Source organism: Pollicipes pollicipes, unplaced genomic scaffold (assembly GCF_011947565.3).
Source record: "Pollicipes pollicipes isolate AB1234 unplaced genomic scaffold, Ppol_2.1 Scaffold_7231;HRSCAF=8579_pilon_pilon_pilon, whole genome shotgun sequence".
Taxonomy (NCBI): Eukaryota; Metazoa; Arthropoda; class Thecostraca; order Pollicipedomorpha; family Pollicipedidae; genus Pollicipes; species Pollicipes pollicipes.
The window spans coordinates 40,817,168-40,888,471 of NW_023597034.1; the positions used below are offsets into that span (position 1 = coordinate 40,817,168).

General features: G+C 51.1%; 3 protein-coding genes across 3 annotated transcripts; 2 read left to right on the forward strand and 1 right to left on the reverse strand.

Annotated features, from left to right (window-relative positions):
- Positions 1-10,049: 10,049 nt before the first annotated feature.
- Positions 10,050-18,904, forward strand: LOC119110120 (suppressor of fused homolog). Its single transcript, XM_037233859.1, has 9 exons — positions 10,050-10,189; positions 10,788-10,880; positions 11,516-11,694; positions 12,351-12,579; positions 13,418-13,550; positions 13,587-13,705; positions 14,073-14,219; positions 14,452-14,659; positions 18,833-18,904. The coding sequence occupies exons 1-9, from the start codon at positions 10,083-10,085 to the stop codon at positions 18,902-18,904; spliced, it is 1,287 nt and encodes a 428-aa protein (XP_037089754.1). The 5' UTR covers positions 10,050-10,082.
- Positions 18,905-33,506: 14,602 nt separating this feature from the next.
- On the reverse strand, positions 33,507-45,147 carry LOC119110121 (degenerin mec-4-like). The gene is made up of 3 exons (XM_037233860.1): positions 45,083-45,147; positions 42,683-42,897; positions 33,507-34,750 (listed from the first exon to the last, which is right to left on the reverse strand). Exons 1-3 carry the CDS (start codon positions 45,145-45,147, stop codon positions 33,507-33,509), a joined length of 1,524 nt encoding a protein of 507 aa, XP_037089755.1.
- An 8,817-nt stretch (positions 45,148-53,964) lies between these two features.
- On the forward strand, positions 53,965-55,173 carry LOC119110122 (MFS-type transporter SLC18B1-like). The gene is made up of 2 exons (XM_037233861.1): positions 53,965-54,271; positions 54,365-55,173. Exons 1-2 carry the CDS (start codon positions 53,965-53,967, stop codon positions 55,171-55,173), a joined length of 1,116 nt encoding a protein of 371 aa, XP_037089756.1.
- The last annotated feature ends 16,131 nt before the right edge of the window (positions 55,174-71,304 follow it).

Consider the following 71,304-nt stretch of genomic DNA (forward strand, 5'->3'; position numbering starts at 1 on the left):
GTGCTCGGGTAGTATCTGCTGCGCATCGGCGCTCGAGTAGTGTCTGCCAGGCATCTGACGACATAAACCACTTTGCTCTGGTGGCGCCCGTGCTCCGCTCGTGGGTGGTCACTCAGAAGGACATGGGTCGAGCGTCGCCTCCCGCCGGACGGGTGCATCCGCCCTCATGCCGTCACTCGCTGGTGAACTGCGCTGGCTGATTTTCCGGATGCATGGCTTTGCCCGGCGGGATATACCCCAGTTAGGTCATCTCACACGCAGCAAGGTCTACCGACAAAGCTGACCCTGCGGTGGGCACGCTGGGTCAGCTTGTCTGGTCTTATGGTCATGCAAGATCCGTCTAGCCAAGCGGCTCCTTTTGCTGCGATGAAGCAGGGCCGCTTGCTGCGGACCTCTGAGCGTGGCGCCTGTGTCCTGCGGCGGAGGACTGGGCGTCGCCGGAATAGCGGCGGCCGGGGGCGCCTGCAGCGCGTGAATGCCTCCTGGCACGGTCAGAGACCGCCACCAGCCGGCGACCACAAAGCCGGCGGAAGACCCTGCGGGAGCCAGGCCTCTCCGGCGGCGGAAGTGACGCACACGCGGCGACGGGGGCGCGGTGGGAGTGGTGCCCGCGTGGAGGCGAGGAGGGTGCCGGTTGTGTAGCGGTTAACGCGCCTGCGTTAACCGCTGCGCGTCTGGGTTGCATCGTCGACATGTATTCAAATGTACGTCAGTGCGTGTCATAAATACGATAACGAGTGGGACGCGTGCCCCGAGAGGTTATTACATGCGTACGCACTGGCCCAGACGTGCTACGACACCTGCTGGGCGGGAAGAAAGGCTACCAGGGTGGAGGAAACGCACAGCCCGTGGGCAGCTGGCTGTGATGACGCGCAAGCAGACGAGAGCGTGCGGTCATAGATGCGTGGGGACCAGGGCGAGGCGGCAAGCAGGGCATCGTAGTCCTTCTGTGTAAAGGGAGCTTTTCCTTCAAAATCAACTTCAAACACGAATTTGATCGTCATTTACCCTGAGTCATCCGCTGCTACGTCCCCGGATGCGGACCGCGACAGTTCCGAACGCTGTGCTCGTCGCGCTTGCACGTAACTCCACACCGTCGGACTGGTGGCTAAATGCAGAGCTACTACTGCTGCTCCCCGAGGCCCCATTCGATTCCGTCGCGTTATTTGAGTGCACGATAAAGGCTTGGCGTGGATGATTGCCACCCGCCGTAGGCCCATAAAGTTTTGTTTTTGTGAGCGGTGTATGAAATTGGTGTTCCCAGATTGCAAAGCCCAATCGGTCAAGAAGCATTGTAGTGTCATCACATCAACAGCCTTTCATCTGTTAACGCTTCGGTAAGCATGCCGTGATGCAGTAACTGGTATCTGTGCGCTAAAACCACATCGTGTGCGTAATCTTGTTCTCCACCATAACTGTACGTGGAGCTCTGTGTGCCTGACCTTGCCCCCCCCCCCCCCCACCCCCCAGCCCCACATGGTCACAGCTTTGTCCTCACATGGCTGCTTGCTCGCGAAGATGTTTTCGGTGATGTTCTACTCACAGCCCTTCCCTCCTGGTGGTCCAGTCACGGCCCTACCTTCCGCGGTGGTCCAGTCACGGCGCTGCCCTCCTCGGTGATACAGTCACGGCGCTGCCCTCCTCGGTGATCCAGTCACGGCCCTGCCCTCCTCGGTGATCCAGTCACGGCACTGCCTTCCTCGGTGGTCCAGTCACTGCACTGTCCTCCCCGGTGGTCCAGTCACGGCCCTGCCCTCCCCGGTGGTCCAGTCACGACACTGCCCTCCTCGGTGATCCAGTCACGGCACTACCCTCCTCGGTGGTCCAGTCACGGCCCTGCCCTCCTCGGTGATCCAGTCACGGCTCTGCCCTCCTCAGTGGTCCAGTCACGGCACTGCCATCCTCGGTGGTCCAGTCACGGCCCTGCCCTCCTCGGTGATCCAGTCACGGCTCTGCCCTTCTCGGTGATCCAGTCACGGCCCTGCCCTCCCCGGTGGTCCAGTCACGACACTGCCCTCCTCGGTGATCCAGTCACGGCACTACCCTCCTCGATGATCCAGTCACGGCACTGCCCTCCTCGGTGATCCAGTCACGGCCCTGTCCTCCGCGATGGTCCAGTTACGTCCCTGTCCTCCCCTGAGGCCCTCGCGACCTCATTCTCTCACTGCTGTTGCGTGCACTCGTCAAAAATTGGTTCGGCCTGACCGTCTGCGCGGAACGTGGCCAGCTCGCTCACTCTGTTGTGCCCAGGGGAGGAGTGTGGGGCTGCCGACGCAAGGAGCTCCGCTAGAATCTAAACATTATGCTAAACAAAAAGACTGAGTGAGCTTTGCGTCACCGATTCCTTGTAGTCATGAGCAGGTTATACGGTCAGGAATTTTTGAATGATATTTTTACACGATCAAGGGCTGCTGGCAGGATGCGTCTGTGTCCAAAAATAGATCTGCATTGTGCAAAAACGAGCGCGTGGTGAGCGCAAAAATGTCTCAAAATCCCCGTAGGCTTAACGTGGGTGACACAAATTTTACGACTTCCGACCGACAGGCCGACGCGCATGTACTCCTGGAGCCATGTCTTGATACAAAGGGTCGCAACGACACGACAGTTGTTTAGCTGGACAGACAACCGTATTGGCCGTCGAATGGTGGTGAGTATATGGTACCACGCCGCACGTGGCACGTGCACGTGTGTTGTAAATATGAAATTAACCTTTTTTGGCGGGTTTTTAGTTTTAGGTCACATCTCAGCACCCAATGCGAGTACAGGCATGCATTTTGTGTCCTAACATTCACAGTTGCTGCAGTCACAATTTCAGTGCGCGCTCCGAGTTTGTCCAATGCCAGACACGCTGCGAATCGCAAGACAAGTTGCAAGCGGCATGGCTTTGAAAGTCGGCGCCGAATACAAGGCTCTAACGTCACAATAGCGTTTTTGTCAATTCACTCTGTCTCCCTGGCACCCTGCCGTTAAGCGCATTCTGCAACATCCCGCTCGCAAATGAGCCCAGGGTAATGGATTGCATGACGGCTGTTGTACGCCGCGATGGAACCGTGCTGCCCCGGCTCCCGGTAGCGTAACACGTGACGCACTCATGACATGCGGCCGCGTTTAACTGCTTCCCCGATCATGCCATCTCGCGCCAATATCTCCGTAACGGTGGTGCGGAGCTACGTGGGAGTGGCACGCAAAGATGCGTCATGCGCGACGGTACGATCGCGCGTATCACGAACACGCGCTCATAGATGGATTTTGCTCTCCAACAGTTTACACGTTTTGTGCCAGATCTCGGCACCCAGGACACGGACACACCCGGGAGTGGCACGCTTTGATAATGAGTGAAACGGGCAAGGTGATAATGACTGGTTATACGTGTCGCGTGTCATGGCGACCACGTGTTGATCTAAAGACTTCGCTAATTTCGACGAGTTTACATGTTTTTGCGACATTTCGGCACCCAGGGCTCGAAGCGACCCGAGGGAAGCACGCTTCGATAGAGCATCAAATGTAAGAATGTGCCCTGCCAAAACGGTACCGTCCCACGTATCACCTGTCACGCGCACACGTGCTGGCATGATGGATGTTTACGATTACGCCATTTTCACGGTTCGCACCACATCTGGGGACAGGGGTACGGGGGGACTCGTGAGTTTCAAGGGTCAATAATGAGTGGAACAGGCCATTGGGTGTCACTAAGCTTGCCGTCACACGGGCCATGTGTCATGGTGCACATATGCTGAAATAATGATTCTGCAAATTTTGACGGGTTTGAACATTTTTGCGATATTTCGGCACCCAGGGCACAAAACCACTTAACAGTGGTATGCCTCGATAAGCGATCAGACGGGCAGTCAAAATGGCATAAGATGTGTTGTCGTACGTGTCACGTTCCGCGTGCACACTGGCTGCAAAGATGCACTTCGCTGGTTTCGTTGGTTTTTACGTTTTATGCCATATCTCGGCACCCGTGCACGAAGCCACACGGAACTGGCATTACCGCGATAGGGAATTAAACGGCCAGTCGTGCGCTACCGCGTGTGCGTACGCATGGTTAACGTGCCACACCCACACACTCAAGACGGACTGAATTTCGTACGTTTTGACAAGTTTAAAAGTGTTGTGCCATATCTCAGCGCGAAGGGCACGGAGCCATCGGGGAGTGGTGTGCCTTGATAGGGAATTGGGCAGACAATCCCGTGACATGAATTGTCATGTCTCATGAGCAAACATTTTTGCGATATTTCGGCACTTCGTCACGCGTGCATAAGCGAACAAAATGAAATTTGTTGGCTGAAAATGGAAATTGAAATTCTCGACTGTTATTCATATTTTGCGCAAGATCTCGGCACCTAGAGCAGCTAGTAGCGTGAACCCAACCTCAAAAGATGAATAAATTACTGGTGTTTTCAACTCAGCGCAGCAAAGCAAGCGTGGAAACGCTTGTCGCTCTTGACAAGTTAAAGGTTTCCTTCCAGGCCAGGGGCCCCTTCGTTGCTTCCAGGGTAACTGTGTTTTGGTTATCAAAACCCTAATAGGCTGCAGGTATTTTTATTAGGAGGGGTGGGGGGGGGGGGGGCAAGGTGCAGTTGGCATTGCCAGGGAAAAACTAACTTAACCCATCATCAAAGCTTCACACGTTTAGCAACTTCGTATTCTTCAGTCGAACGATTTTCTTGCGTTTGGTTTTCAACGCAGATAACAGAAAAATTTGCGTGGGAAACGCGTAGAAAAGGAGAACCACACCGAGTCACGTGCCGCCGCTAACCTTGCAGCGATTAACTAGTCTTTAAGATCAGCATTGGAATAATACACGACACAGATCCTCACAGCTCATTACCTGTGCTGGCACCTTCAAGAATTGTGAAGGTGGCCCAAATGCCACGAACAAGAATCTTTTGTAAAAGTTGTCCAAAAGCAGCACGCAACACCTGTCAACATGAGAATATGTCAACAGAAGATTTAATAGCGGTTCCATGTATGCGCATTGCTAGCATCTCATTTCTGCGTGGATAAACGCCGATGCTGCCTAAAAGTAGGAGAGCCCAAAAGTGTGCTGATTTGCTAAGGCTTCCCAGGCCTTGATTCTTCTTGCATCCTGAAGTTCTTCAATTGCAAATTAGCTTTAAATACGTCTGAGATTTGTGAAACGTCTATAAATACAAATTGTAGTCTGGTTTCCGGCCTTTTCACTTTTAGGATGATCATGGCCACACGCGCTATATGGCCGCTTGAAATTTGATGTTAGACGAGATGACTGCGCATTGTAGCAATTTGTTTTAACTTCTCAATTTCGCAATGTATTCGAAAATGCCTTCTTAGTTACACCTATGACTTTGCTTTCGCTAACGGATACCGCTCCGTACGGTCGTGGATGTAACCACGCCTTTGAGACTGGGGGAGGAGGGGGGGGGGGGATAGTCAGGATTGGGTGGGAGTTTGGGAGTTCGAGGGTTTGGGGATAATATATCAACAACCAAGAGTTTGGGGACAAATTGACCCGAAAATGGCATTTCCCAAAGGAAAACGTGGAAGCGTGCATTCTGCGGGGGAAAATTGGGAGAGGGAAATCCAATTTTGTGACAGTTAAGGAATCTGTCTCCTCAGCCCCAATCCAACCACCTCTTCCAGTAATTACACCCGTACTTGTGGTGTCGAGCACCTATACCTCTATCCCCATCTCTATATACCTATCTAACTCTAGTACCTTCTCCCATACAGCCAGGATGGCATCCATCAGCTCGCCCCGACTGGGAAACTTCTGGCGGCGACATCGTTCCACTTCCTCTGACAACGCATTCCCCAAGTTCTAGTCCAGAGGACTTGGTAGGTCAGGGGAGTCTGTTGGCCACTTGCCCTTTTTGATGAGGTTGTGGCGTCCAGTAAGGAACTCTTAAAGAACCTGCCTAATGTGGAAGCGGGCGCCATCCTACCGGAAGAAGAAGCCGGAAGAGGGGAGCTACAAGCACGCCGGCAGCAGCTTCACTTCCAGGAGCTGATGTGTGTAGTCGAGTAGAATTGCACGGTTTTTGTCCAAAAAAGAAAGTATTTGTTCCAAAAGTCACGGGTGCTAAGCACAGCTTTCATTTATTGCGGAGCTGACACGCACATAACAGGCTGATGTCATGGATTTTTCGTTAAAACACTGGAAAAAGGAGTGGAATGTCCAGTTTGGTAGCATTGCATGATTCAACGTATACCAAGCTGTGAATTCGTGCAAGTAGTATGTACTATACATATTGCAGGTTGCTGCATTATGAAATAATACTTTTACGGTGCCAAACAAAAGACAGATGCAAAAGATGAAAATCCGTGATTCTGACAAACGTTAAAGATGTGGTGTACTGCCGGAAACTCAGCGCTGTAAATGTTGGTCATACCCTAAGTGAATATATTTTTGAACTAGGCAAAGGCTTGGTTGAACGAAAACACGCGTAAAAGCAGAGAAACAAACTCAGATTAGAGGCCAGTTATGCTGTGGGCTCACAGAAGCGACGCTTTATGACTTATGAATGAACTCACGATTCATATTATGCACGTCCATGCTTCAGCAACACGGGAACCTCACAATTCAAAATGTGTGCGGGAAAGGTTTTAGGCTGCAGGTCCGAGAAGATGGCAGCACTCCGGAGCGACGCGGGAGATGGCTTTGTACGTATATGGAATCCTGCAGGTTTCATGCAAGAACAATGTATACCGTAGGAATCATGATCATGATGTCATGCGCGCAATGATTATATCTGTGTCCTAATCTTGATGAGTTGGCAATTTCGAGCTGCATACCACAACATTTTGGCGACCTCAACGACTGGCGTCCTGTTCTCTCTGAGGGAAGGCCAGGGAGAGGGCGGGAGGCGACGAGGCCCCTGCGCCACGGCGCCCTGCTCTGCCGGCGACGCGGTGGATTGGGGCCGTCCGGGTCTACCGCTGGTCCCAGCGGGCCTACCGGCTGGCCCTAGCGGCAGGTGACGCGGCTGCGGGGGACTCGGCGCGGGGAAGGATTAGATACGTGAAACACGGTGAGCTGGATGTAAGAGAACGGCTCGTTTGTAAAACCGCGTGCGAGTTGTTATATCATTGGTGCGGGCGATCGTATTCTCCTGCGACTTAGATACTTTGCATCGCCTATTCATTGCCGCTGTAATGCAATACGGTGATACGTTGGCGCTTTCTGCCGCTGTTATAGATGTGTTCTTACTCTAATAAATAAAGATTCGTGTCGGGGATCGTATAACATAAATTTTTGATATAATCTATTTCGTTTTGGGCATTTTTCTTCATTTATTTCGCTACGCACGCCGAGTGGCTGGCCGGTCGCCGGGTCCGGGCGGCTGACCGCTTGTAGCCTTGTGGGTAGGAGTAGTCACGGCTCACGTGACCGACAAGTTGCCTCGCAGGGGACCGTGTAGTGAGGCCTTACGGGTAAAAGTGGTCACGGCTCACGAGACAGACGGGTCGCGTCGCAAGGGACCCTGTCTTGTAACCTTGCAGGTATGGGTGGTCAAGGGTCACAGGATTGACAGGCCTCCTCGCAAGGGACCTGCCTTGGAGTCTAGCGGGTAGAAGTGGCCACGGGTCACGTGACCAACAGGTCTCCTTGCAGGGGCCCTGTCCTGTAGCCTTGTGGGTGGGAGTGGTCGCGGGCACGTGACCGACGGATCACCTCGCGGGGGAGGGACCCTGTCTTCGGCATCTCTCGACGGGGACCTGGCCATACACGTATGTGAGCCCAGTGCTATCGGGCGCTGTCCTGTAACCCTTAACAAGGGCCGCCAATCAAGGGCGCAGTCAGAGCCTTGGGGATGGGTGAGGCATAGTGTTGACAAAGGACCTCTGATGATGAAAGTTCAACTCCACCAAAACAAATCTCCGTATATGATCTGCTTGATTTCGAGAAGGCACGATTCTTTTCCTTTCCTTGCTTTTATGAATGATGCTTCAATGAGCTATAAGAAGCGGACGTTAAATGAATGCATTGAATAAACCTTCGTCGCCATTCACTTTGCAATCAGTTGGTGACCTCTTTCTAGAACAGAAGAACTCAGAGGCTTTGCCAGGCTGGATTTTTTCTGCTCTTTCTTAACCAACAGAACTCAGAGGCTTTGCCAATTTTTTGTTCTAAGCTCTGTAGAGGTATTGAGGAACCCATGAACGTGGATTTTAGAAAGGAATAAGGCGATTTTAGAAAGGAATATTTGCATCATTGTGGGTAATCCAAGTGCTGCAATTATAAGATAAAGTCCAGATTCCAGTTAAGCGTTCAATTTCCGTCCTTCAAACCCACCTTTAAAAGTCATCCTAGAATTCGTAGCACTATAGACTTAGCACTGCATCGGATTTCGGCGAACAGGTTTTTCCTTGAAAACTCAGTCAACTTTCATGACATATTTCAATTTTGACCATGGTTCGGAGGAGCACGACAAGGCAATTAGTTTGCTTCATCCAAGCGTCTTTGTAAATCTCTCTCTCTCTCTCTCTCTCTCTCTCCTCTCTCTCTCTCCTCTCTCTCTCTCTCTTCCTCTCTCTCTCTCTCATCTTCTCTCTCTCTCTCTCTCTCTCTCTCTCTCTCCCTGAAAACGCGGCAAATTGCAACTTCAAGGGTACATTTCTGATGCAAATTGCTGCACGTGTGTGTGTGTTATATCCCAGACACGACACAACAACCGATGTGAAGGAAGCGTAAATTAACAATGACGTCATCAACAGCTGGGGTGAGTCGGCGCGCCAGGCACATGAAGATGCGGCGCATTCATTGTTAGCATTTATTTACATCTAGGAACCGGACGGTGTGTGGGGGATGGGAAGGTCTCTGGTGTGTTCGGGAATATGCAAAAGCATAAGATGTTATTGGCATGCTTGTGGAAAGTAGTATATAACTGAAATGTGCTCCAGTCTAAAAGAGAGTCTGAGGGTAGGACCCATTTATTGAAGCCTCCAGAGCGGGTGACATGTGCTAGGGAGGTACCAGAGCTGGATGGATGATGGTGTGGTGGAATGTAATTTACTGTCATCTTATGCATGCAACCCATTGAAGTTTCTTGAGGTATTGAATAACTTTTTTTGTATCCAATGGTGCCATTATTGTATGGCTTACAAACTAAATCTAGTTATGCAGAATTTTCATATGCATGAGGCCTAAGTGCACCATACCAGGCATAACATCAAAATTTGGCACGATCTGCGATCAGGCCAGATGATGTCTTTCTATTAAGCTGTTTTGATTTGATGAAGTCAGTTGCTACTTTTCTGTTCACCAGTTTTGATTTCTATGAACACATTAGCCGCAGAGATGGGCTGCAGCCTGTTGTCACCTATGTGTACATGACACTGCACACACAGGGACTGGTGCCTGCTGTTATAGATTGCCGTCCTGCCCAAATCATGTGTGATCATTGTGTGTGTGTGTATTGTTTAGTGGTTGTGGATACACTTGTAAATATATGTTTTAAAAGAGAAAAAACTTGATTCTGAATGTATGCCAGCTTTTTGACACTAAAGTGTGTCACCTTGTTTTGTGTCTGAAACCTATTGGCATCAATTGTAGGTGGTGGTGGTTAAAATGGCAAGCATTGGAAGAGTCAAAGTATATTTGACTACACAGACATCCTTGCCCAGAAAAAAAGTTCTGTGGCAAAAGGTTAATTGTGAGCACCTTTATTGGGATAGGTAATTTCCAGCATTAGTGATATGTCATGGGTGAGACCTGACTATTCAACTTAATCTGCACACAAGGAATATCATTGTTGCTGTCATATCTGTAATAGTGAACAATTTGAGAGGCTCTGGATCATGTGATACTACATACATAGAAGAGATGCAATAGCAATGCACATATAACCTTGTCACTTTCAGTGGGTTCTGGTAAGGCCAGTCATTATGTTGCTTTTCAGTGCATGCTAAGGTACTCTGAAATTTATTGAAATGTGTTTGCAGGTGAGAGGCAACATGTGACATGCATGTATGACAAGTATGCTGACATTGTTCTGCCATACTGTAAGTCTGGAATGCTGCAAAGTTATTGTCAGTTGACATTTTGGCATTCCTTTGTTAGGTGACAGTGCAGGGTGAGGAGCAGCTGAGGCAGCAGGATGGATGCCTGTATACCCCCTGGCCTGTGTGCCCTCTACAAAGCATGCAGCAGGCTGTATGCTGACCAGCTCAATCCTCTGCAAGTCACAGCTGTGGTCAAGTACTGGTGAGTTCAGGCTGCAGATCAGGCTCAGTTTCAAGTAGGGATGTGCTGAGTCAAGCTGTAGAAAGCGCATGTGGTGTAGATCTACTAGTAAAGAAAGGTCATCTTCCTAGAAAGGAGCCTGGAATGGGACTTTGCATCAAATGATTCCATGAGAGAACAGGGCACTTTGACAGTCTTCCAGTCAAAATCATTAGAGTGAAAGTTAGCTGTTGAGTTGGAGCTGTGATACCAAGGCCCTAAAGCCCAAAACATTTATGCATGTTGTTTAAGTGAAAAGATGCTTTTTTCCTTGTAAGCATGTTATGGGTTAGCTTTGTAAAAATTATTTTGGCATGTTTTGTCCTTTGTGGGTCTTATCGACTTGTGATTTCATTTGTTTTGCAGTGGTTGGGGAAACTGCAAGTGACCATGACATGCTATTTTAGAAGTGTTGATGGTTTTGAAATGTTATACCTTTCTTCCCAACTTGTGCAAGTCTGACGTATTGATGTTTGACTACTGTGAGTCTAAAAGTTCCCTCTGTGACCGTGACATAATGACGCCCTGACCGTGTCCGGACCTGATCAGGTCCGCTGACCTGGCTGTGACGCGCTGGCAGGCTGGGCGGACCTGACCCACTGGACTACATCAGCATGTACCGCAGCGACGGCGGTCCGGACGACAACGTGCCGCCCCACTGGCACTACGTCAGGTGAGCCGACCGCGCCGTCGGTGACGCCACTCCAGTGCGCTGCGGGCGCTCGCGTCACGTCCTCTCAGGACGACGGGCGCGCTTGGGCGTCGCGCCGGTGTCAGGACCGGTTGATAAGGCAGTGTTTGTCACGCTGGTGCACTCGTCAGCTTCTGCTTCGTGCGTAATTCTTGACCGACGTCTGCTGCTGGTCTAACGTCGGTGACTTTCCTGTAGCCGAAGTTTTCCCCTGAGATGTTCCGCGCGTCGCATGCCTTCTGTACTACCCGTTCCACCTGCTCTCGTACAACCCCTGTTTCGTGTCTTCAGTACCACGCGTCCTCCCACGTGCTGTCCGTGGCAGGTACTCCCGTGCCACCCGTCACCATAGTCAGCCATACCACAGTCATTTCATTGTCTCCATTGACACTCCCTCACGTGTCCCATGCGCCAAGTGTGTCACCTATGTCCTGTGTAGCTTATCGCATACGTCCCATATCACATTACCGCCACATGTCCGCCGCGCCCCACCCCTTCCTTTGGTCGCACACTCCCGTGTGCCGCCCCATACGTGCGCTCCTTCGCTTGTTTACACCGAACCGCCGCCGTGCCGCGCCGGCCGCCGCGCCCGTGTCACGTGCCGTTGGCGCCGCCAGCTTCGGCCTGTCGGACCTGCACGGCGACGGCCGCGTGCACGAGCTGAGCGGGCCGGACACGCCCAGCGGCCTGGGGCTGGAGCTGACGTTCCGCCTGCGCCGCGAGCCTGGCGACCAGACGCCGCCCACCTGGCCCGCCGCCATGATGCAGGCGCTCGCCAAATACGTCCTGCAGTCAGGTAAAGCGCCGCGCATGCGCGCTCCCCAGGCGGTTAATGTGGGGTCAGTATCTAGTCCTGGGTCAGAGACGTCTTCCCCTCGGCTAGCCCCAGGGGCAGATGCGTCCCCCGGCAGGTGACCGGCGGGTTAGATACGCGTTCCTGTCGTGTAGCCAGTGGGTAAGACGCACTTTCAGGTCGGGTGACCTATCGGTCAGAGACGACCTGTCAATAACCCCGAGGTCAGATGCGTCATCCAGTCTAAATAACTAGCGGGTAAGATGTGTCCTTCAGGTTGGTCTTGTGGGAGTGATGCCAAACACATCCTCTTGAAAAGCGTCTGAACCTGGAGTTGCGTGGATGGAGAGTGTAAATAGCCTGATGTTCTGCAAGGTTTCTTAGCCGTGTAATCTGGAACCCAGTACAATGTGGTAGGTGGTAATGGTTTTCAGTTGGGAAACCTGAAGGGTTCTCCAATTGGGCAATCTGAAGATGAAACGCACCAGGGCGGGGGAGGTGGTCACGAACGCGCCCCAATGGAGCAGCCCGTCGGCCAGATTCCTCCTCCAGACCCGGCCGGGCTTGTCACGCCCTGCCATGGTCTCCAGTGGGCGGCAGGACCCTGCAGCTGGGCGGCCCGGGCGCGCTGCAGCTGACCCGAGCCCGCTGCGCCGCAGGCAACCTGCTGGTGAGCGGCGACCACGTGTCGTACCACGTGGCGCTGGACGGCGGGGAGTCGCGGCTGCAGCACATCTTGCTGGCGGCCGACCCCGAGCTGGGCCAGGTCGACACGCCGTTCGGGCCCGTCTCGTTCGTGCAGATCGTTGGCATCACGACCGAAGAGTTGGAGGCCGTCCAGCACTGGAACGGCGCCGGGCTCGTGGACATCATGAAACGCTGCCGCGGGTGAGAGACCGCCCGGGGCTTTGGTCAGGGACACACGGACAGCTGTCGAGAGTGGGCGGAGGGGATAACTTTGGTCAGGGACAGAAGGACAGCTCTCGAGGGTGGACGGCGGGGATGCCGGGGTTGTGGTCAGGGACAGATGGACAACTGTCAAGGGTGGACGGCGGGGATGCCGGGGTTGTGGTCAGGGACAGATGGACAGCTGTCGAGGGTGGACAGCGGGGATGCCGGAGTTGCAGTCAGAGGCAGAGAGACAGCCGTTGAGGGTGGACAGTGGGGATGCTGGAGCCGATGGTCAGAAACGGGTTAGGTGCGTTGCCAGCCCTTAACCCGGAATAAGCTTGTGCTGGTGTATTCAGACGAAAAACTGAGGTGCAGGGTGCAAGGTTGCTGCCAGGGGGTTAATGACATTGGTTTACGGTTTTTAAACTAATGGTGGAAATATGTTCGCGTAGTCGATATTACAGTCTTTCTACCAGCGCGGTAGCAATCTATCCTTGCAATTCAAAATGTCAGTCTTTGATCCATGTTTATCAAACGGAAGTGTGTCACCGGGCACGGTTCAGCACATCACGCCTGACCCGATGACCCGTCTGACCCGATGACCCGATGACCCGTCTGACCCCGTGACACGCCTGACCCCTTGACACACCTGACCCTGTGTCACGCCTGGTGCTCTATCTCGCCTGACCCCATGACCCGTCTGACCCCGTGACACGTCTGACCCCATGACCCGTCTGACCCCGTGACACATCCGACCCCGTGACCTATCTGACCCTGTGACACGCCTGACCCCGTGACACGCCTGACGGACCCCGTGCCCCCGCCGGCCTTGCAGCGCCGGCGGCCCGCTGCTGGTGACGGACATGCGGCGCGGCGAGTCCATCTTCGAGCTGGACCCGGCCGTGCAGGAGGAGGTAGACTGCGGCATCGACGTCCAGGGCAGCAACTTGTCGGGCGTGTCGGCGTGGGTGACCTGGGCGCGCCGCGACCCGGCGGCGGCGGCCGCCGCCGCGCCGCACCAGGTCAGCGCCGCCCAGCGTCAGCAGATCCGCGACACGCTACAGCGCGGCCTGATGCAGGTCAACAGCGGCGGCGGCCGTGCTGCCCAGCCGCTCGAGGCCATGTGAGTGATGACCTGGTTTTGTTGTGTTGATATGGAATCTGCTGCTTGTTGGTTAAGCTCTCCAAGGCGCGTGGTTTAGATAGAAGCGGGAATAATGTGATGGCGGGAATATTTCGTCGTCCGAGCCTACCACGTCTCGAAGTCGTTTTTACTCTGACTCATATCTTGGTCGTCTTTATTTCTCCTTTGGGCACGTGGAGTCGAGGTCACATTATAGGAACGCCGTTAGGCGGTACCAGCTGCTTATCCAGATAAGCTAGATATTGCACCTAATGGGACCGGTGCTTTATACGGGACGCCCACCCGTACGCGCCGTCCGCTTGACGCGGCCACTGAAGCGTCCCCTGAGCGTGGCGTCCGCCGGCAGGTACCGGCGCTCCTCCAACGAGAGCAGCTCCAGTAGCGAGGCGCAGGAGGGCCCCGACGTGCCCGCCTCCGACCGACTGGACAAGCTGGACAGCCTGCACCTCACCTTCAACCTCGAGTCGGGTCTGATGCTGCCGCTGGCGCTACGGTGAGGCGCGCGTCGCATCCCGCTCCGCCTCGGGACTCCCCAACTCGCGACCAACTTAAGCGAAGTCAAACCCTCCACTGTGTCGAGTGGCTCACACCTCCTGGGAGTTGAATGTCGTTTAGAATGTCGTTTGTGAATGCCGTTTAGCGGAGGAGTTGGCTGCGCGATGTTGAATGTGCCGGCGTCACAGTGTCACGTGTCTGGATATTGACGGAGGCAAACCCTTGCGCAGGGGCCGCCTGAAGCACGGCCGACACTTCACGTTCAAGTCCATGGCGGGCGACTGCGCTGTCACGCTGGTGGCGCCCTCCGTCCAGGGCTCGGTGTGTACGGAAGCTCAGCCTTACGTGGCGCGCGGCAGATGGCTCCAAGTGCGCCTGCCGCCGACGCTGGTTGACCGGATGCTGTGCGACCTGAACGTGTTGTCCGTCCCAGACCAGGTGAGCGTGCAAAGTGGGGCCGCTTAAAATGCCGCGAATTCTGCAGAAGTATGCGATGCTATGCGCTTAACAGCCCTTCTGTAGTATGCCAATATTCTCATCAGTCTCCAACCTGACTCTAATCCAAGATGGCGATATCATTTGGCAGCCTCCGTGCTTTCCTCAATTCCCCACTTCGTCCAGACCCCTCGCACCGCCCCGTCTAGCCGGGGTAAGCCGCGGCTTCGGCGCCGCTAGCCGTGAGCTGGCTTCGCGGACGCCTCGGTGGGAGCCCGGCGGAGCCCTGTGGGAGCCCCATGGGAGCCCCGTCGGGGCCCGGTGGAGCTCCGTCCGAACGACTTCACACACCCCAGGGAAGGGTCCCGCTGCGCGGAAAGGCACTTAAGAAGGGTCTTCTTCAATGAATGCAGTATTGTCCTCAAGTTGGTACTCTCCTTGTCGCATAGTCTTGAATTGGTCGTTACTGGACGAAAGAGGTAGTACTAACAACAAAAGGCATCATTTGGAATGGCGTGTAAGAGGGATCTGCCCTATCCGAAAAAAACATGTTTGCCTTAACGCATGGTGGGTTGCGGTGTCTCCTACTAATTGTTGGGGATGCCTTGGGAATGGGGACTACTAAATGCCTTGGAAATTCTCGGGGTCCCGTTACGATTCTGCAAAGCTCTGGTCTTAAATGGGCGTTGTGGAAGGTCAATAATCAGCGCGCCCCAAAGTCCCAATCATCATCATCATCACCATTATCCCCATCCTCATCCTATCAAATACACCGTACTGTTACTCTCAAACATTTGAGCATATAGGCCATAGCACTCAGGTCTGTGCGCTTCGACAAAGTTAAAGTAAGAAAAAGTCTACAACAAAATAGCATGTTGGTTGCTGAAAATTTGTGGGATTTGAAATGCGATAAAGCCATGTTTTCCCTGTCGAGCCATGTTTAAAAACGTTTTTGGACCAACCTCTGAGTCATGATTTAGATGAGGCTCAGTTTGGGTAGCCGTCGTTTATGCCAGTGTGGTTGCCACTCGGATCGACAATCGTTTGGTTTGGCTCGGATCGACCGTCGAACCTGCAACGATTTTCGTGGCTACCAGCAGCGATCATAACACAGGGTCATGATCTCTGCTGCTGAAGTCATTTTGGTTTCACTTATTCTCGGGCATGTGTCCTGCGACAACAGGGCGGACAATCAGCGAAGGTATTGCGCTCGTAGCGTGAATTGCCTCATTGGTCCATTGGGAGCGATTTATTCCCCCGTGTAATGTAAGTTGATTGATGTCTTCTTCGCGGATTATTCGATGTTGTTTTCGAAAAGTAATTTTCCAAGCATAAAACATTGCTGGTAATTATCCTTCCTCTGCCAAGGAAAAGACAAGATCATGTTCTGGTTGAAGTAAAGCACTTAGTAGAGTTCGTCATAGCAAGAATTGCATTTGAAAGTTTCGCAGCACGGCGTGTGGTGTTGGTAGATCCGTCCATAGAGCGAGTTACTAGCAGCGCGTCCAACGTAATCCACACATGATCTGCCCATCCGTGTTGGGTCCGAGTGACGGACGGGTCCGAATGGTGCCTCGTGGCGCCGTCTCCCCCCCCCCCCCCCCCCCCCCCCGCTCAGCGTCTCCGCAGTGTGTGGCGGCCTCGAACGGATCGATCGGGACGTGCCCTGTTGTCGCAAGTGAGGTGAAGCGTGCCGGGATTTGTGGTGTAACTGCGACGGCGATGCGCGGAACGTTTAGCGGTGGCGCTCTTCGGCACAGCGCGTGCCGAGTAGCATACGTCGTGCTGCCACCGTGGGGAGCCTGCCGAAGTAGACCGATTGACACTGAGCTTCATTGCACCAGTCACGCTGACATGACCGGCACGGTGCCTTCCGCGTCATTATGCAGTGTGTCTGGCTTGCTGGCTAGTCAGGCGAGGCAATAATTTGCATGATGTATCATAAGCTATACATTTAATATCAGTTACTGCTGCACGTTTTGTCGTGTTATGAGTCGCCTTTGCTGGCGCCCATCACATTTGCTCGTTTCGGTGCGCTTCGAACGATCGCCATTAGCCATTCGATTCTCGGGGAATACGTCCGCGGCTAGGTATGCTGTGAGTCGGCCAAATTACGCAGCGCCGTGGTGGTTTGTGCTGTCTTTCGCGATGGCCTGTTCGGTGTTATGTCTAATGTGACGTGATGCCTTGTGGTGTTGTGCGCCAGATTTATCCAGCCCCAGTAATGAAATGGCCAGCGTGGCGTTGGGGATCAGGGTTCAGGTTCAGGACAGCTTCAGGACCTGTTTCCTTCCCGGGGTCACCTGGCCGAAGAACTCAGCTAATCCTGGGGCTCAGGTCTTCTTTGACCCACGGCCAAGCACCGCCAAACGAGGTAGTAATTGTGACGTCACCGATGCGTGCCGACGAAACACGCGTTTTATTTCAGATGTGGTCAACAGATTGAATCATCTTACTGAAGCCCATGGAGACATAAAGCGCGTAGGGGGGGTACAGGCCGCATGACGCATAAAGCGCGTAGGGTGGTACAATTAAATCTTATTCGATTGAACAGATATTGGCAAGTTTCATGATTAAAAACATCATTGTTCGAGACAGTACCCACCTGTCATCGAAACCTGCCCATTTGCTCGGCGTACAAGACCATCTAGAGTGCGTCGGCTGTTGCTAGGTGTTGCTATGTAAACAGTGACGGCTTGTAAACAAACGCACTTACTTCGCCTCTTGGCAAACTTAGGAATGGGCTTGGGCCGTGACGTCATAGGGCAGTCAGGAACGTCAAATGGGCTCGCTCCTAGAGGGAATGGACTCGCATTTGTCAATGAAGATCGGGACCCAGGGCCAACCGACTGAAGCATGCGTTTTCCTCTGGACAGGATGAAGCACGTGCTCTCGATCCCCAGGGTTCTCAACGGAAGTACGTAACCGCCTACCCCATTGCACTGGTATCCAGCTTGCCCGATCAAAGGATGTTTCTAAGCAACTCTTGTGGACTTAGTGAACGAAATAGTAATGGGGATCCTGTGAGCGCAAATAATGATGCTAGTAAGCGAAATAGAGTTTAGGGACCTTGATCGTGCTAAGCACCGCCACGGCACTGTCACCCGCGTTAGAGGTTCTCCCCATAATTGCTGTTGCCTCTAGCAGTGATGTGTTTACGTGATACTGAGTGCGGCGCAGACACTATCTGCGAAAATTTGGGTTGGTCAGATTTCCGTGTTTTACATGGACCCTTTTGCCAGGCATTTTGAAGAATGGCCTCAGCGCAATTTTTTCTTAGTCGATAGTAGTTACGCCTCATCGCCTCTCATTCATGTTAGTGGCCCGTGGCGCGTCGCCGGCGCTTCCTGGGCTGGCCGCCAAGTGTGGCCAGTATGCAAAGGATTGCGGGCGTCCGATGATTGGGGCTGAATGTTCAAATGCGGTAGGGTGCTGCACTACGTGTAATCATTAGCCACTTACATTGGGGCTAGTATGTGTGGGAACTCGTACTGATGTGAGGCTCCTATCGATGCCTGCTGGTGCGCTTGTTAACGTATTCCAACGCAGCTGTATCTCGGCATGGACATTTGTATACAATACCAGCTGCATGACAGTTTTTACCTGTGCGTCGTTTTTTCTTGTCCGTGCTGGTTGTAGTAAGGCATCGAATTTTCCTTGCGTATGTTATTAAGTTAACGTTAGGCACCCCAAGTGCCTATAACTGTCTGAAGAAAGCATCTGGAGGTGTCCGGTGCGCGCGTTGTCGCGTGCGCGCACTCATCACATGCCTCTGTACCGCCAGTAATTAGGCCGCTGCGGAGCGGAACGTACCCAGCACCGACATCTCCCCTCACGTGTCAACACTGCCCGCTGCCGATGGGGCCCTTCTGTGTTCGTATCGGTTGCTGACCAGTGCGGACATGTCTCCTAGCAGGGTGAAATATCCGCCGGGTGTTACCTGCTCCCACCCGTGCGCGGCGTGTGCGGGCGGCACCCTGGAGTGGGCTGCATGTCCGCTGAATACACGCCAACCGAGGCATGCTGCAGAGAAAAAAAACTGACGTCAGCTAATCATACCGAAACAGATGTCTAGTTTGTGGAGACCACCAAGCAGCGGCGAGCGGCCGCGCGCCGTGGGCTCTCTGGGCGGGAGCAGGAGCGGGTGGCGTGACGGCCGGGCGGCGTCCGTTGCAGGTGGTACTGCCGCACACCTTCGTCTGGGACGACCAGAGGCTGGCAGTCACCATCGTCTCGGACCCGGTGTGACGGGTGCCCGGCCGAGGCCGCCGGCGCGGCCGCCGCCTGTCGACTGCGGCCGCGGCCGTGGGAGCCGGCCGGCCGGCCTTCGCCTCGAGCGTCGTCGGGGTCGGCCCTTCGGCTGTCGAGGGCGCCGCGGCACTGGCGTCGCGCGCTCCCGAGCTGACGCGTCGGCCTGGACGCGGACGTGCGTCGAACCCGTCGGCCGGCGCCCGCCAGCGTGGGAGGGGCTGTCGGCGCGGTCCGGGGCTGCCCGCCAGCGGCTACCGGCTTGAGCAGCTGTGAACGATGACGCCCAGCCGCCACCGGGCGCCCTTCAGCCGTGTAATGAGACACCCGCCTGCTGTCGTCCGCCTGTGCCCGCCCCGTCCTGCGCGCTCTTTGTCACTGGTCTTTGCGTACTGGTGTCGTTGACCGGCGGCCAGCGGTCAGCCGCGGCCGCCGGTTCTCACTGGGTTCTCGAGGTTCTCGCCGAGGTTCTCGCTGCGGCGCGTTAGTCTGTGTTGCTGCGTTGAGCGGCTTATGTAACGTACGGCTGTCCAGGCGCGGTCTGGGGGAGCCGAGCTCTGGGAGGAGGGTCAGCGCGGCGTTCGGTGCGCCAACCAGCCGCGCCGACCGCCAGCTTCAGAAACGGAGGTGCTGAAGAGTAACCCGTCAAATCGGGAGAACCGCTGGTTCCTTAAGTGCTGTCTCCGACATGCGGGCGTTCGCGGCGGTCAGCTGAGATGAGCCTCCGCCTCGTGCGGTGTTTCGGTTCGGTCTTCCGGCGCTAGAAACAGACGAGACCGTTGATCTCTGCTCGTCGCCAGTCACGCCGCTCCAAACTAGTAATGACTTGGTGATGTTGGCAGGCGTTCCTCAAACGTCAGTGGTGGCCAGGCTTTGTTTGGCGCACGAATTATGCGATTTCAGCATTTACATAGTGCACGGACTCAACGTGTGGGAATTGTAATGGCAACTATATACTCAGCTATCTGAAAACCAGAGCACGACGCGTCGCGGGGTTGTCCTATGCAGGTTTGATGTGTTGACCGCTTTTTTATTTGATGATGGTGTATGTGCGTTTGTATTTTTACATGGGAATATTGTCCTGTTCGAACTTGCCTTACCATGCATTTAATGCCGCTCCTTAACCATGCGAGTGTGTGCCAATGCGGTGCCTAACAAGTGTTGCGTGAGCTCAGCGTGTGCGACCCGCGTACCCGCCATTTGTATATTACCTCTGTGATCCAGTGCCTTTTGTCCCGACTAGTGGACAGGACCGCGCCGCCGCGTGTGTGCGGCGGGCGGAGGCCGTCTCTGTTGCCGGCCGCGCCGGCTGTTGTGGCTCCCCGGCCATCGCGCGGTGCCGGTGCAGTGAGGCGGCCTCCGGCGGCGCGTACCTCAGGCGTCCCTCAGGGGCGGCCAGCCCCACTGGCGGCCGCCGCCGGGCATCTGTGGCAGCTAGACGCCGCTCTTCACCTACCGCGGTGTCCACGCGTGTGCCGAGGCCGTGGAGCCGGTTGGAATACGACATGATCTTGTGAGTTTGCTCTGGCGTTTCAGCATGGATGTGCGGAGAGATGCAGTGGTAATCGCAGACCGTCGGCCGCGGCTGTAGCGATGTTGCAGCCAGGGCTCCACCGTACTCGTCCGTTATGCAAATGACCAACCGGACAAGAAAGGACAGCGTGCTGTTCGTCGTCGGCTATCAACCGAAAGTGGCGGGCGGCATGGCCGGCTGGCCCAGCCGCGCCGGTCACACCATTACCACCCTCGTGCTGAAGGGCCGTTGTTTTGGGGATCGGTACATCTGATACATTATGCAGGTTACACGTTCGGTCGTGGGAAAAGTCACCGCTAGCCGCCGTCAGCAGCATCTGATGTTTACTACGAGCGTCGCCAACGAGCGCAGCGGTAATCAGTTCACGTACCATCCAGAAATGGCCTCACTCAGTTAATGACTGCTTCTGAAGGCCACGCTGCAGCGGAAGGGCCGCGTAGTCCGCCGGCGCACGAGGCATGCATTTCTCCTTTCGTATTGCTGTTTGAAGTACTGGAGCTAATGTGTCAGGCGCACAGCATATCAGGCACGAAGTTAGGTGACTTACACACGGGTTTAAACACCAGCAGGGGCGTCTTGTCCGATCCAGGAGCAATAAATCTTTTTAGATTCTTGTCTCAAGAAATTTCCACGATAAGTTCATTTTGGCACATTTCAAGTGCCTGGGGGATCCCTCAGTTCTAAGGCTTTGAGGATGGGATGGGGGCTCACGAACTGTCTGTCCGCCTGGGTATTTCCTCCGATGTGATGTGGAATGTCAAGCCTTGACGCGAGTGGCGGCCATATCCACTCTCATCATGACGGCGACTCCAGGTAGGTTAGAGGGCGATGCGTGGCGAAACGTCCAGAGCTCATAACGGCCATTTAATATGGTCAAAACGTCCAGAATCGCAGCATCCAGCGTTTATAACATCCAAAAACAGTCCAATATCCGTGGACAGAGGAGAATCAGAAAGTCCGGACTCGCAGCGTCCAGAACCGCAGTGTCCAGAGTTCCAAGCGTCCAGTGTTCATAAAGTCCAGCGTGCGCGTGATCCATGTGTTGGGATACTGTCCATTTCCTCGCAACCCTACACCTAATGGCTCGGATATTGGCCGATAGAAGGCTACCGCAACCGATTTCGCTCGTTTCAGCCGACGAGAGGCGTCATGCGGTACAATGCTGCCCGGTTAAACCACTGAGCAAGGACATAGAAAACGTTTTGTTTATGCATGCATACTTAAGCGCGCCGGCACGCCATTGGCAGCAGGCGCATTAAGGAGTTCAAAACTTTTGATCCCTGGCTCGTGGTATCGGAAATAGCTGGTTACTCAACGGCAGTTGCAGGGTAATCATGGAAGGCACTTGTCGGGGTGCCTGCTGTTTAGAATTGCGGGCTATGGATAAAGCTCTCCGCGGTTTTTGGCTCCGTTATGTACTGTATGCGTTGGTCATGTTTCACAACTCTTTTTAAAGGAATTGATGGCTGATGCGTAAAGCTGACTGATTTCATGACTGCTCTAAGTAGGCGTGCATGTACATCTCCAGCTCCTGGCACGCTAACCAATATTGTTTGATATTTCATTTGTCTGTTCTCTTCCTCCCCCAATCGCAAATTCTTTCGCACGCTCCTGCAAATGGGAATTATTCCGAATTTTACATCTTTTTACTCTCAAGTAGGGTGGGGGGGGGGGGGGGGGCGTCTCATCAGCCGAATCCGGATACCACTCGCCTGGTTAGACGCTTGCAATGGCCCTGCCTACAAACTGTTCGGTTCTTCAATTAGGTACGTTTAAAACGGGAGCGTGATTTCGCAAAATAAGTTGGCTGGCTGAGCGAAAAAAGCGAACAGTACCCTCATAATATGCCAGCAACCAGGTTTCTCTCTGTGTTTGGCTCACTTTTTTCTCAAATCTACAGGCTGCAGTCCAAGTTATGGCGGGGGAAGAATGACCTGCAGCTGAAAAGGGAACTACACTCCTGGCTGCAAGTAAACAGGAAATAAAAAGCGAACGCTAAGTGCGAATTTATTCAACTGCCTGCAAACCGTCATGCAAAACACTACGCACGTGGCACGCTTAAAGGCGCTGTTGATTCACCATCTCAACAGCGGAGCCGAGCATATGTCACCGAGCTGGCTTACGATGGATAAGCTGAATGAATTGGGAGAATCGTAAGCTTGCATTCGACATCTCCCGCATCAATCTTCACACGCTTTCTTCCCCTTGCGCTTTAAAACCTCATGAGAATAGAATTTGGGGGCCCAGCAACACCAGTCTGGAGTTTATCGAGACGGGTGTAAGACGCGCCGCAGAGGGGCGATAGTGGCGTAGTGGTTAGTGGTAAGAGTGCTCATCTCTGGATTGTTATATCCTGGGGTGGGGTCCTGGTCACACCACTACCGCATTCTCACGTACCCATGTCTGATAAAATACGTAACAGAGGCGTTCCGCCCCGAAATAGCCCTGGCAGCCGGTGAGACGTAAAAACCCAATCGGTATTACAGCTCGTCCGACAAATAGGCGGCCGCCCGCCAAAGTCGCGGGCAATGCTTTCGCTCAACCACTGCATCTATGTGGCAATAAGAATGTGCAATCGGTTTGACACGGAGCTCGGACACACAGGCCGGCCCAGAGGCTGTCCACCTTGACGGTCCGGCCGGCAGCCTCGCCCACGGCGGGCCGGCGGAAGAGGCAGCCCGGTCGGCAAAGGAAGAACGCGCTCACGCGCGCCATCCCTCGCCCGAGAACGGAGCCCCGCCATGCGCGCGCGAGGCCTGTCGGTGGGCCGGCCCGTTCGCGGCCGAAACACTGCGAGCTCAGTCAGGCACGCCGCCATATTTGTATCAGAGCTGAGGCCCTGACTCGGTTTCACTCGGCTCGCCGCGGTACACATCCCGGCAGACCGGACATCCCGGCATCTCGCTCGTGCTGGGCCGGAGCCCCCCCCCCCCCCTCTCCTCCTCAGTGACGGGCGTCTTAATGGAAGGGCCTCATGTTCGTCAGGGGGCCAGCACCAGACATGGTTCCTTCGCCCGTCTCCTCTAGAGCCCAAATGCGTCGAACCGGGGTCGCTGTGTTATTTATTAAGCCGCTACGCTTGAGACCTTTTTGAGTCGATGAGTGGTACTACGCCGATCCAGGGTCAACCGCCCTGGTCAGAGGGCCTTCGGTGTCAGAGAGGGCACCGATGTGTCATGTGTCTTAATAGAAGCTATAGCTATAATCAGGAAGGGGACGGAAAGGTCATTTAGCCCCGATCGGGAAATGCATGGGGCCTCAAGTCTGGCTGAAGACTCTATTGGAGTCTGGCTGTTGAAGAGGAGGGGGAGAGGGGTGAGTGATCCAGGAACCCCCTGGGAGGAGCTCTTTTCGGAACCGTGAAGTCCAAAAATGGCCATATCCAATGAGGCGAGCAAAAAGCATATTGGCGAATAGAATTTCAGACAATACCGTAGCAGCATTTAGCAGCCTAGGAAGACCCATTTGGAAAACTCGTGGACCCTCTCTGGCCGCTCAGTCGGGACTTCCTGACCGCCAGGGGTGCACTGATATTTAAGCATTTGGGGCTTTGGGGACAGGCGATCACAAACCCGATTCGTGACTCCGAAGGGCCCGAAGGGCTCGGCGGAGATCGTATTAGGGATCCCGGCCCTGCGGCCCGGGCCCTCAATGCCTGTCAGAGGGCGATTTGCGCCGATAGCGGGCCTCTGGAGTCGATGAAGGCCTCTGCGTCCATCAGGCACCACCAGAACCGAACAGTCCCGAACAGGGACAAGGCTGGGCCCATGACTTACACTGGTCGGGGCCCCTGGAACAATGAGAGGCACTTTGTTGGAGTGGGCCAGTGCGCTTATCAGTGGGTTTTATGCTGGTAAGGGCGGAGAGCACTGGAACTTTCAGTGCTTTGAGTGTCGCGGATGAAAGTCGTTGCCTGTCAATGATGAGCACCTGTAACGCGTAGATCCTCAAGTTTGTGCTGCGTTATGTGTGTAGTATGTTTGCGCATAACCGGTATTACATGAACTGACACCAGTATGTATAAAATCCATGAAAAAACAGACACGGGATCATTTCAAGTTTACAAACGTACTGCGACATCGGCTTTGTCTAAAACCGCCATTCCAGAAAATGTCCAATGAAGGATAAAACGTTTAGAAATGTAATTAATACCAGGCCGTCCAATATGACAATCTACACCCTCTTTGTATAATGAACTCTGGTACCATCTTCAAGGACCAGCGAGAAGAAGTGAAAGCCGTCATCAGATTTATCCAGAAAACATCCGAAAAGGTCATCAATGCTAAGACCGCTGTGATCTTCAACAAAACATATGTAAAAAACGATCTGCTTCGCGTAATTATATATATATATATATATGCATATATATATATATATGTTTATATATGTTTTTATATATACATAAATGTATATATATATACATATATATATATATATATATATATATATCAGTGCATTTTGCTAATCAATGAGCACGCGGCTTAGGCATGGACAGACTTAACCCCAAGCAGTGGTCCAGAATCGACCAGGACAAAAGGCCATTGTGGCTTAAGCCGATCGGATTTGTTACGGAAAATCAGCTTCAATGCGTGTCCAGGTTCATTAACGACGATCTCATGGCAGGGTAATGCGAATACACTTCCAAAAGAAGCTACGCCTCAAGAACACTGCCACACCCAATGCTTACATGCATTTTATATAATTTCGGGATTGACGGCGCCAAGTGATTCAGATGTATGTTTAGGTGCAGATGATTACCGTGCAATTTTCTGTTTCTTGTTACCATTTTCTAGCCTCCGGAATATCTGGCCGAGTTATGACCGGAGTGATATAACGGAAGGCCTTTGGCACCCGCAGATCGGAGTGCAAAAGTGTGGATTCATGTAATGCTACGCTCAGGAAGTGTGTGGTTGATAGCAATATCCCACAGAGAGAGAGAGGTAGAGAGAGAGAGAGAGAGAGGTAGAGAGAGAGAGAGAGAGAGAGAGAGAGAGAGAGAGAGAGAGAGAGAGAGAGAGAGAGAGAGAGAGAGAGAGAGGTAGAGAGAGAGAGAGAGAGAGAGAGAGAGAGGGAGAGAGAGAGGAGAGAGGGAGAGAGAGAGGAGAGAGAGAGAGAGAGAGAGGGAGAGAGAGAGACAGAGGAAGAGAGAGAGTGATGTATATATGTACAGTGATGTATATATATATATATATATATATATATATATATATTCATATCTGCTGAGGCACATGCGCCGTACGTACATTTAAGTACTTATGCTCGCTGTCTGTCTGAATCATCGCCCTGACCCGCCGTTTTGCATAACTCGGATTTATAGGAGGGAGGGATATAGATGCGCCCCCCCCCCCCCCCCCGGCGCTTCCAAACTCATATAGAGTTAAGCTGAGAACACCGGTATATTGTTCTGAACACGATCGCACGATTAGTACTAGTTTGTAATGTTGTTGATAGGTAAAATGTCGGCTTTTACAGAAAACCGCACTTTATAGCTTTACGTTATGTCTACGAGAGCATGCCTTGTGGCGACACGAAACTTAAACTGGAGTGTGTCCTATTCAATTCTGAGAGCATCCTGCGGTACAATTCTGTTGCCGCTCGCCGCCCGAGCCAGCTGTAGATTGTCGCTGAGTGTGCATTACAAACCGCCGCTGGTCCGAAACCAGAAAATCTAGAAACACGTTTTGGTATCAAAACACGTGCCGTAATCGCCAACTATCATGACAAAGGCTGAACGTGACGAAATTGCTGCGTCGGGTATCGACAACGATTTTTCGTGAAACAATATTCCTCATTTTGTCACTAACGGAGGCCATGGTGGGTGAAACAGGCAAAACAATGCTTGCATCCTTCCGTGTTTGCTTGCTCATAGCTTGACCTCACGCTGAGCCTGCTTTCAAAGACCAATGTACTCGCAACAAGTTGTGATCTGCCCGTGGCCTGGCGCCGAAAGGTTACGACGCTCGCGAAACTTTTCCCGTCCGAACAACCAGAACGTCTTCGTTGAGTCGCCAGACTGTTTGCACGCGCTTGGCGATATGCGGGTTGGCGCGAATGAAAATGGCGCGAACGAGTGGATGATCGACCAAGGCAACCGATCGCTGTCGCCGTTTAACACGGACTGCAGTGAACGGATTAGATCGAGGGAATGTGACAAATATACGGATATGAGACTTGGATATAATAGTAGATATATCATATATATCGTATATTGCATATCATAATAGTTTAAATATGTTCAGCTCCTTTCATCGTTTCGCAAGTTATTTGGCAATAGATGAAGGAGCACGCAGTGCACTTACGGCAAGCCCAGTGTGTGGGGCATGCTACAAATGTCTTTGAAACGGGAGATGCAATAGCGTAAGCGTTGGGCGACTAGCAGCCGGTCGCATATAGCAACATCGCGACAAACGTCAGAGCATCACGTTATTACCGGTATTTAGCGGATGAGCGGCTAGAAGGCAGCAGCATGGCGGCAGATTCTGCCATTTAATTAATTTTATTTCTGTGATTTCAGGTGGAGGCAGGTCTTCCCTAATGTCTGTTTCGGTTAAGATACCAGCACACTGTGCATTTGTTTCTTCTCACGCTGTCTAGTCTCCGTTATATTTTGCCGAGTTATGAGCGGAATTAGATAACGGGAGATATGTGTAACCCAGAATTAGAATGCGCATGTGATAATTCATATCATGTAATGCTCAGAAATATGTGGTTGAGGGTATATGCCTTCTGAATGTGTTTTGTTGTATGTATTTGTAAGTACCTACTCTCGCCGTGTTGCAAATTATGTTACTGCTGCATTGGGTATCGCCAATAATGCTTCGCGAAAACATAATCCTTATTTTGTCGACAATTGCAACCATTTGAGGCAAGGACGTTTGCTTGCCTCAATATTTCTTTGCTCCTTGTTTCATCTCAGACTGAGCCCGCCTCCGAACACCAACTCCCACGCAACAAGTCGTGATCTGCCTGGGGTCCGGTGCTGGACGAGTACTCCTCTTCCGCCTCCGAACACCAACTCCCACGCAACAAGTCGCGATCTGCCTGGGGTCCGGTGCTGGACGAGTACTCCTCCTCCGCCTCCGAACACCAACTCCCACGCAACAAGTCGCGATCTGCCTGGGGTCCGGTGCTGGACGAGTACTCCTCCTCCGCCTCCGAACACCAACTCCCACGCAACAAGTCGCGATCTGCCTGGGGTCCGGCGCTGGACGAGTGCGACGCTTGAGAAACTCAAAGCGAGAAACTTCCCCGCCCGACCAATTATGAATGCAATTGGAACATTGTCATCCACGTGCCAAACTTCACGCGGTTGACGACAGGCAGCCTGGCTGCGAATGAAAATGGCGCGAACGATCAGCTGATCAGCCAAGGCGGCCGATGGCCGTAACCGCATAAATCAGACTGCAGTGAACCCGACTTCGCATAAGGCCAAGAAAAATATAACCACAACACAGGTATTTATGATATGGATGTGATGACAAAAGCTTTTAATATGCACAGTTCGTTTCATTGTTTTGCCAAGTCTTTGGTAATGGAGGTAGGTGCACCGTGTGCTCAGGGCAAGGGCAGCAAAGAGCATTTCGTGCCGCGCTGATCTCAAATGCTCCTGAAACGGATATGCTCTGAGCTCCTGATATGCTCTATGCTCTCAAATGCTCCTGAGCGATAGAGTGTGCAATAGGCCTCTAGCAGCGAGCCGTGTGTAGCAACACAGCGTGCGTACCTGAGCCGCTGGTGGGTACCTGTTGATTTGAGGGAAACATGCGCTGGGTGCTTAGGTGCTTAGAGTCTGGGTGCTGGGTGCTTAGAGCCTGGGTGGGGAGAGTTTGGAGGCAGCATGGCTCAGTGCACACATGTCTCGTGCGAAGGAGGCGCCTGCTACATAGCATGTACAAACGACATTTTTCGGAACATGGAATTGAGGTTTGCAGCCATAAACACAGCACGGTGTATACTTAGACCCACGTCAAAGCAACATAAATGGGACTTACGCATGGAGCCAGATAACAAATTAGGAAAAATAACGAGCTACGCTTTTAGACGATGAGGCGTGCCTGTCAACCGGCCTCGACTAATGACGGATCCAGAGTGGTAGGGGATGGGGGATGAGGCTATGCCCCCCGTCCCTTAGGGCGAGGGGGAATCGAAATGTCATGGTGAAGGGGCAGCAAAATCCTTATTTCGGGTCCACATGACCTTTATTTTCAAAGGCCCCACAATTTCATGGGCGCCACAAATAGCCACAAATATTTATTTCCGATAGGCACCGAAATTCGGGAACACAACACTCAGCCCCATACCTTCGTTCTCCGAGGGCACCAAATTTCAGGGAGACAGCATTGTTGAGCCTCCCACCTTGACGAAATACTGGATTGCACCAAAGTTTGGAGCACCATAACTTCCATTTCGCGGCACCATAAGAGAAAACACCCGTTAAAGAGACCCTTTATCTAACTGGGCAATTTGAATTCCCCAAAGCCTTGGTTTCAAACAGCGTTTAAAGTCCATGGACACCAAAATATTAATGCCTTTCACTGTTGCAAAATTCCGGATCTGCCTGTTCTATGAAGGAGCACCAAAAAACTTCATTGGCGGGCATCATAGCTTTTATATTCCAGAGGCGCGCATTTCCTGGAGCACCACAGAGCAGGGGCGGGTCCAGAAGGGGGGGGGGGGCATGTGGATCATGCCCGCTTTCCCTTGGGCTTGGTGAGGTTTTGAAGCCCTAAGAGGCACCAAATCTCGTCGCAAAGGGGTAACAATAGCTTGATTTCGGAACCACTTAACCTGTATTTTTATGAGACACCAAATTGCAGGAGCACCACGACGTTCGTGCCGTGTCACTTGACGGAACCCCTGCGTCGGCCCACTCGGCGAGAGAGCGCCAAACCTTCATTTCAGGACAACATAACCTTTATTTTCAATAAGCACCCAATTCCAGAGAGTACTGGAAAGGGTCCCGACCCTTTATTCTGAAAGAGCCATGAATTCAAGGGGCATAACTACGTTGACCTTTTCGCCTCGATAAAATCCTGGATCGAACCCTTGGGCAAGAAGGCCAAAACCTTTCCTTGCGGGGCGGCATCATCCTTATTTTTAAAGGGCACCAAATCAAAGCGAGCCATTCACGAAGCCCAAAACCATAATTTTAAAAAGGCACCAAAATCCACCGCAATCGGTGTGCCTTTTCCTCTGGAAAAAATATGGGTCGGATCGTTCAGGGAAGGGGCACCCTGTCCAGGGAAACAGGAACCAACAGTTTCCGTTGTCACTGGGGCTTCACGACGCACCTAGCTCCTGAGGCTATATGGCGTCGCCTGCCTCTCACCCTGGCAGGAAGGGCGGGCACCACGGGGAATCGAACCCCGTATCTCTGGTTTCACAGACGCGCAGTAGCTAACGCAGAAGCGCTAACCACTACACTATTGCCAAGCTAACATTCTAACGAGCAACCTCCTTTTCGGGTCATCATAACATTTATTTTCCAGAGACAGATAATCCCAAGAGCCATTACAATGTCCGTGCCTTTCCATTACCAAAATCCTACTTCGGCTCATTCGGCCAAGAGCCACCTTTCTTTCGGACCACCACTGCATTTATTTCCTTGAGGCACAAAATGCAAGTGGGCCATTGAAAGAACGATTGAAGGTGGTCCAAAACTTCCCTTTCAAGGGGCACTAAAATACAGGGGTACCACAATATCCTTGTCTTGCACTCTGACGGAATCCTGGTTCGGCACCTGCGGTGAAGAGGCGTCAAGCACCTTGTTTCCGGGGCATCATAACACTTGTTTTTTATTAGTCACCAAAATTCAATTCGTACACCACAAACGGCGAAAACATTCATTTTAAAGCGATGCAAAATTCCAGGGGCACGTCATATGGCCCCCAAAGCTTTATTTTCACGGGAAACTGAATTAAGCACGACTTCCCCCCCCCCCACCATACCCTACCTCTTAGGTTCTGAAGTTCCCATGGGTCCCGAGAGTCTTCTTTGGTCTCAAAGAGCCGAGGATCAAAGGCCCGATTATGAGTCCGAAGGGCAGGCCAGAGGTCGTATAGAGGGATCACAGCCTGAAGGCCGAACCCTAAAATGTCAGATGAGCTCTAGGTCTGATCGGAGGCTCCGTGCGACTGTGTCTGTTTGAGACAGCTGACTGAGAACAACAATATATCGAAAGTCCTTTCCGTGCTATTTTGGAGCCTAGGGGTTATTCGCGAGCAGGGACAAGGCCGGGGTATCTAAATGCCAATCAGAAGACATCCTACGTTCGTCGGGACGCCTGAAACAATGAAGAACACGCAGTCCTGGTCAGTGACCACAGTCCCTAACAGGAGACCATGTGTCGGCAGTGAGCCCCAGGTCGGCCAGAAGCACATTCAGGGGTGTCAATTTTTGTAAATTATTAGGGGAGGGGCCGAACCAAGGGCCCGACATCCTACTCCCCCATCTTCCTTTCACCGGATTTAGCCCACTTTATTTTGATTAAACGCAATATATGTTTCTAATATGTGTATAATTTATAGAAGCCTTTAACTTAAGCAGCATGGCAGCCATGCAGGGTTGGATCCAGGGAGCAGACACTGAACGCATGCGTCTCTTCTGATCTGATCTCTTCTGAAGGCGCTTCTTTAGAGGCCACCTTAGGTCGCCGATGGCACTCTTGCATGACAGTCATGGGAGGCTGCACGCAGTTTGGTTGTGGGAGACGCGTACGGGACGGGGTTAGCCATGAAGGACTTAGGTCATCCCCATATTCCAGAGCTTTTCACTTTAACCTCAAAAACAATTGGGTGTCTTATGGCGCTAGGTATGTAAAGTTTATTGCACTGTTTATCCGCTCAGTTGTTACGATTTTTGTCTTGTGGAGGGAGTAGCCAAGACGTTTTGTTGTGAGAGTGGTACGAGACCCCCTACGCAGGAAGATAAAAAAGATAGTCTTTGTGCTAGGATCATTTAACCCAGGTTTTTGGTAGTATTCCAGCAAAAAGCATAGGGGAGCCAAGCCAACATTAGGGGGCCCGGCCAACATTGGGAGGGAGCACAATCCAACATTCGGGGGGGGGGGGGCAGGGCTTTCACAAAAGAATACAAATCGACACCCCTGAACACATTTGCTGAACAGGGACGATGACGGAACGCCGCATGTCAAAGGTCCTATTGCGCTGATCTGGACCTTCCTGACAATGAAAGGATTCATCAGAAATGACAAAGAAAGGTTCACATGTACAATGAGTCAGTGGAGAGGCCTGTGCCAGTCAGGGACACCAGTACCGGACGGGGATCCTCCGCACTGTTGCATCCAGGGGCCGATAAGGCGAATTGGTGTCTCGGTATTAATTATTAGACCTTCTGTGCCAGTAAACAGTTTGTTTGCGTCAGCGAGGGCCCCTGCGCCGATCCGCTGCCGGATGCCTCAGTCAGAGGGCCAGCCGCATTGAGGAGAGGACCGGTTGTGATGCTCCCTCTGAGGTTCTCCGTGCGGTCCTGGGGGCTATCACTAGACTGTGAGGCGCTAGGGACCCAGGATAGGGCGCAATGCCCTTCAGTTGCTGGCCGAAACATTTTACCAATGCAGCTCAGTTGGTTGACCAGTTGATTCTGTGAACGGAATTGGCAGTTGCAGCATTACGAGCAAGAGAGATTACGCCATTGCGCCTTGCATTCGTGATGCTCTGGGTGGTAATCTGTGCCGACTGCCAATCTGCAAAATGGCACCAGTGAAACATTCGGCCCGGGACACCTTTTACTCGCATACCAATTGATGCCATAAAGCGTTGGGAAGTACTGGTTGACCGCTGCCAGGTGTCGCTGCAAGGTTCCGTATCCTACAATGGTGTAACTGCGACGTTTTTGCTCCGACATCTCACAGAGCACCTCACGGGCGGGCACCAAGGGATCACATACAGACTGACCACATTACTCTCCTCATGCGCCAAGCACAAAACGCTGGAATTTTATATTGTGTACACGAAACAAGAAAACAACACTCCGGATGCATTACTTATTCATGACCGCAAACGACTTCTAATTAGACAAATGAGTCAAACTGTTCAATGATTTCTTTGGGACAGCATCACAAATAAATCACTTAGACAAGGAACAAGACACTGATGAATGGCGCGGGTACTGGGTGATTAACGTTAGCATTAGCATGCTCGGCCCCCAGGGTTCTAGCAATGTTTTACGGCGCCGATTGTGTATGGAACAGCATTACCATGCAATGCTTAATTGAACAGGCGTGCACTTTTAACAGGACAACGAAAAAGGTGAAAACAAGTATGTTTCGTTGCAGCATATATGTTATATGGATATGGATATGTTATATACACATAGATGTCTGTACACATATTTTCGGAGGTGCATGTGGAAACATACCCTATGACGTATCAGAGCTTAAGTTTTATGTTTATGACGTTTGGGAGCCTACGCAGCTTTCAACATGCGTATTTTACCAGCTTCCTACCAACACGCTGCCATTCGCTGCCGTTAGTCATTGTACCTACACGGAGCAGCCCAATCTCATTCCGCAAATGTTGGGCACTGCCTAGTTTTTGCCCACGCATCATCGCAGACTCCACCATATTTTTTTTCCAGGGAGGCGAAAGGGACAAAAGAAAGAAAATACTGGGGTTGCGGTCAAGATATTATTGACACTGTACTAATGACAACAGTGTCAGTGTACGGTGTAATTGCATATACCGCAGTAAAGTGGGAGATCGTATTTAGCCACGTCAGTTTTGCAAACGTGATTGGCGACAGTTTTGATCGATGACCCGCAGAGACACGTGACACCTCCAGCCAGCCGGCGCGCTCGGGGCGCGGCGCACCGCAAGATACCTCCAGCGGGCTTGTGCGTTCGGGGCGCGTCGCACCGGTGTTAGCACCTCCAGCGGGCCGGCGCGTTCGGGGCGCGTCGCACCGGTGTTAGCACCTCCAGCGGGCCGGCGCGTTCGGAGCGCGTGACACTGGTGTTGGCACCTCCAGCGGGTCGGCGCGTTCGGGGCGCGGCGCACCTGTGTTGGCACCTCCAGCGGGCCGGCGCGTTCGGGGCGCGACGCACCGGTGTTAGCCGCGCTGCTCGGCGCGCTTCCGCTGCCGCGACACGCAGCTGGCCACCACGCAGTCCAGGATCTCGACGAAGGTCAGCAGCGAGCCACCGAGCATCAGGCCGAGGTTGCCGCCCACCTCGGCGATGAACGTGTCGAACGAGTACGCCTCGCGCTCGGTGACGCTCTCCTCGACGTCGGAGATCCACAAGTCGACGCCGCCAACGGTGATGGCGCGAGCGCCCGGGTACTTCAGGTACACGCTCGTCTCCTCCACGTGCCACTTCTCGTGCTGCTCAATGTGGTACCGGTCCTGCCGGCAGCTGGCGGTGCAGGGGCAGCTGTCCGTCCAGAGGATGAAGTCCCGCTCCTTGACGCCGCGTTCCGAACCGCCCGCCGATCGTTCCAGTTCCTTCAACGAACGACACGAGCGTGTACCGGGGCTGTAGCCGTTAGCCGCGATCCATGGCACAGAGCAAGGCTTGCCGCCACCGCTCGTCTCCTTGACCACCTTCGCGGTCACCATTTTCATCAAGCAGCTGCCGAGGCAACGCACCTGGCCGGTATACGAGTTGTCCGACGCGTTGCAGCCACGCCCCGAGCCGTGGGGTAGCGCTTGGGTGATCTTGCGGAAGATTTTCATCTGGTGCATGCGGTTGCCGTAGACTTTGAGTGTTACCGCCTGGCCGGAGAAGAAGGCGAAGTCGTTGTAGTGGACCTCCTGCGTGTGCAGGAACACCGTCCAGCCGCTGTGCTCGAAGTCGTCGAGCTGTTCGCGCTCGCGCATCACCAGGGTGATCTGGCCGCCCACCATCCGCCTGCCGACGGTGACGTTGGTGTTGAGGGTGGTGCAGAGGCCGTTGAGTAGCGTGTGCGACGTGCGGAAGGTGCCGATCTCACTGCACGGCCGTCCGTCTACCGTACAGATGAGCACCACATCCGCCCAGCTGTAGGCGGCTGCGCGGTAGAAGTTGTCGAGTCCGTCGAAGGTCGACCAGTTGAGCGTTCTGTAGCCCTGCTGGCGCCATGCCTGCCAGTTGAAGCCGTCCAGCTGGTGGCGCAGCACCACGCTCTTCTTGAAGACGTTGCCGTGGCAGACGGTGATGGCCGGCACGGGGATGTCGACCAGATTGCGGCGGGACCAGGCGCGCACGGTGCCGCCGGCCGACAGCCGGTCCACGCACACCTTCAGCTGCAGGCACAGCCACACCATCAGGCAGATGATGATCACCAGCCAGATGGCCCGACGTAGCCAGAACGCCCCTGTGGCAGACAGGGATGGTCAGCGCCAGGCGGCTCCACGGTCACCGCACGGAGCGGCGCCCACGGCTGGTCGACGCCGGGCGGAGCGGCCGGTTAGTGCCAGCAGCAGGCTCAATGCGAGGTCCAGCTTCATCACCAGGTTAAGCATTATCATGACCAGTGGGTAAACGTCCCCTCGCCAATCATTGTTGTACGTTATCAAGTTCACAAAGGGCAAGTGTTGGGACGGGCTCCATGGGCTACGTCATTTGGTGTTCCCGTGGCACCGTTCTTGTTGTCATCGTCGTGAAGTCAACCTCAGCTCATTCCAGGTGACTGGTGGGCACACTTTCAGGGGGGATGCTCCGCTCGGTCAAAGGGCGGAGCAAACAGCGGCCGGAGAGCTAATTGGGCGACATGTTGCGTGCGTACTAACACACCGGGCGAGGACGATAGTCCTAACAATTATCTTATCCGTGAACACGTGCATATTTTTTGCGTCAACAGCCATCGTCATTAGCTTGCTCACCTCCAGGATGAGCAAGAGTGCATGCATTGGGACTCTTGGGAATAACCGTATGGGTGAGCGACAACTTGACTCGCTGCCACGAGGGTATGGGCTCTCAGCTGTCTTCTCGGCGATCGGGGTGATAAAACAGCGACGCTGGTTGGGATTTGTGTGGATCCTTGGGCAGGGGGGTCTCGTTTTCTTTAGTAGCAACACTTACCAGCTTGCCAGTAAGTAGTGTTTCAAACTTACTACTGTTTGGGGCGTTTTATTCGTGGTGACGCGCAGCTGACTAAGAGATGCAATTTTAGCAGGCTTATCAAGTATATCAGGTCATAATCGGGAGAGAGATGAGTATCGGATTTTAATTATGCAGTGGGTTGAGTGCAAAGCGTAAATAACGACATGTGAATTACAAGATGTTTCCATCTGTTATCGCGCTTACTTTACAAACCATAGCATCGCAGCTTACCGTGAACTATCAGTTGTTCTGTAACTGTTGCATCTATGTGGTCTCTGTAGAATTCTTAGGCCTGTCTAATGACCAAACATAAGGTGTAAGCTTTTTGCTTTGTCAAAGCTGTGGAAGTATGACGAGCTATGACGTAGCTATGAGCATCAATACCACGTTCATACAACAGCTGCGATGGCACGTAACTTGTACGAACACAGTCGAAATGCTTGCAAAGCTTACACTCCTAAGGTAGAACAATTTGTCAAAAATGGCCTCAAACCGTGAAAATTTGAAGGGAAAATAATTTAATTCAAATCAGAGATCCACCGAAAAATGTTCATTGCGAATACGCCACCAAAATACGTCCTCGTCTGCCAACACCGCCACAAATCGGTCGAATAACTGAAAAATGAGTGCCTCTCTTTGGCTTCTAATCACAACGAAATGATTCGCAACTTACCGACGTTCTGAACCTAGATGCGTACTTCTGTATCTCAGCCAGAGCAATACTGACGGAGTTATGACCCCAGATATTTTGGGAAGTCCCGCGGTAAACGATTAATATTAGTTGTTTATCTTTACAGCACCAATCTGAGCGGATCGGTAGCTGCATCTGCTACGTGTGTAGCGGGATTTTTTTACGGGACATTGCGTTATATAATGTATAAATCGCACGACGCATACCGTGTCCAAATACCAACTGATGAAAACTGCTGATGCATCCCCTGAGGCCATTCCATGACACTTGATGACGTTGCATTTACGATTTTCATGTACAACGGTTACGTCGTCATACTGTAAAAGGCTGATGAAACACGAGGAGTACCTACTTCGCGTGAACGAGTCAAGCGTATCATTTCTTTGGGATCACTGCACAAGTTCACACCGATCTATGCAGGTGGTGCTGAGCCCGATATGTAATATTCCCGCCGGATGGAGTCCTGAGTGGCTGAGAACACGGTCAAAGGTCCGTGACGTCACACAGTGAAAAATTAAAATCTGTAATTTAAATGTAAAAACGCCGTGGAAGGACCTGAGTTACGCAGGTCAATATTCCATGTGCATGTGTGTAGAGAGTGCTGAGCTGTATTATGTCCAATCAGTATCAGGGCGGTTTACTCTAAATATGTGCGACAAATCCCGGTCTTCCGTCACGTGCCTTGCGCAAAGCGTCGCCCTCTATCTTTCATTTGCCCTTCCGGCTGCATATGTGTTGGCGTCTTGGGGTGAGCGCGACACTTGTTTTGCATATCGCTGAGAACTCAAGCGATCGCTGGGAACCGCTAATCGTCCAATATACGTAGCCCCTGGTGTTGATGGAGCACTAACCCAATGTTCTCAGTGAATATCGCCCATTGATATCATCAATTCATCATTCTCAGTGGGTACCATCGCTGTTGTAGGAAGAAACCCTTAAGAAAAAATCAGTTACAACAAACACAGAATGAAAAAGTTCACTGCAAAAACAGAATATCGGCCCTGCTTTTGATGCAACGAAGAGCCGAGCAATATACATTGCAATGTCATCGTGCCCACAAAGTTTCTGCAAGGTCATGTAAAGCTGCAGAGCCGTGATCTGGGAAGAGGGTCCTCCGCCTCCGTGGCTTGTGAAAGCTGCTGGGCTCGTGACTTAGTGTCGCTGAGCACGAGTCCCAGAGCGGGATTTTTTTTCACCCGAAAGACAGGAATAGTTAGTGTGGCAAATGGCCACATGAACCAAGAGCGAACGAGCAGCAGCATTGTGTGACATTTAAAGTTATCTGCAGTCCTGCCTGGCAAATGAGCGAAGGCGAAATCACATGTCGAATTAGACAGGCTAACTTGGATAGGTGGTTCAGGGCAGGCAAGACAAGCTTAGTCTTAGTCGGTTACTCCGGATTCAAGGCCATCCACGAGAACATTCGGAATAATAATAAAAATCATGAGTCAAAAACACGGATTTTCTCAACTTAAAAATGATTCTCCGCACGCAAAATAAGCGATACTTTTTTCTATCACATTGTGGCAGTCTCAGTACATCGCGAGATATCGAAAATGACAACTCGGAGCCATTTAGATGGCGAATTGAGCGTCTGCACAAAAGGCATGTTTAACATGAAATATAACCCCAATGACATTTGAATAAATAGTTTAAGTGACTATATTTTGGTACAAATGTGGTGTAATGCGCAACGGACAGGTAAGACTTCAATCTTGGCATTTTTGTCAAAAGGATGCTATGAAAATGACACATCGCTATCCATGCTATCAAGATGACAACTCAGGTCCACTAGATGGGGAGTACAGCGTCCACATAGTCAGCTATGCATACCATTAACTTTCATGCCAATGCTATTCAAAGAAACAACTATGTCACCAAATTTTGATAAAAGTGTGGCATAGTACACAGAAGTAGGAAGGCTTCAAACTTGGAATTCCTGTCAAAGGGATGCTAAGGTCTTTCCATCAAACTTGGGGTATTGGACGTGTTTTTGCTGTTATATTCTCCTGTTTGCTCTAATCATATCGTCTGAAAAATCGTGGATTTGAACTGTTTTCATGCCATGCTAGGTCACAAGATCTAAAGCTGCCAGGTTCACCGTGAAAAACATCAATTATTCCCACTTTTATCGGCTTGTTGCTGACTAGATATCAAAGTTCGTTTGGCATTTTCAATTTGCACGCAGTACATAGCACGGATATGACTTTGCAAGCCCCCCCCCCCCCCCCCAAACCCAAGGATGTATTGGGCTCCCAATGTGTTATTAAGGACTTTCTCGTGATGGCGATCCCACAATAGTCGCATGATCCTAAGACGTCTACTGGAATGTTGTGTCATTTTCATCAAAAATACCCCTTGTACAAATTCATGCATGTCGTTTCAGTTCGATTACAGGCATGATATATTGCTCATCCCGCTAACACACTGGAGATTATGCTTTATCATTTCCCCTGAATAGTGCTATCACTATTTTTAGAACTATCTATCATATTTTTATCACTAGCTATCACTATTTTTAGAACTACTAAAACCGGCCATTTCAAAGTCACTTCACAGCCGCGTATGTCAAAGCACGTAGGCTACAAACACCCTGGCACTGTCGCTTTGAGATGGATCTCAACCACGTTTTGATAACTTTCATGAATTTTGGCTGATGGTGGTTTTGACCTTAGATTTTCATTACGATGGTTTTCCATTCCAGCGGTATTTTAGGAACCCCTTGATCTACGTAGGGGATTTCGCGGCCTTCTCTGCTAGCCTATTAGGCCCCCTACCGCCGGGGGCGTCGGAGCCGCCACAGCAGTGTCATGACCTGCGCCATGAATAACTGACAGGGTACTCGCTAATTGTCTTGTCATACTAATCAGAACCTTGAAATATAGAGGATGTGCGTCTCTGATGGGGGTGCAGACTAATGGCGACGCATGCGGCACAGCGCTCACGCATGTGCACGGTACTCTCGTACCCACAATAAACATACATCGAGCTGTGGAATGTCCCGTGATGGCGCTGGAGCGAAGCGTACATCATGTCGTTAACCGGCATTATGCATGATGTGCATGGTGCCTTCATGGTTTTCAGTTCAGTTGGAAAGCTTCCCCTTAACAGAAGCCGTAATATGCGTCGGAAATGTGCAGAAACCAGCAAATTTGTTTAATTCGTATCTTTTGCATCCATGAATTTGTTTGAATGGAACTTTTTTACCTAGCAACTGGGTAGATATCGTGTGGTAAAAGATCGTATGCCGTCACAACGTCACCGAAATAACCTGACCGAAGGATAATGTGTGGATGATTGCGCTCAAAATATCGTATGAGATATAGATAACATGGATAGATCATATGTGAAGGATGATGTGTGATGGAAATGGTGCAGGACAAGGAAAGCAATGAAAAAGATCGCACGCGATAATTTTGTCATGGCTTAAAGACCGCACCGAACACTGTGTGAGATGAACTTAGTATGACAAAATATCATATAGCATAAAGGTAATAATGGCTTGAGTTCGAACTGAACACAGATTGCTTGAGGTGAAGACAGTCAGCAGTATGGCAGAAGCTGTTTCCCATGTACGACTTCGCCAGACAGCACCAATTGCACCCATTTCCGGATCGCCAGCTGACGTGACTCACAGGCTGTCGGTTCGGTCGGCGTCAGCTGGAAACGCACCTGGAGCCAAACATTCGATTCTGTGCACACATTTCAGCTCCAGAGACATCTGATCAGCTCCGGAGCCTTGCTGGAAGTGACGGCAATGCGTGCAGGCTTTTAACACGCGCTCTGGTGGGTCCAATTGCCCCCCCCCCCGAAGGTTTTTCGAGAATGGTTTCCGAACGGTGCGGCGTAGCCGCGCAAAATTTTACATGGCTATTCACAATTGAATAGCGAATCGCTTGGTATAAAAAATTCAGATGTACCTTGTAAGGTCACTGATCTATGGCAGGTCAAAGTCAGGCGATGGTTTCACCAAAGGCAATTTCTAGGGAATCGTTCAATCTGATGCAACAACGGAGCGTTTGACGAAGCTAAACATCTTTGAAATGCTTAATTAGGCAGCACAAACATTGAATGAGCAAAGTAAGTTGACCTAAGGTCAGGTATAAAGGCCAGACCAAGGTCAAAACCAACCTGTTTTATTGTTCTAGGGCTTGCTGTGTGGGGTATTTCCCGGTGCTCATTTTAAATTCATTGACAGGAGGAACCGCATGATGCATCTTCAATTGACTTTTTAGAGGTCATAATTGGTAATTGACCTAAGATGACCCAGGTCCACATTCGTTAAAGAGCATACTGCCAAGCATAATCTTCGCCCCTTATTCAAATGCAAAACTCAGGACAGTCTTGTATTATTTTGGTCACCATGGCCTTCAAAAGGTCAAGCAGGGTCACTGACCTAAACTGAGCTTGTGACCTTTTGCTAAAAAATAGTTGTTAAGATTCTGGGGTCACTTTGGAGACCAACCTGAAATTTGACTTTGCTTGACCTTTTTTGACCCGAAGGTCATGACCTAGTGACCTCAAACTTTGACCTAAGTGAGTTCACGTACAGGTCAACACACCCTGCAAATTTCGTGTCTCCAGCTTTCTTAGTTTCCGAGATCTTATGGGGGGGGTGGGGGGGTCAAATTGACCCTCCACCGGAGCGAAGGGTATCTAGCCGGCCACCCGGGCGCGTGTTAAAGATAAGATTTCCCGACAGAACACTACGAGGCACAGAATAAGGGGCTTCACCATGTGGACGAATGCAGAATTTCCGCATGATGCCCGCAAATCCAGCGATTTCCAGTTCATAACTTCAGGTTCCTGTATCCGAAATCCAAGAACTCTCTACAATCAGGGTCTAGGGTCCATAACATTTGCACATTTTAATGAAATCAGTGTCATACATACCTCTCAGATTTCGACTGAAATGTGCTGAGCTGAAGAGGGAGCAGGGGAGGACGGCTACCACACAACTGAATATTTTACGACAGTTTGTGCTCCTACTACCTTTTCCGAAGGTTTGCAAACACGCTGGTTTTTTGCTCACTGCAGACCCGGGTGCGTTTGTTGCTCTGGTCATTTAAACTATGCTGCGACACAGTTTTTCGACATGCGGTTACGACTTCCATTGATGAGGATATTCACGTTGCTCGATATTGAGCTTTCATTTATGTATACAGCCATTTGCTAAAATCCTTTGCAATGCGATCTGCCTCGTTGACACACCTTGAACTAGAGCATGCGGAATGTCATTGTCATTTCTGCAAGTTCCTCGAGTGTGCGTTTCGTCGGAACACGAGGCCTTCAATACGAGGAATGCGATGAAAACCGAACATTTAAAGGCGTTTTATGTGTGAATGCATGTTTGAAGTGCAAAAATGGTTTTGAAATCAATCATGTCATCGAGCTGCCCGAAATGCTGAGCAATGGATGGATTTTGGCAATGTTCCATATCAACACAGAGAAAACGACAAAGGGGCGATGCGAGGCCTCCAACGAACGACCAAGAAGTTTATATACGCTGTCCAGACAACCGACTCCCAAAATATTAGAGCATGCATACATACATACACACACACACACACACACACACACACACACACACACACACACACACACACACACACACACACACACACACACACACACACACACACACACACACACACACACACACACACACACACACACACACACACACACACACACACACACACACACACACACACACACACACACACACACACACACACACACCACACACACACACACACACACACACACACACACACACACACACACACACACACACACACACATGTGTATCATTGTACATATGTATACATGCATATATATATATATATATATATATATATATATATATATATATATATATGTATATAGGGATTATATTGGTGAAAGTGGCAGAACGCCATGTTTTGTACAGACACTGCGAAGTTCACGGCGTATTTAGCTTTAAGGAGCTTTTTCTAGTTACGCTCGGCTGAACCTTATGTTCCGTTCAACTTTGTTCGGCAGGTTAAGCATGATAGTACCAAAATTAGTTGGTATATGTTTTATCCTAATGCTTCGAAGATATATAAGTCCATCTCCAGAAGACGTATGAAGATGACTATCAGCACATGGCACAAAAATGTGGTGCAAGGTTTTTGGCTTCACCTCGTGGGATATATATATATATATATATATATATATATATATATATATATATATTTGTATACATAAAACCACATACACATATATATCTATATATATATATATATATATATATATATATATATATATATCCAATAAGGTTTTTTGCGAACTTTTGTACACTGACTTTTGTCTGTTTCCTTTTCCAAGGCAGGCCTATCCATGAAGACTCCTTTAGCGGCAACGTTTCTCTCGCAGGGAGGGGGGGGGGGGGGGGGGGCGCAGCGCAGCGGAACAGCAGATGCTGATAGGGTGGAGTCACCGCCCGGCCCGCCGCTCGGTCAGCACCATCGCCCTGCGCCCCCCACTTACCGGGGTTACAGACGAGTGACATGCCAGTGATGCTGAGCTGGTCGACGGGGCGGCCCTCCGGCGGGACAGGCTCGTAGTCGACCCAGCCGCTCTGGCTGACGTTACGCAACATCTTCAGCTCCTTGGTGGACAGCCGGTTCAACGCGTCCACGTCCTCATGGCGCAGCTCGCCCGCCAGCGAGATGGTCGGCACGTCAGGCGCCGCGTGCACCCTCCTGCCGGACTTCATGGCCGCTCGCGGGCGTCGGCCGCTCGTGTGAAGTGGTGAGCACGCCTGCCCCGCGCCGGGTCCCAGCCGTGCAAGTCAGTCGCGGCTGCGCACGCGCCACACCCCAGGTGATGGGATGGCGCGGCCGGCTAGCACCACTTCAATCGAAACGGGTATGCGGTACGTCGTTATATCGTGGGTCGCTGCAAGTGCTTTATTTGCTGTTTCTGGGTGTTGAAATGACGTCCAGCAACATGGAATGCTCCCTAGACCCGCCGATATAAATAGGACTCGAAGTGAGAGCCGCATTACCCCCACTTACATTGCTATTTTTGCAGTGCGCCGCGTGCATTCGGTCGTATACGTCACATCCCAATAGTACGGGCGGCCAAGCGATTTGAAGAGACCAGGAACAGCGAGTTTAGTTTTTCACGCATGTAATTGAATGTTCCCGGTCGAGTTACAGTATTCGCTCCTGTGTCAAACCTTTTGCATGTCATAACGAAACCGTGCCAAATGCATGTTAAATGCCGTGATTATTTATAGGGAATGTTTATATGAAGATGTTCAAATCTGAAGATACTGAAGCAAACATCATATATGATGAAACAAGCTCATCTCTAACTATTGGTATACTTCGAAGTGGAAAAGACTGCTCAAGACAGCACAATCCTCTGTTTAGTAATTATGCTCCTCAATGCGTCACCGTTTCATTATGTCAGCATACCTTACACATTGATTAAGAGCCAATTGACGGCAGTTATATCTTAACATTGCGCTCACGAACACCAGCTATGGGCGCCGTCATACGGATTTTTTTGGCCTGATCGCCGCATGGTTTATGAAATAACAGAATTTGAATGACGTTATTATGACTTCATAAGTGTCAAGGTGACTTTGGAATAGTCTGTCCGACATAACTTCCTCATTTTTGAGGGCGTGTGGCCCAGAAACTAGAGGGGCTTGGGCCTTACGGAGAGCAGGATTGTGAACAGCACCGAAGGGTGTTGAAGATGGCCATTTATTTTTAAAACCCAAAGGGGAATACTCCCCTCGAGCTGCGGATGTTCATATTTCTAAATGTGACGCTCATGCATCAATGGGGACTCCCGCCGCGGCTCGTGACACCAGCACCGCGCTTGCGCAATGTAAACATTTCGCATTTCGCAACATGATAATTTCACATTCCTCAAGATAATCATCCCGTATTTTACAGTAATTTCACCGCTGCGGTGAGACACAAGTCCACTGATGTATAAGCGTCACATTTAGGCCTATGGGCATCTGCAGCTTTAGAAAATCGCAGCGTGCTGTATTCTGAATCCCGCTTGTCTCCTACAGGGCATTGTCTCCAGATGCGTAAGCAAACTTACTATCGTGAGTCGCGACGACACGGCGAAGGCCGCGTCGCGCCACATGGCACCGGACCAGGCAAGATGGTCACTAACATTCAGGGCATCAGTTGCCCTGCCAAACACCGTAGATGAAGAACGTCGCACGGTATCCCATGTCATTAAAATTAGGGATTTTTTTTGTCTCGGAAGGTTTTGTTGTGATACAATATTGCTTTAATACCAACTTGAGCGTCAGTGAAGACAAAATAACGAAACGGCACCCCAAACGTGCCACGTCATTTAGCAATTTATGCATTTGGTGCCCGCGTTGTCCAGGAAAATAAATGCATATTGCTTTGTTTGTGACGCATGTCACTTAGTACCATATTGAGTGAGTTAACTGAGTGAAAACGATCGGTGCATAGCATGCATGTGCACCGTCATCACATTTGACTTTCAAACAGCCTTGATTATGGAGCTGAAGCGTAATATCGCTGAGCACGCCATGTCGGGTCCGCTTACCGTCACTCCCGCTGTCGGGCTCGCCGTTGGGCCCATTGCCCAGGTACAGGCTGCCGTGAGCCGTCAGCCTGTCTGCAACACACAAGGTGCATAGTACACAGGCGACGAAAAATTGATGGCAGCGATGGGGTGGTCCGGGGAAGTTTTTTGTTTGTTTGTTTTTCTCGTCGCTCGCCCACCCACGCCTCGCGTGATTTCTTTTCTCTTTTTTTTTACTCACCCACCCGCACCTGCCCACGTGGTTACCAAGATCACACAATGACTTAAACGCTGGTCTGAGTGGTGTCTGGGCATGTGTTGTCATGTGTCCAAAGTAAGCAGTGAGATTAGAGTTACTGTACGAGAAGAAGGCGCATGTCAGCGCCATTCATCTTCTTCTTCTTCTTCTTCATCTTCGCCATTGCGAAGCTTTACTCAGCATTGCCCAATAGGACAACCAGCCAACTTCACCAAAATCAGCCGCCGTCAAACGGAGGTGTGACAAACTACAAAGGGCTAGAAATCGACAACAGTAAGCTACATACGAGAGCAAAAATAAAGAAGGGCGTCGATTCATCAGCTATCATATCGGTCCGCTCTTCAGATGGAGAAAGTTTAAATAGGCAGGTCATTCTAACTTAGCTGCAGCGCACTGTACGAAGCGAAATGAACGTCTGCTGTCAGAGATACCAATTAGCTACCGGGTGGAAACACTGGCTGCGTACGCGGCGCTTTTACTAACCATTTCAGGCACAATGGGCAATTGCAGGAATACGTACCATCGCAATGTTTCATTCGAAACGTGTGCGCACGTTGGCGTAATTACCCCCCCCCCCCCTCTCCCCCCTCGTTCAATACCAGCAGTGTAACGCCTCACTTAGTTTGAACCTGGATCAACTTATGAGGATAGCACTCCTGCACGGCGCTCGAAGTTCTGCTGTTTTGCGATGTCGGCGGGCGGCAGACATCGCCGCCTACGCTGTCAGACGTGGGAGCAGCCCACCCCCAGCGTCGCCCCGCCCACGGCAGGTCCAGCGAGTGCGTCGGCATGCCTGGGTGACGCTGACTTCGCCCAATCCGGCAAGTTCTTAATAGCGCTGTTCGATGAACAAAGATTTTCTGTTGGGAGAAAGGGAGTCACTAACTTGATGTACATGAAGGACCCGTGTCGATTTGCTGTCGATGTCGCGGAGGCGTTAGCGGAAGGGTCTGGGTTTTCCCCCTAATGTTGAAATTTCCCGTCGCCGCCAGACGGCATCTGCCCAGCGCTCGACCCACCCCGTTCAAACAAATACACCGCCAGCTCCTGCGGATCTCCGCCTCGTTGGTGTGTTTACATCCGGCAAATCGGCCGAGCAGCTGTGCAGCGATCCGCACCATGCAACCGCCCGCTCACTGACGCGTCCCGAGGATTCCACGGAAAGGTCAAACTCCGCACGCGGGCCGTGGGTGCGTGGGTGCAGTGCTGTGTCACCGGTCTGCGGCGTTAGAGGCGGGATGCGGCCGCCACAACGAGCCGCATCGCGCACTGACGCGTCCCGAGGATTCCAAGGAAAGGTCAAACTCCGCACATTGGCCGTAGGCGCGGAGGTGCTGTGTCGCTGGCTGACGACGTTAGAGGAGGGATGTGGCCGCCATATCGAGCGGGACAAATACGATCAGAACATCAGCACAGCGGCCACGGCAGGTTCTGACCGGCGTAGCCATCGAAGCAGGACATGACTGACATGATGGTAGAGATGAGATATGTGTTGGGTAATATATGATTATCAGATGGACGCACTTAAATCTATGACTGGCGTAAATAGCTGCAAACGTGTTGTTCCCATGCGCCGGAAGCACCCTTTCAAGACATCTAAACAAAACAGCTACAGTTCAGTGAAACCCGACAATTTTTTCGCTACTTTCAAAACGTCTTTTGATACATAGGTGTTTCGTCTTCACTCCCTCTGATGGGCAGTTCCCGTAGCAGGAACGCTACAGCTCACACGGAATGATGTATCGATGCCCACTCACCGAGAGAGGCCTGACCAATCACTCCCCGTTAGCCCTTGGGTCATGGAACAGGTCAACTCGTACAGAGGGGAGCACTAGCCACGACCCAGCAAAAGGCATAAAATTCTATTCAGTGTGGGATAAGCGAAATGTCAAAGCTCGTCTCAGAATTGTCTATGCTATGCAATGGGTAAGTGATGTGTGTCTTTTGCCAGACTGCTTCACATACTGACAGTACCTCATCAGTGGACGTGAACTGCGACATTTAAAATCAGGTCACGAGGGCTAACGCTTGTGTGCGAAGGCCTCACACAGATATTCCAATGACTATGCATGACACAACGAAACCGACGACGGTGGGTAGCGTTTGTCAATCTTTTTTGTCAACTGTTTGTCAACTTTCGATTACTTCCACGTAAGTTAAGCGAAACCAGGTCGTGAAATACATGACCTCGTGGATAATCACTTAAGGTCTCAAAAAACAGACACTTAAGGTCATGAAATATTTATAGATTATGCAAAATTGTGAAAGTGTAACAGACAAAGCAATACAGAGCCAGTGTCAAGGTCAGACACTGAAACTTTGAGCCGATCTTTCTAAAAATGCAAGCTACCACAGGTGGCCCTCAGTGGTAGCCTCCAAGCTGGCCTCAAATGATGGGCGCATACGGCCATCGAGAAAACCCACTCATGCCCACCCGATCTCCTGAAATCAAGAAGTGTCTCCGTCTCCGTGGCACTCTGTACTACCCCGTGCATCTCGGAAGACTCGGCACTCAGCTGTTGGACTCTGCACACGGCACGCGCGGCGTGCGCTGGCGGTGCTCCAGTGACCCATCACTGGATGCACACATCAGTGCAGACCTCCGTCCAGGCGAATCGGGGAGATAGCGCTTGATATAGAGCCCCGGCGGCTGCGTGCCTTGCGACAGTGGTGACGCGGCGTTCGACAGTGGCGGTCGTCCCAGACAGGTACTGCACGCTTTGGTTGATGGCTCAAGTGAGTGTCGTGTTTAGTGTCTTATACTTTCAGAAATATTCTCTATGCATCAGCATATGTTTGTGCTGTCACAATGATGACAAGGTAAAGTCAATAAGTGGCGCAGGAGGAAAAGGGGCCAGGGTCAGGGTAAAGGACGTTAGGTGGTGGAGAATGGTAAGGAAACGGAGCCGGGATGGGGACGGGACCGGACATTTTGGGGCACCTGGATACTGGATTTTCCGACGTGTTGGCTACTCTACTGTTTACACTACAAAAAAAAATCCACAACGCAGTCATGCTCCTTGGCACTGCACTTCCTTTCTAATTTTTTTCTGCGGTGGGGATATTGACGGCTTTTGACGCTTTTGTCAGGATCAACAATTAGCGGTGGGTTTGCAGCAGATGCAGATATTGGCGCGGTCTGAGGCAGGCCACGGAGCTCTCGCGTGCTCGGCTTCGGTACATAGCTCTCTTTCCCACGACTCGCTCGGCATAATGGAACACGCCGCCAGAACACTAAAAGGCTGAGGTTAGGACAACCCTGCCGCGTTTTTAGTTTAGAGTCCACAAAGGATAGCAACAATGTTAGACCATCGTGCCACGCAGGGTTTTGGATCAAACCTTGAAAAATTATGTCGCTGATAGAGTTGTTCATATTTGTTTAATATCATCCAAGCTGGCAAGGGCTACGGGTGAGTCAGAAGGCTGGTTACCATGCCACTGCCAGACGTGTAAAAAGAGCTGTAATTGTTGATGACTATCAAGCAAATTATTTTTGCTCAGCTCGTCCTTAATATCTGTGCAGGACGCCAAAAGCGTCGCAAAGGACGAGTTCTCAGTACACTAGAAAAAAGCATTCTGCCGTCGTCAGCGTAGCAAGCAAATGGAATCAACAACAAAAGGAAAGAAGGGCATGACAAATAGACAAGAGTAAGTCAACGGTTCCCAACGAACGTACCCAGAACGCAATTACTGATCTACATAAGAGGCCCTTGATCTAATGTTGTGTGTAGTCTTCTCGTATTTGTAAATTACAGACCCCTTCGGACGCCGATACAGCCTAAGACGCTGGAGCGGTCTGTGCCTGCCTGTATCATTCTCTGTTTGAGCTACTATTTCTGGAATGGAGGCCCGTTCCAAACATCCTGAGGCCAGCGATAAGCACCAGGAAACCTTTTAAGCAACGTCGGCAGCCCGATAGCCTTTATCTTACTGCAGCGTCGCTATGATAGCAGAAGGCACACATCGTGAAGCGATGTTAACGACAGAGCCCAGTTTTTGGTAACCAGCCTGGCCTGCGATAGGTCGTAAAATCGACAGCCATGCAGGATCTCAAGTCAAACACGGTCCGTACAGCTCGGCCACTGCGCGGATCACGTGGTCGCCTCGACCATCAGTCATTTGTCAGTGCGCAGCGTCTGACTGCTCGCGGGGGAGCTGAAACAGCGCAGTCCATTTGCACACCCCGTGGAAGGAAACCTTGATGCAAGGCACACCATGTGGGTGAGAACATCACTGGGTCGAGTTTAAGCCCCATGCCATGCATCGCCTACGGTCGGGACTGGCATGACTTTGAGCAGGGGTTCGTCAGCCCGCAGCCATGCGCCCGTTGGGAGGGTTCTCATTGGGTGGTCGCTCTGTGCTTTCATATGAAGGCAGCATAACAATCTAATGCACGCATACAATACAATGAAGTGTCACAATTCATTAACACGCGCCTGGGTGCAGTTCAAATTAACCCCAAAAAGTTTCTACGGAATAAGTTATGAACGGTGCAGAGCAGCAGCACAAAATTTTGCACTGTTGTAGGTCGTGGAATAGGAAATCTTTTGGTATAACACATTTTGATGTACCTTACAAGATCACTGACCTATGACAGGTCAAAATCAGGTCATGGTTGTCAGCGAAGGCAATTGCTAGGGAATCGTGCAATCTGGTGCGACAACGGAGTACTGGTCAAAACTGTACGTCTCCGGGATACTTTTTTACGCAATCAAACAATTGAATTTAGGAATACAACAAATCTAATAGACCTAGAATCAGGTATAAAGGTCAGGCCTAGGTAAAGACCAGCCTGCCTTTTTACCCGAGATTTCGCTGTACGGCATAGTTTCTGGTGCTCATTTAGTATTTATAAATAACAAGGATTGTTGATCTGCTGGTGACAACCTGCGATTAAAACGCTCCGTAAGTGGGGTCGTGTTTGTTCGCCTCGCATTCCCCAAATGTATTTGGCCAACCATCCGTCACACCTATACAGTTTGCATTCCTTTTGACCAGACTTACACACGACGTGGACAAATCAGGGTGTATTTTGACATTGAAATAATCCGAACTAGGAGATTAGCCAGATTCAACCCAGCTGTCCAGCATCAGTTAACAAGCCGCGTGGACCAGACGGTCAAGCTGCAGGTCAAGTCAGGTTACATATTTCAAATTACCCCTTCAAGCTAGATCAGACGGCATATGGCCACGCCGACCTCACCAAACTGCCCGGCGTCAGCAAACGAACCACGTCGACCACAGGGTCAGACGGATTTCACCATAGCTGGATCATTGGCAAAACAAGCATATCGACAACGACTGACATCATTGAAAACTCGACAAAAAATGGACTTTGGCGACTTGGTAACGTGGAGGATCCGAACTGCCAGATCAGCTGGCGTTTAAACAGACTATCACCAGCTTTTTAAAAACCACGGGAGACCTTAAACACCATACGTGAAGACATAGCAGCTTACCTGGGTCGACAAGTTCGAACACCCAAGAAAAAAACGAAGAATATTTTTTTTTCGCTGTCGCCGGAGCCGATGAAAGCGTCAATCAAGATTCATTGTTTGCACTTATACCACGGACAAACCCACCTGCTATGTCAGTTGCTTCATCCACTAAACGAACCTTTTCATCAACTACTAGCCTTTACCTACAACTACAAGTCCTTTTCGGGACTCTTGAAAACTGACGGATCCCACGTACGGTCGTTCATTGAATATCACGTGTTCACGTTCATGTTCATTGAGTTCAAGTTCATTGAATATCACCTTCGATTGTGCCGACTTGCACTCGACTTGATGATGACCTTGTTTGACGTTATTTGACCCGAGGGCCTAAGTATCTCAATATTTGACCCAAATGTCTCAGAATCTCACACAAGGGAATTTACATAATGGCTTATCTACCTAGAAAATTTGATGTCAAGCTCCAATAATTTTGAGATCTCATGGCGGTCAAATTAACCCTGCACCACCCATCCTACTAGAGCGCTTAATATTCAACTAGCTACCCGGGTACGTGTGCCTAAAATCTCCTGGAGTCGTCTTCACTAAAAGACCTGGATCTAGAGAAATATCCACAACCTAAGATGTAAAACCCTCTAGTCTCTGAAGTTAACGGCCGCGAAGACGTGCAGATCGTTTTGTGCAGACTTTTTCGAGGTTTCCGAGGCACGCATGACGTCATGATAACGGCATTAAAATCCTGCCGTTTTACTGGCTATGCGACGTTCAAGGTTAAGAAACATACAATTATTAGGCCGTTCATAAAAATGTTCATAAAAAAAGGTTTCCAGATGTATAACGCCCGTCAATTGGCTCGCAACAAATTTTGTGCAAGCCAGGCAAGGCTCTGGTATGCAGTACGTTTTTTGGTACATGAAACAAAAAGTTATGCATTTTTCCTAGTTCTTACGAAAATAAGACTTGCAATCGAATAACTTAGAAAACCACCGGTATGTGAACATAATTAGGTGCCTTTAACTCAACGATCAATCTGCAAGGACACCACGAGAAAGGACCAAAACACGAGCACCTAATGCTATTTGGTTGAGCATACACCCAGCAACGCCGCTGGCTACCCCTCGGGAGTTTGAAGAACTACAAGTGCGTGCTGTCATATAAACGCTCCATAATGCAATCAAACAGTAGCGTATCGATGGGCACATTTATTGAGCAGAGAAATTTTGTTTCTAGTGCAGTCTTTTCGACTTCAAGGTAAACCAATAGTTAGAAGTGAGCTGATTTCGCCGCATAAATGTCGTCGGGGGCATCTTGACTCTTTGCATAGTGTCTTGCTTTCCATGACCCCACTGTGACCCTTGCGCGGTGTCATAAGACTTCCGCATTAAAGTTCTTCGGTAGTCATACAACAACCCTATAGATGTATTTTCAACCGTCAAAAAGTGATCCCATGAATTCCGGGAATCCTTCTCACGCCTTTCAGAGAACTTACTCTAGAAAACTCTCTGGAGAGTAAATTTTAATCAATGCGGAACCGTTTTGGGGAGACATCCGGTCTCCGCCATATTTGAACGTAGATTTTGCCGTTATTTCTACCTTTGCAGCTTGTCATGGTTGTCATGCTTTTTAGAGTTATCTGTTTTTGTGACCTCGACCCACAAGTACTTTGCCTCTGTTGGCAGCTGCCTTAGTATGAGGAAAGTGAACGAGTGGCCTTGCTAGTTAGTCACATAATGGTGGGTATTGAATCAATGTCCGGATTTAGGCCCGGAGATCGCACGCTTTTATGTTTATACATGCTACCAGCGTAAAGTGGTCCGCGCATTTCCAATGAGTGCCTGCTTGTGTGTCCATAATGACATAAACTGCTTCGTTCCGAAGTTCTATTTCATCGACATTTTGTTGAACACACAACAACGCTTCACAAACCCTGCCGCGCCCGCCAGCCGACACGCGAAGGTAGTGCCATCGACGGCAGCCATCAATACTATTAATACTGGTGCCAACCGCCAGGCGTGGACCCGCTTGTGAGCGGCGCACATCATTGGCAGGACCGGTGGACTTCGCCATGTCAGGAGAGCAATGATGCTGCAATGATGTCTTCCGCTCTGTCTCTGTCCGCACACTCTGTGCGAAGAAAAGACGTCACGTGTGCAGAACGAGGCTACGTAAAGCCAAGGCGGCGGTATGTGCGGACGGCAAACGGCGAGGCCAGGACGGTACCACGCGCTCCTAGCCCATCCACCGGCGCCGTGCACGTCCAGGCACACCAAGGCGCACTGCTCCTGACCGCCTGCGCAGAGCAAAGCCGGGTCGATGATCGAACTTTCGCACCAGACCGCAAGGCCTGCAGCTGCCGTGCAGCGAGCCGCCCCACGCGAAACAGCGCATGGCAGTGACCCGTTGAGGCCGCTCTGAATAACGATCAGGGCGCCCCCACCGGACCACAGAAGCCACCCGTGACACACCAGAAGCTGGCGAGGTGGCACTGAGTTCGTAGGGTAGGGAAGTATCTGAGACAATGAGGGTCCTATGTGCTGGTCAGGGGACTCATAGTGCATAACAGGGGATCATACGTCGTGAAGAAGACCATTTGCTGAACATGGATAGGTAGGAACGGCACACAGGGTGTCAGAGGATATTCCACGCTAGTCGGGGCACACTGACAATGAAAGAACACACGAGGAATGGCCATGAAAGGCTCCACAGGGAGGCAACGGAAGGACCCGATGACAGAGGCCCCCATAACAGAGTGCCCTGGCGCCGGACTCTGCCCCGCTTCACCCCGTGGTCGATGAGCCGAAATGGGGCTTGTCTGCCAATTATCGCACCCCTGCGCCGGTAGGGGATCCGTTTACGTCAATGTCAGCCCGCACTTCTAACTCAACTGGAAAGTATGGCATTGCGCATGACATGGCACGACACGCTAGCATGACGACGCTTCATGTTGCTTCGTCGCCTCGCGTCATGGCAGCTTTCCTTTTCTTTCAGGACGCATCAGCTCTGCCCCATACTGTGTGCAACGCTGGAAGCTAATCATCTGGTAGACTGGAAAGCGAACGTACGACGTCAACAAGCCTATTCAAATATCATTCCTTTAAGGAATGATGCAGTGTGCAGGATGATCTAAGACGGTCAATCAGATCGTTTGTACTGCAGAGATGCTGTACGAGATTCGAGGATATCGCTTGGTACCGTATGACCTGTAATAGCCCAGACTAGTTCACAAAATCATCCAAGAATATCAGTATTGTTTACATTTCTAAGAAACAAGCTCTTGCATGATGCCCAGTGATCCGGAAAGAGTTCCTCTGTTGTTGATTCAGGAAAACATGATACTAGGGCAAGATGATGGAGGTCAGCACAAAACTGAAGCAAATGAAGTCACATTTGTTAGCCCATCATGTTCCAACAGCAAAGGCCTTCAGCCATCCAGCACCGCCGGCGAGAAGTTGTCATGGACACAGAAGAGACTTCTGGGGGGAATAGCTGTGGTGAGCGTTCTAAACGGCTCCCTGATAGCGGTGATGGTGCCGTTCTTTCCGGTGGAGGCGGCCTCGCGAGGCGTCTCACAGACCCTCATCAGCGCCGTGTTCAGTTGCTTCGCCGTCGCCCAGATGATTGCCAGCCCCCTCGTCGGCCGATTGGGGCCCGTGGTCGGCGTCACCCGGCTCTACAACATCGGCATCGCCACGGCTGGCCTCACAACCATCACCTTCGGCACGCTCAACTACATCCACGGCAAGAACGCCTTCGTGGTGGCCTGCTTCCTGGTGCGACTGGTGGAAGCGGTCGGGACGGCGGCCGTGTCCGGCTGCGCCTTCACCATCATCGGTAACCAGTTTGCCGACCGGGCCGGCATGCTGGTGGCGCTGGTGGGCGCCGCCCAGTCGGCCGGCCTCGCCATCGCACCGGCCGTCGGCGGAGGCCTGTACGCCGTCGCCGGCTTCGGCATGCCCTTCTACGTACTCGGCGGCACGATGGTCGGCGCGGCCTTGCTCAACCAGTGGATGATGCCGCCGCTGGTCAAGTGCGAGAGGAACGCAGTCCCGTTCCTCAGCATGCTGCGTGTGTTCGCCCGGTCGTTCAAGAACTGGCTGTGCCTCATGATTGTCTTCCTCTACTCATTCGTGTTTATGACGTTCGAATCCTGCATGGCCCTGTACGCCAACAAGGTGCTGGGCGTCACACCGTCAACCCTGGGACTATATTTCTTGGTGGCTACGACAGTGTATTCCCTGACCAGCTTCATATGGGCCCGGCTGTCCGAGCACTCCCGCAACCCCTACGTGCAGATGTCGCTCTGCCTGCTGGCGACGTCAGGCAGCCTACTGCTAATCGCTCCTTCGCCGCTGCTGAACACTGCACCCCGCTGGTGGCTCCTCGGCCTGGGGCAGACGCTGCTCGAAGGCTTCTTCGGCGGCGCCTACATCCCCTGCTTCTCACAGATGCTGCAGGAGAGCGTGCGGAAGGGCCTGGCGGACGACCTGGTGACGCAGGCGTTTGTGTCGAGTGTCTACTGGACCGGTTACTCCCTCGGCACTGTGGTGGGCCCCGTGTCTGGCGGCCTGCTCGTGGACGCCTACGGCTTTCCCGTGATGATGACCTGCCTGGCTGGTCTGGCCCTGCTAGTCTGCCTGCTGACCGTGATGCAAGCTGTCAGGACGGCGTGCTCAGCCGGTGCGGGACGACGCTGGGCGAGTGAAAGGGAGCCCCTGTGCAGGGTACTGGCTTAAGGCCCCGTGTATATTTATCGCGCGTCACGTCGACAGATCGAGATATTGTATATCGGCTGCGACTGAAGTGCAGATGAAGCATGTGATCTTTGTGGCCGACTTCCCTTAAACATCTGTACGTCGCCCTGGGTGCCGCCAGACAAGGCTTCACGGCCACTGTGGGCAGTGCCAGACGAGCATACCCCGAGCAAATGTGCCACATGTGAGCTGATGATGCTGACGAGTGATACATTGACTTAATATAACACGTCCGAGTTAAAGTTATTGTTTTCAAGAATCGTCCACGCTTAGAGAAGACGTGATCATGGCAGTGATAGGCAATGCGCGTAAATGTGAACATAGGTCGATGTCGCTATAAAACGTGATTGAGCAGATAGATAAGAAACTGGTAGTAGCCCTACGTCTCGTAGAAAAAGCAGGAGAATAAAGGAATGAATACGTCGACATTTTTTCGAAACGAAAGAGAAGAATTTGCGGTCTATGACGAATAAGGCTATTACCGCTGTCTTATCTACAAACATAATGTTCCTCGCAAGTGCATTCAACAATTTATATGATTGAATAGAGGCAAATTCCATAGAGCTCAAAGAATAAAGCTCAAAGGCAATGTCATAGACGGGAGTGTACCACCTTTGGAACACATTTCACAAACTTATTTCGGACAAACATCTCCTCAGGACCTGTTGTGTCTCCCAATACGAGCGGGGATTTTCGCTACAGCAAGTGCAATCAGAAAATAAATTTTGCTCGTTTTTCTGTAACTCCCGATTTCCTGCCCGGAGTGGGTTATCTTGATGCCTGCATGACATTCAATGGAGATTTTCATTCTAGCCCCCGCCCCCCGACTGTGCGTGAGAGTTTCAGGTCGATATCGCTCAAATTTTCCATGACGAATGGCGTAATAAAGACAAAAAGGTATCCTGCAGACACCAACAATAGCCCTGCTAACTCAAGTCATGTGCACACATGAGCTGTGGTGGTCAGAAAAAGTCCTCGATGCTTATGGGTATGCATGGTGTCAGTAGAAAAGAACGTTTGTGACTAGCACCCAGGGTGGTGTAAGCCATTTAGCGCGAAACTTATTGGCGAAGGTTCGAGAACGTGCGTGACTAGATCGCGTGATTTTTTGCTGCCATGTACGTTCTTTGTAATACAGCCATGCAACGCACTGAGATTACAAGTTAACAATGAGTCCCAAGGAGAAAACTCCTTTCGAAAAAGTCACTGTGCTAAACGCCGTACTAGAGAAATCAAAGCCACAGTATGACGTTTTGGTAAAATCATGTGCTTATCAGTGGACTCATATTTCTATCCTTTTCCCTAAAAAGTGTTCCAAACTCTCATACTGTTGATACTACAAGCATTTTGGCCAATCGGTATGATGTGAACAAAAGAAAACATACATCTTGAAAAAACAGGGCAAATGGAGGTACTGCTTTCATATGACATTCCTCCGAACGAAGCGGCTATTTCAAATCGGTACTCTGAGTTATTGCAAAGGATTTGTAGAGATTTGGCCGGACGACTAAATGTTCCGAAAACATTGGTAGAAGAAATCGGACGTGTCTGATCTAAATATGGGTGAAAATGGAGAAGAAACCACTTCCAACCACACACACTTCTGACAAAGACCTAAGTTGGCATTAAATTTGAAATGCTTGAAAAATCGGATGAGCATGAGCAATACAATGGTTTGTCGTCAGAACTATGAAACTAGCGATAACTATTCATTCTGGAAGCGTTGGCTTTATTGGCATGTACTGTTCGTCTTTTCGCACTTCTTTTACTTTATGATTTGGTCCCTCTGGACCAAATGCACAAACACAAAAATTGCGAATCATTTCATCATGGCGAAAAAAGATGGCTGCAGAGCGAAGTTTGCCGGCTATTTTTTGCTAGATCTGACGGAAGACGATGAATCCCGCACCTATTGGTAGCATTTTAGGTAACTTCAAAATCAGACGCCAGGGGGACGTGATGGCACCAAATAAGGAAGCTACCGCGCGGGGACACATAAGCGCAAAAGGGATGGAATATGCCATCCTCCCTTTCCCCAATAAACCAAATGTTTTACACAAAACCAGTTAACAGCAAGCTAAGCAAAGAGCCCCTCTACAAGAGATACCGGTTTAAATATGTGTGAAGAAGTTTGAACTTGTACTTATACAGGCATTGAACCTGAAGGAAGTGTCCCATAGTTATATAGGTTGTGAACTGAAATATCCATCTTGAAGACCCCTCCCTCGCTGCCGCTTCCAAAGTAAGAAAGATAGAAGCTTACAGAAGCACCAATGAATTTTTCCTTACGAGATTGCGCGATAGGTAATAAATTGAATGCTTCTAAGTCAGCAATTAAACCCGTTATCTCAGATCAAAGTTCAAAATAGAGACTTCATCAACCACAAATTCACGCTGTTGATACAAGCCATCAAAACATATAGCAATGGTTATTTTGGTCCAGCTGTGATCGGTAGCTAGTGCAACGAATGGCGGAAGCTGACTTTTTGAGCGTGTGTCCTCTCAGGAATGCATGCCTTGGATGCACGCAGTAAGTATCCATATGGGCGAGCTTTTGGTGAACCCGGGCAGAGGTGGTAAAAGTTTTTTTTTGTCGCCGACCGAGTTTCTGCGGGCAAAATCGTCACCAGCACGGTAACGCGATACCATATAATATGAAATTACAGCGACGTTCATGCCCAGTAGCGTCATCAGCAATCGTGGCATCACCAAAAGCTTCTTTCATCACCGTAGGTTTCAATAGTATGCACGCAATCAAAGCGTTCATTTATACAGTTCCATTAAACTGTTTCCAGGATAACTGTTGCTGCGAAGAATGCAGGCACACCTGCCCCAAATATTAGGATAGTCCAACCACAAAAGCAGTCTTCTTCCACCCTCGGGGTTTGCTGGAGTTTCACGTCTAAGCTTAATCTACGGCTGGATTTGCTATCCTCGACCGCGAAAACAATGGCGAAGGACTCCGACAGCTAGCTCAGCTGAGTACATGGCAGAATCCTAACCGGTGGCAGGCGGCATTGGGAGATAACGTCCAACATGCGATCCTCCTCTAGGCCACGTCCCCTTATGGAAACCACGTGTGCGCTTCGAGGTTCACCCCAATCATCACCGTACCCTCCACCATACCTTGGGCAAGTTCCAAGCCTGGCGCGACATGTTTGCCTAGTGGGCGCCTTTCGCTACGCTCCAGTTATCGGTATGTAAGGGTTTAAACTGGGCTTCTGGGCTGTCAGGCAAGGAAGAAGCAATATATTGGGTTATGGCTTGGGCTCAGATTGAGGTGAAGGCGACTGTGCAAATGCTGGGTACGAGGTAGTGGGGAGCTTACTGGAAGAAGCATGCATCGGGGTCACGGAAAGATGGAATGGTAGAACGGTTTGAAGAAAACAAATACCAGTTGTTTCATATTCTTGTCACGCTGAGTGGAAGTCAAAAAACAAAACAACAACAACAAAAAACAACACTCACCTACGGCTGCAGCCCAACTTTTGAAGACTGTTGCATGCATCGCTGAGCCGAAGGCACCACAAATGCTTTACTCAGGCTTCATGGTTTCCCACCGTTTGAACAATATAATGACATGTGTTTCCACCATCACGTCATAAACTGTTGCCGACCCTAGCCGTTCCTGTTACCCTTTGCGTACAGAATCGCAACAATTAGGTCACTGATTTGGAGACACTGAAGGCGCGAATTTGTTTGTTTGGTTGAACTCATTTGTATGTATCTGCTTGAACCACAGCCTGCACATATACCACGTGAGGGTATTACGTGCGTGATATTTTCAATATAATGCACTTAAAGTCTTACAGAAATTGGTAACCGAACACTGACGTGCATTGCCCTTTTGACCCGCACTTAAATATCCCTTCCGCGCGAAAGGTGTATAAAGGTTTTACTTAACGTGATTATCAGCAACTCAGTTTTAACAGCAAAATTTGATCCAAGCTTTTCAAAAAAATAATTTGACCGTCAAGATTTTGGTCCAGGACCCCAGGTTTTCGGCACACTTTCAAGCAGGCGGGAACTCCCAAACAGGGTCAAGCGTAAGATTGAAGCGCTTTTGAAAGGAATTGAGGTGCTCCTCGGTAACCAGGCGACCTTTGACAGGGAACATGGGCCCTGTGCAGCTAAATGGATCACGAGTATCCAGAGGATCATGCGGATATAAAGGGCCCTGACCTCCTGATAAGATTCTGAGCGGCCGTGGACCCCGATAATACAGAGATCGCCTCAATAGTCAGAGGGCTCTTCAGTGGCCGCTCGCAAGACTACTGAGGGCGGTCCCTCAGTAGCCTTACAAGCCCCTGAGCACTTGCCAGCCCGACCCCCAAAACCAAACAGGTGTCCAAAAGGATCGTTTTGTGCGCTGGCGACCAAATGGGTCGCTGAACGACCAGTGGGCCATCAGCAACCAACCGAACACTTCGATGACCAGAAGGACTAACAAACGATCAAAAGTTCCGATTCGTGACCAGGGGGGGGGGGAGAGCTCTGTGCGATTAGTTAGGTCTCTAAGTTGCTGGAGGAGAATCCCACCCATAAGAGGTTCCTCAGTGCTCGCTGATCATGGCCACCATGCTGCTCAAAGGAAAGATTTTTTTGATAAAAGATATATATTATCTGCAAGGAAAACAAAGCAGACAAAATATCATTTAAAAGCCACATACACATATGGAACACTCCCTGTAAAAAACGCCACCACGGAGCATGTTAGTGGGGGAAATCGTAAAAATTACGGATTTATATGCATTCCATACCTTGAGGAGTAAATTTGTTAAATAGTAAAATCGTGCTGTCTACAGCGGTCTTTTACACTTAAAAGCATACCAATAATCACGACAGAGCCTATTTCATCATGTCTGATGCTTGCCTCAAAATCTTCAAATGCGGAATACCCGCTTTAAATGATGAGCTGGCTGCTATCATGAGAATGAAGTTCAGATGGTGATAATTTATGACGTCTGGAGTGTTCGGCACATGGACGTTTCCTGTTTAAAGGGAGCGTTGCACATTTGTACAGGAGTTGGAACTGATATGGCCATCTTGAAGACCATTTGGTGCAGTTCACAGCCCTACCGCTCTTAGGACCTAGCCCGTCTAGTTTCTGAGCTAAACGCTAGCGAATATGTGCAGACTTTTTCGGCGGACTACTTCAAGGTCACTCAGGCATCCATGATGCCATAATAACGTCACTCAAATCCTGCCATCTCATTGACTACGCGGCAGTTAATGCCAATGAAAAGGTAATTGTCGAGTCGCTCATATCTGGCGTTCGTGAGCACGATTTCCAGATATTTCTATATTTCGGCCGCAAATGTGCACTCAGTCTATATTGTGCAACGTACGATGATGTAATCAAAGAATGCCGCATTGGGGACCATCTTTACTCAACATAGAAACCGCGCTGTCTAGAACAGCCTTTTTGCACTGAAAATAATACCGATAGTTTTTAGTGAGCTCATTACACCATATCTGATGTTTGCCTCAATATCATCGAATGTGGACCAGTCCCTTGAAAATCAGTTGCAGCAGCCCAAAAGAATTATGACTTAATTTTGTTTCTGTCTGTGAATGAATATGAACCCCAAGTACGGTTCTTTTGCATGATAGAAACATGGAATGAAACATGTGAAAATGTTGCGGGTCTTCAGTGACGTGTACGTGGTGGTGCGCTGCAAGTCGGGCGCCTCATTGTGTTTTGCGACTGCGGAAAACTGCATTTCCATCTCCATGCAGACCGCTCCCTATCTATAACTATGTGCCTACATCGTTTGCTAAAGAATTTGTTGATTGTTGAAGTAAAAAGGGTTGTAATCGTACCAAACGGTCAGAATGGTTTTCAGGATATGTCATCGGTTTGCTATCAACATTTTTAAACATATAATAAATCAAAAAAGCTGCGACATCTTTTTCTCTTCAGTGAATAATCATAAGGTTATATTTTGTGTTGCATTTATCACAGTTGTAATTAATTCATCAATTTAAAGTTGTTTTTTTTGTTTCTATATTTTTCATTTTCAGTTATTGCAATGGAGTAATGAACTTATCGCAACGGTTTTTAAGCATTCAAAACACTAGACGGCCTTTTTAAATTGACGCCTTAAGTGCGAAAAAAATGCGGCGGGTGCTGCATCATATTTTTCAAGGGAACGGCAATGAAAAGTGCGAGGGAGAGACTGCGTCTGTTTTCGCATGCGCGCAAGCAACGTATCGTAAAAATCATGCCACAATTAGGCTGTAACTATTTTTCAGGACCTCTGTCTTTGCTCAACTTGCCTTCCTTGACCTCCGTTTCAGGAGCAAGCGGCAACAACGAGCTCGGCTTTGGAAAACTATTTGATTGCGCTCATGTGATTTTATGCATATTAATGTATTAATTGAAATCGAGACGGAATATTTCTTTAAAAAATCAGTTAAGCCAGTACAAATGAGATGGTGGCGCATGTCCGTACTGGGTCTTCCGGGGCGAGTGCTTTACTAGGGTCTTCAAATAAAATGAGCATTTTCGATTTGGTGGGGGGGGGGGCGGGACACATCATCGCTGGGCTGTCAGTCGTGTACTCCTAGCCACTGGCACCGATTTGTATTTGAGCATGAATTTGAATGTGTATTTTTAGTCCTTTTGTGTTGGTAAGATTGAGCAGCCCAGCTCCCACCTTGAACCTAAACTAGCAGCTGATACGGATTCCATCAGTAAAGATGGCTTCCACGTCGGTCGCAGGGTCCCGTAAGGGCGTGGATTCGTGTTATGACGGTGTTTGTGTTTATGTTGCTGGTGGTGTCGGCATGGGGTGCTGTTTGTGTCTATACTGTTCATCTGAGCTGCACGGGAGGCACATGGAGACGATGAGCAGTCACCGCCGTTTGCAGTGGAACCAGTCTTTGGTTAGCGTCGAAAGCTGATCGGTGGCATTATTCTTTAATATATTTTCTATATTTTAGAAGTTTCCTCGTGTCATGGTCGCAACGAACCAGGACAGGGAGCTAAGGGAAATGGTTCACACTTGAAGAAATTAAAGCAAGCACCTGATGTGATGCAGAAAGCTTACTTACAATCATGAGGGTAGTTTTAGGTGAAAGAGAGTTCTCTAGACAGCAAAATGTATCCACTTAGTAATTATGCTTCTAATACGTCATTATTTGGTCGCGTCATCGCACCTTGCGCAACATTGACTGAGGACCAATTGAAGGCCGCTATATTTGGAAATCGTGCTCACGAACGCCGGATGTGAACGACTCGACAACTCTATTCTCTTTGCCTAGTTCGCCGTATGGCTAATGGAATGACAGGATTTGAATGACGTTATTATGGCACCATGGATGCCTGGCTGACCTCAAAATAGTCTGCACGAAATGGCCCGCACATCTTCGCGGTCGTTAATCTCAGAAACTAGAGGCGTTTAGGTCTTACGAAGCGCAGGACTGCGCACTGCAACAAATGTTGGTCAAGATAGCCATTTCAGTTCAAAACCCCACACATATGTGGAGCACTCCCTGTAAGCACCGCAAGGCTAAGCTTTGGTGGGTAAGGCATGGACGGTGGACAGGCGATTCGACGGCGGCCAGCCGACGCGTGTGGCATCCGAAGGGAGTCCCTGTTGCTGATCAGGTTTGTCCCGCGAGGCCACGAACACCGGACGGAGCTGGCGTTCCACCGCCAGGCCCGAGCCGGCTTCCCGGCGGTCGGGTTCCCCACCACGGAGGCTCGATGTGCGTGGGCTGGATCGCCGTGGGCTGGATCGCTCCTCGTCGTCAGGAGCTCTCGCTGCGCAGCTTCCCCTCGTTCTTCAGTCTCCGTCGTCATCGCAGGAGCTCTGTGTGGGTCACCTGCCTCGGTCCCGAGGCACTGCATGCATGCCCCGCTCGCCTCCGACTGCGCCACGTCGGTCCCGCACCACGCAGCGATGGCGCACCACCGTGTCCCTCCCTCACCATCCTTTACCATCGATGAGACTGGGCAAGCGTGGCGTGCTGGCGGATTGAGCCGCTTCTGGCGGCGCAGGACTTCAGGCAGGTCTACCCTGGGATCACTACGGCGTCATGGTAGCCGCTGGCGGGAGTGTAGACATTTTCGGCTTCCGTGACGGACGCTGAGGGATCCGGTCAGCGGGCGGCAGTGTCTCCAGCTGCCCATCGGCAACTGTCTCTGCCCCGCCGCCAGCGCCGTTGCCGCTGGTGGGGCTGCGGACGGTCGGCGACGGAGCGATGCCAGCCATTGGGGTTTTACGAATCAGCCGCTGAGGTTTTATGGTGCCGCCCTCCTCTCAACCTGGCAGGAAGGGCGGGCACCGCGGGGAATCGAACCCCGCATCTCTAATTCCCAGACGCGCAGGTCGGAGCGATGTGGTAAAGGGGAGTGGCGAAAATAGTTCTACGCTGTTTTTCTCGTGCTCATGTGAGTTTCCTGAGTTTACTGTATTTTTTCAACACGTGGGAGAACACTAACCTCTCTGCCTTATCCTCCACTTCACTCTCACTCCCCGCGTTACGCCGCCACCCGTGCCCCCGCCCTAGGACACCTCCCGCGTAGTTAGTGCCTTCACCCCGCCGTGAAAGGGCCCTCGCGCCAGCTGACTGCGGGCGTGACGTCACACACGCCGAGCGGTTCCCGCGCGTCCGTCTGTCGGCCCGCCCGCGCCAGCGCGCGGCGCGCAGCCGCACAGCTGCGCGTTTCTGCAGCTGTGTGACCGCGGCGTCGCTCACCACTCGTCGCCTCGTCGTTCCTCGTGGCGTGGATGCGTGACGATCGACGTAGGTCGAATCCAGCCGCGTTTATCACCGGTCAGCTCGGACTGGAGCGTCGGGGAGCGACCAGCAAGCGAGTCGGCCAGCTGTGGTGGCCGCGCGGCGTCCGGTGGCACGCTCGACTGGTTCTCCCGCCGGACGTCAGCGACACTAGCACGCGGCTAGGTGAGTGAGGACAAGGACAGGCTCGCTCTGTGGGTTCCGCGGAGTAACGACGATGCACTGTTTGGTATCACCAGGATCGCCCCAGTGTGCATGCTCGAGAGGATATGTTGATATCGGCGCTGTTTTGTGGTGTCAGACATGTGTTGGTGCTACGGGCGCTTCATATATCGGACTCTGAAGAAGTCCCGATCAGCGCTCGTCATGTCTCAAAAAATGGGAAGAGACGGTGAGATTTTGGGAGGGTTTATTTCCATACAATGCAGTGAGTCTAATTCTAAATAAGTTTGCCAATATTAATAAGGGTTACTGTCGCCCTGGGCTCTTGCCTCCGGTGGAGGAGCGCGCCCTGGACCTGCCGTCCCTCCAAGGGCGATGTCCGGTGAGGAGCAAAGGTCACCCCGAGCGCCCCGGAAGCGTCACCGGGGTGACTGCGCCGGCAGCAGATATGACCGGCCCCATCCGGTGCGAGCCGAGCATTCTTTGCCGAGGTCGAATCGCACCAAGCTCCGCCCCCGCGAACAGGCCGAGCGGCCCCCGCGGCTGTACGGTCACCCGCCGACACGATCAGAACAGGGGGCGCCCCTTCCCCTGCCGGTATGGGGCCGCGGAGTCCGCTGACTGCCGGTGGCAAGGCCGCTAGGCGAAAAGCAAGGTACCCAGCTGACGCAGGCCGCACGATCCTAAACTCATGGGTTCGCAGGTGTTGCGTTGTTACAGAATGCCATGCTGAAGGAGAGTTTTGAATTGGCTTCCTGTAATGTCCCACTATTCCGGAAGCACGTTTGGTTCATTGCTTTCCTCAGCGGTTGTCCAGTCTTGCTTGATTCTGGATTCCGGAAATCGGGGTTGCTGACCATTGAAGTTGTCATGATTCTGGGAAATTGGTGGTAAGAAATGCGTAGTAATCCAACATGGATGCCAGTCTTTCAATTCGTCCTTCTATAGCAAGTTGGGGGATTGTATGTAGCACATTTAACCCCCTTTAGTTAGACAACGTCGCACGTAAGTGTAGTGATGGGCGCAAAATAACCTCCAGCGCCGGCGTGCTTTTCAACTCTAATCATAACCAGTCATTTTCTGATCGAGAAAATGTGTCATGGTTGCTGAGTTATTGTCGTTGTGCTTAGCACTGAGTGAGGTTTCTGGATTGTGCCACAAATTCTTGGTTTAACAATACATCGAGCTAGCAAAGAAGTCGGAAGAGGTGAAATAAACAAACTGTCTATCTGGAAACATTGATTATTCAAGGTATCTCCGATGACGCTTAAGTCGCGTCTTTTTTACAGCGTATTGCTCGCACAATGAGGACCGTGGTGTAATTCGTGTGACATTTTACCAGTAAAACATGACAAAAAAAAAACAATGACAGTCACCAGTAATCTCACAGTCATAATATCATGACTACTCAAGATGCCTCCTTGAGAACGAGAACAAGTATCCTGCGAACGCCACTTCGGAGAGCTACCTTGCTACCGCTCTGGTATTCTTGGTGACCCTGGGGTGGCTTCATGGGGTCCATCGGGCCGAGTAGTGGCAAGTGGGGCGGGGCGATTTTATGGGGTATGCACAGCTGTTTGACTACCGTGCTGTGGCCCGTCATTCGCTCGATCTGTCGTCCCTGGACCTCATATTGTTGGATGGCCTTAAGAGCCACATCCTCATGGACAAGTCGGCGAACCTTCAAAGCTCAAGGCCACCCTCAGGCTGCAGATGGGCGCGTTACTGTGGGCAATCGACCAGCCAATTGGTTACCTCTTTTAGCAGGTTCGGCTGTTGCGTACCCTGGACCGCCGGGGGTCATCGGGAGCACCCACGCATGGAGGCCCAGGGGAACGTAAGGGGGGGGGGGGGTCAAGTCAGCATTGGGGGCTTAAGTCAGCACTGGGGGGCTCAAGTCAGGATTGGGAGGGGGCAGTCCCCCAGAAAGTATATAAAGCAAACTCTTCAATACGTTGCGGGAGTCACTAACGGCATTGTCTGCTGTCAGTGATCTGCTGTCTTTGGCTATGGCTGCGGTCAGTGGCTCGCTTACTGAGCTAGACTCAACGGTATTGCCCGAGCGACGAGCCGCCTGAGTCCAGTCCCCAGTCGGCCGGTTTCACAATGGATCAGCCTGAGACCAAGCTGGATTTCTGGTTCGCTGTGTCGGAGACTGGAATCGGTGTACCAGCGCATGGTGTGCTGGAAGCCTCGGAGACTCGAATCGGAGTGCCAGTGTATGGTGTGCTGGAAGCCGCGGAGACTCGAATCGGAGTGCCAGTGTATGGTGTGCTGGACGCCTCAGTGACTCGAATAGGAGTGCCAGTGTATGGTGTGCTGGAAGCTGAGGTGGCTGGCTCCGCGCTCGCCAGGCGATCCGTCGGCAATGAAAACGGACATATGGAGAGGGATGTACGAAAACAACATCTTGATTCAATGGTAAATGAAGAGGTAAATTCAATCGTAAATATGGTATTAATTCAATGATAAATGCATTCCATGCGTCCTGATATTTTTTGGTCCGAGACAAAATTTCAAAAGGCTTCTGTCCGCAGCTCCGCAACATAAACTTCCGTCCAAAATTATTTATGTGTGGTCTGAGTCCGAGTTGTTAGAATATCTGGGCCTTGGCCTGATTTTCAGTCAATTTGGATTGAGTGTGAACCCAACGTTTCTAAGTTGGTGAGTGCATGCCCGGGCCCGTCAAAGCTGTAGAGAATCGCGACACCAATTCGTAGTCCACTGAGTCACCAGTCCTTACGAGGGTTGCGTCTGGAGGGACAGTGGGTATAATACAACACGGCGGTGTGCAGGGCCTTGAATAAGGGTCATTCAGGGTTGTGTGTCGTAGACAGCAATCGTCTGTTTATTCTGCGTGCTCCAGTACACCAAGCGTTGACCTTTACTTCAGACTGCGCCTGTTGTGCAACTGAGGGGTGGCGGAGGACTGTCTCTGTTTGGAGTTGTGCAGAATTGGAGTGGGTTCATCACACTGTGCACGCGACTCGGTGTCTGTTGATGCGACTACAACCTACACCGTTCGCGCCTGGTGTGGGCGCGTGCGGTAGGTCACGTGACCAAGCCTCGTGGGAGCCGTGGTGTCCAGTGCCGGCACGAGTCTCGAAAGAGGCACCTTCATTACGATCGGTGTGGGCTGAGGAACGTGCTTAATCCAAAACTTTGACACAACGTCCGAACAACCGTGACCCGGGCTAGCCATTGTTGTCGCAGGAAGTGAAATGTACTTCTATAAGCTACCAGACCACTGAGCTGGATACACCGCAGTTTCAGCTGGCTGCCGAGCCGGGCCGGTGCAATGGCGGCACTGCTGACGCTGCTGACCTGGCTGGCGGCGCTGGGCCCGGCGTACGTGGCCACCTGGTGTGGCTGCTGGCTCCTGCTCGACCTCAGCTTGCTGACCATGCAGCCGCTGCTCTCGGGCATCGCCTCGCTCGGCCTCGGTCTGACGCTCGGCTACCCGCTGGTCTACCTCCGCCACGAGGTGGCCGCCGACACGGCCCAGCGTCCACTGCTGGCGCTGCTGCATCACCTCGTGGCGCACATGGCCACGGTGCTGCTGTGGCGCGGCCTCTGGATGCTGCTGGACGCGGCGCTGGGCCAGCGCTGGCCGTGGCTGGTGCTGAGCGGGCTGCTGGGCGCGGCCACGCTGTCGGCGCTGGGCTGTCTGCCGTCGGTGGTCGCCGGGCCGCCGATGCCGCAGGGGCGGCGCGGCGCTGGCGTCGTGCCCAGCACGCTGCTGGAGGCGGACGCAGCGCAGCGGCCGCTGTTCGCCGTCGGCGACGCGCTGGCATCGCTGGCTGGCGTGCAGACCCTCTGCCTGCTGGTGTGGCGCGCCGTCTGGACCCTGCTGAACCAGTACCTACTGCCAGGAGCGCCGCTGGCCGCGGCCGCCGCCGCGCTGACCGCCGGCACGCTCGGGCTGGCCGCCTGCACACTCGCGCCCCGGCTGCTGGGCTGGACGGGCCCTCGCGACGCTGGGCCACCCGGGCTGGGAGTGCGGCTCCGTGCCGACGCGCTCGCCCTGCTGACGCTCTTGTGCGTGGTGGGCTACTGGAAGGGACTGTGGGACCTCATGGTTCAGCTGGCCGTGCCCCAGTATCCGGGTTTGGTGCTCGCGCTGCTTTATGTGCTCGGGTTTGCCATTTTGGCGATCAGTGGCTTTACGAACACTTTCAAGGTCGGTGGTGTCAGTCGGAACAATGGTCGGTGTGAATGGCTGGAGCCGTTGAATGAAAACCTGGACGAGCTTCCGGAACCAGCAGAAGAGCGACTGCAGCTGCCGCGATCCGTGGAACTACCGTGATGCCGGCAAGCAGGAGCTACCAGGCTTGTATTAGTCATGTGGCACTGCGTGTGTGTATTTATATTGTGTGCTCCTATATTTGGTGATTAACGACGTATGGCTTTTATCTTCGTTGTGGCAACTTGTTGTTTTAGTACCATCTTGATATTTTCAACACACTGGTGAATGATTACAGACATAAATACAGGTTGTTGTTTTAGTACCATCTTGATATTTTCAGCACATTGATGAATGATTACAGACATAAATAAACATCGAAATGGTTGAATATAAATCACTTGCGTGTTATGCATTGCCTATTATATCAGAATGTTGAACTAGTACAGGCATGCAAGCAAACGTCAAACAGTATGCATTTATGCTTTGCCATACGTCGTGCGTTGGAACGCGCATCGAAAAGACAGACGACCGGATGTGTGGAGCTTTTGATAGACAAACCTTGCTTTCAAACCCCATGCAGACGATGCGACAAGGCGGTGCAGTGCAATGCTTATTAAGTAAGTCAGACAAGCACAGCCATTAGCTTCAGATAGCAATGGTATGTGTGGCTGAGCGCACTGATGCATGCAAAGAATGTTGATCTCACTACAGTTAGGTCAGTGTTAAGTGTGAATTACGGGCAATGCAAGATCCCTGACATGCCCAGAAATTTTTCTCCCTTTTAGTCACATTTTTTGCTTCTCTCCTTCAAACATGGCTTCTCCTAAAGGGAGTATTCCACATTTTATGGAGTTTTGAGCTGAAATAGCCATTTTGAACATCACTCGGTGCATTCCACAGCCCAACGCTTCTTAAGACCTAAACCCCTCTAGTCTCTGAGCTAAACGCCTGAAGGGATGTGGAGACTGTTTCGTACAGACTATTCCAAGGCCATCCTGGCATGCGTGATGACATAGAAGCGTGATTCAAACCCCGCCGCCCCATGGGCCAGCCAGCGTTCAAGGCCGGGAAGAATTTCATCGTCCAGTCATTCAGACCTGGCGTCCGTGAGCGCGATTTCCAAATTTGGTGGACGTTACTTGGATCTCAGAATGTTGAGCAGGCTGTGCAAGCTTCAGTCACGAAGCACGTTTTGGGCTGCATGATGAACGAAATTGAACATGGGTTCTTCACAGCTAGATATCACAGAAATAGGATCTGCGATCGAATAAGTTACGAATAACGCCATAATCGAGGATGTGAATACAAGTAAACAACTACAACTCACGGATAAAAAACATCTTAAACTCACGAATACCCACGCCAGAACACCACAAGAAAGGGCCAAAACACGAGCACATACCGATGTTTGGCTCAGCGAACACCTCCAGCCCATGCTGCCATCTTTTAATGAGCTTGAGGTACTCGGATTAAGCGGCAATTTGCACAACTAGTTTTGACAGCACCTCAACCTCAAACGTTCGATGACGCAATCATATAATGACGCATTCAAGAGCATGTGTGCTTAATAGACAGGTTGTGTTGTCCAGACCAACCTTTCCCGCTTTAAGGTACACAGATAGTTTTAAGTTAGTTTATTTCGTCATGTATCATGTTTGCTTCGATATCTTAAATGTAAAGTATTCCCTTGAACGCTTGTTATGGGCGCCAAGTGACCTCCGATGTGAACATATCCTGAGCCTCTAGCCATCATCATTATCAGCTGAAGATATGGACACCCATTTACCATGACTTATTTTACCAGTTTCGCCTTGAGTCTTTAGGTCTTTCATTTGGGTTTCCGGCCATTGCTCCTGAAACTGCGGGCTGCTAGCACCCTTCTTGGTATTTCTGTGACAGAAGTGTTCTGTTTGGCCGGAAGGGTACCAAAATATCCCGGTTCTGAGGGGCGAGAGGCCGAGTCAAGTCCCTGGGAGTACTTTTTTGGGTACTGAGCGAGTGAAAAGAATCTTGTTGTTTAACGTTTGCCGAGCAGCGAAAGTGCAGGGGTTGCGCGACGAGGAGCGGAGGGGTCAGCTGCTCCCCATCCCCACCCCCTCCTAGCAGATAGGGGTGTACCAGTGCGTGGGCGACAGGGACGAGGGGGGGGGGGGGGGAGAGGGCAGAGCAAAATATAACCACGATCTCAATAGAATGCATTAGTCAGCCTAAATCTTGTCCCAGAAGCAGCTCTTGCTTTTTTATGGCACTTTCTGTCAACAAGTGTAAAATATGCAGATAGCTAGTCTATACTCACAGCTCGGACTACTCACCCGCCGAATGTTACATTCAAATTTACCTCCACTTACAGCTCCTCAATCCCTCTGGCAAACACACACCGGCGCATGAACTCAGATAATTTACAATGTTCAATGCTGTAATGACACATTTTAATGTAAACCAAGCCACTCTGGCTGGAACGAAGTTATGCACGAGGATAATGATGATTTCTTCAGGTTCTTAACCATCATTTCTGCAGCACACTTTTCAATAAGAAAGATATAAAGAAATATACCAATCCACTGAATTGCGTATTTGATTCCTCCACTAAACAAAGCTGATGCACAAGTTCAGCTTGGCGCTTACATGACGTCATGTAATCGTCATAACCATGTAAGGCTGATAGCCATCATTTAAGGCTCATGTGGTGAGTTCACGCCTTCAGTGAGCGGTATATTTTTTAAGCTGAGAAGACAGCGCAGTAAGGACTGGAGCCTATTGAAAACAGAAATGAAATGACCTTTTAAAAAATCGGGAGGGAGCGGAGTGAACGCTCAAATTGACCGTAAACTGGTTCTTCACACGGCAGTGCGGAAAAAGGTCTAGGTCACGAAAACATCTTTTCCTTTTCAGTGTTGTAATGTATGCAATTTCATCGCAATCGGTATTTCGTGAAAGAATGTGTTAATCAATACTTTGAACAATGAGAGCGTTTTCGTCTCGTGTCATAAAGGGCGGACATTGACATGAATATCCAC

Bases quoted from the DNA above. Each gene is read 5' to 3' on its own strand.
- LOC119110120 (XM_037233859.1), top strand. From the start codon at position 10,083: ATGGATGCCTGTATACCCCCTGGCCTGTGTGCCCTCTACAAAGCATGC. The intron at 12,580-13,417 runs GTGAGAGACCGC...CCGGCCTTGCAG, and splicing joins ATCATGAAACGCTGCCGCGG to CGCCGGCGGCCCGCTGCTGG. The intron at 14,660-18,832 runs GTGAGCGTGCAA...CGTCCGTTGCAG, and splicing joins TGTTGTCCGTCCCAGACCAG to GTGGTACTGCCGCACACCTT.
- LOC119110121 (XM_037233860.1), bottom strand. From the start codon at position 45,147: ATGGCGAAGATGAAGAAGAAGAAGAAGAAGATGAATGGCGCTGACATG. The intron at 42,898-45,082 runs GTAACTCTAATC...GAAGTCCGGCAG, and splicing joins ATGCGCCTTCTTCTCGTACA to GAGGGTGCACGCGGCGCCTG. The intron at 34,751-42,682 runs GTAAGTGGGGGG...TGTCTGCCACAG, and splicing joins GTCACTCGTCTGTAACCCCG to GGGCGTTCTGGCTACGTCGG.
- LOC119110122 (XM_037233861.1), top strand. From the start codon at position 53,965: ATGGTGCCGTTCTTTCCGGTGGAGGCGGCCTCGCGAGGCGTCTCACAG. The intron at 54,272-54,364 runs GTAACCAGTTTG...CCGTCGGCGGAG, and splicing joins CTGCGCCTTCACCATCATCG to GCCTGTACGCCGTCGCCGGC.